Consider the following 60,948-nt stretch of genomic DNA (forward strand, 5'->3'; position numbering starts at 1 on the left):
TCACCACAGTGAGAGGAGGGATTCTCCCATCGCTGGAGTAAATCCCCCTCTTCGAGAGGCAAAAGCTAGGACAGAGGAAGAATTCTTCCCTCTACCCAGCACTGTCTACACCGGAGTTTGGGTCAGCTTAACTACGTCGCTCAGGGGGTGGGAATTTTTCACACACACATACCCCCGAGCGACATCGCTGGGTCAACCTAACTTTTTAGCGTAGACCTGGCCTTAGTCTTCACGCCCAGAGAAGGGACCGGCAGCTGCAGTCCTCAGTGCTTCTGAAAAGCTGGTCCCACTTCTCTTTTGGAGTCTGAATCTGGATTTAGTTAGTTTAGCTTTAAGGACCTCAGACACAAAAATGTTGGCTACGCTTTCCAACCTAACAATGGGCCTTTGAGGTCAGCGTAGCTGCCAGCTTCCTGCCTTGATCCCCTACAATGAAGTGCAGGTGGCGATAGAAACCCACCCTCTTTCCCCGTGCAAGCTCAGCCTTTTCACCGCTATCCACCCCGCGCACCGCGCCCTTTCCTGCTCCAGAAATACAAAGAAAATACAGAAACGTGCACCATTCTGTAATGTGCATTTGTGGGTGGATTGTTTTTAACATATTTTGAACGAAGGAACTGAAAGCACAACTCAAAAAATGGGAAATAAAGTAAACCTCAATGATTAATAAAAATATCGTATTGAACAACTTGCTGAGTAAAGTCGCGTGGAAAAGAACAGCTCTTGTTACGTTCAGGTGTGTGCTTTTTTGACCATTATTTATTATTTGTATTACCGTAGTGCCTAGGGACCACAGTCAGAGATAACAGCTTGTCATGCCAGGGTAAAAAGCCAGTCCCTGCCCCAAAGAGTTTACCATCTAAGTAGGTGTTAGACGGTGGAATGTTCCAAGTACCTGTACTTATTAATAAGATGGCTCTCAAGTGCAGCATGACCTCTAGGGAAGGAAATATGCATTTAAAAAGAGCTCAGGCTAGTGCATCATACATATCTTATGTCACACCTGGATACCTGTTTACACAATCGACCTTAGAGAAGTCTCCAAATTCTGAAGGAGCCATTCCAGACCGTACCTTGTGGTCCAGATTCAGCCCCTGGGCAAGTGAGTCCAACTCTAAAGAGATGATTTAGGGGGGGATAGCCCAGGGTTGTGAGCCCAATCCTTAAGGGGGCCATTTAGGGATCTGGGGCAAAATCAGTCCTTGGTCCTGCTAGTGAAGGCAGGGGGCTGGACTCAATGACCTTTCAAGCTCCCTTCCAGTTCTATGAGATAGGTATATCTCCATATATATATAATATTGACTTCAGTGGAGCTGCATTTGGTCTGATATGCAGTTTTAAAAGTCCCAAAATATGTATTGATTTTATTTTAATGAGTCCAGAAGAAAAATATCTATCAAACCATTCCGTGGCATTAGGAGGGCTACAGCTGCCTTCAAGGGACTTGCTATTGCATTTAAAATTGTTACACACACACATACGCACGTGCACACACACACACACACAAAGCTGAGGGTGAAACTTTCAAAAAACACTGGATGGCTGAACACTGTGCTCCTGCTGAAGTCAATGGGGAACGGGTGGGGAGAAACTGAATGTGATTTATGCTCCTCCCCCAAAGTCAATACTGGCTCAGGCAGAGTGCCCCCAGCACAGTCACAGCAGCGTTTTGGATCAGTGGCTCGCAATCTTTCCAGACTGCTGTACCTCTTGCAGGAGTCTGATTTGTCTTGAGTACCCCCAAGAGTCACCTCACTTCAAATCTATTTGCTTACAAAATCAAACATAAAAATACAGAAGTGCCACAGCCACACTGTTACTGAAGAACTGCTGATTGTCTCATTTTTACTATATCAATCAACTGGAAGATAAACACTAGGTACATTTCAGTATATAGAGCAATATAAACCAGTCTTTGTATGAAATTTTAGTTTGGACTGACTTTGCTAATGCTTCTTATGTAGCCTGTGGTAAAACTAGGCATATATCTAGATGAGTTGCTGTACCCCCCGAAAGACCTCTGTGTACCCCCAGGGGGATGCATACTGCTGTGTGAGAACCACTGGTCTGGATTATCTAGCACTGGATTCCCTTTAGTCCAAATCTGCTCATTTGATAAAGGCTGATGAGAACAAAGCTGAAGGTGTTGTGATTTGGGCACTTAATAGGTGTGAGTGGGCTGGTCTACACTACGGGGGGGGGATCGATCTAAGATACGCAACTTCAGCTACGTGAATAGCGTAGCTGAAGTCGAAGTATCTTAGATCGATTTACCTCTCGTCCTCACGGCGCAGGATCGACGTCCGCGGCTCCCCCTGTCGTCTCCGCTACCGCTGTTCGTGCTGGTGGAGTTCCAGAGTCGATGGGAGTGCGTTCGGGGATTGATATATCGCGTCTAGATGAGACGCGATATATCAATCCCCGAGAAATCGATCGCTACCACCGATGCGGCAGGTAGGCTAGACATACCCAGTCTGGTGTAGGAATCAGTCTGGTTTCAGGAGAAGTGTTTCATACTCTGAATATGTGTGGAGCAGGGATAATAGGAAATAACAGCTGTTGGATTCATTTCCATCCCCGTCACAGGCTGTTCTTGAGCAGCAAAGGGCCAGCTCTGGGGTCATCTCCAGCAGAAAGACACCTAACATAGGGCAAAATATTTAGAGCAAACCATCTGTGGATGAATTCACACCCACCTTCTCTTCACAGATATGAGCCAGCACATGCTCACAGCTCCAAAGCCAGCGTATCTGGCCACCCGGGAATTCTCCCTGTGCAGAGGGAATGTCTGGCGGATGCAGAGCTGGTACAGTTCTATTCCACCCTTCCTTGCAGACCCAGCTGTACGGAGCCTGGCTGGGTCCAGAACAACTCTATGCTCCGACTGTTCCCAGCTGCCGGAACAGCCCATTGGGGTCACAGTCAACAGGGCAAATGTTGGAGCAGCATTAAGTCTGGAGACTGAGTCAGCCTTTGCTTCCCACCCTCATGGGGTCCTGCACTGGGCAACTCCACTAAGTATTTGCTATTCCTGCCCAGCGGTTGGTTGGTTCCCCCATGTCACACAACATTGTTTCTGCTTCCTGATTGGATGGCTGATTTTTTTTACAAGCAAGAGGAGGACTTGAATGAGTGATCCCACGCACGAACACATTCTTGTACAAGCAATTGTGAAACTTCCTATGTGAATATTCGTGCAAACACATTTGCACACAGAGTCGCAACACTTTCCTCTTTCTCTGAACATTCCCACAAACAAAATAGGCGCGTAAGTTCTCAGGCCCAAATCAAAGGGGTTGTGATTCCCACTTTAAAAAGCAGCAATGAGCAATGAATGGGATACATTGCAAACAGCACTTCACTTCAGTGACGAATCATCATTTTACGGAAGAAGAGTAAGGAAAGGCTCACGAGTCTTTGGGGCTTTCCCCGTCTTACGCCACCTGCACAAATATTTAGCTCCAAATTCTTCTGTTAGCTTCAGCAGTGTAAAGGATGGTCAAGCAGTTAGGGCACTAGCCTAGGAATGTAAAGATCTGGCTTCAAGTCCCTTAGCCTCTTGGGGTCTTATTTCCCCAGTCGTAGAATGAGAGTGGTAGCAGAGTGCTAAAATTCAGACCGTAAAGATTGTGGGGAATGTAAGAGAGGTCAGACCAAAGGTCCATCTAGCCCAGTATCCTGTATTCTGACAGTGGCCAATGCCAGGTGTGTCAGAGGGATTGAACAGAACAGGGCCATTACTGAGTGATCCCTTCCTGTGTCCCTGACCACCTTGGCTAGTAGCCATTGATGGACCGATCCTCCTTGAACTTATCTCATTCTTTTTTGAACCCAGTTATACTTTTTGGCCTTCACAACATCCTCTGGCCATGAGTTCCTCAGATGGAGTGCGCGTTGTGGAAAGCAGTGCTTCTTTTTGTTTCTTTTAACCCTGCTGCCTGTTAATTTCATTGGGTGACCCCTGGTTCATGTGTTATGAGAAGGAGTAAATAACACTTTTCTATTTACTTTCTCCACACCGGTCATGATTTTATAGACCTCTGTCATATCCCCCCTTAGTTGTCTCTTTTCCAAGCTGAACACTCCCAGTCTTTTTAACCTCTCCTCATACGGAAGCTGTTCCATGCCCCTAATCATTTTTGTTGCCCTTCTCTGTACCTTTTCCACTTCTAATATATCTTTTCTGAGATGGAGCAACTGGAACCGCAGGCAGTAATCAAGGTGTGGGAATCCCATGGATTTATACAGTGGCATTGTGATAGTTTCTGTCTTATTATCTGTCCTTTTCCTTATGAGGTGCTTAGGTGATGCAGTGATAGGGGCCACAGACATTGCATGTCACTATTAAAGCCAAAAGAGCTCCTTTGACCTGACAGCAGGAAAACAGAGAGTAGAATCTGGCCCTTATACAACACAGCCCTCCCAGTAACTCTGCTCCATTAATCCTGCAGAGGATCACGTTCCATGTTGTGATGGTTTTTTATACATCTCAGACACCCGCGTCATTGCCAAGATCATCTAGAAATATGGAGGGGGGAAGGCAAAGGCTGGTTTCTAATTACAAACCCATCACAGGATGTGTATTTTTAAATCAATCATCTGATGCACAAACTCAAGCCGGTTCCATTAATGTCTCTTGCTCTCCGTGCCTCATACGAACCCCCAGGCTTTGCTGCAGCTGGATATAAAATCTCAGCCTCTTTATTCTTATGATTCTGGCTGTATTTTGACTTCCTTGGACTTGCCTAAACAGAGGTGGGTGCAGTATTGGTCAGCCTACCTCAGATAGGCTATTGCAGAACTGGAGGGTGCTCAGAGAAGAGCAATGAGATGATCGAAGGCCTGGAAATGTTCTCCTGTGAAGAGTGATCAGAAAGACTGGGCCTGTTTCCCTTAGAAAGCAGGTGACTAAGGGTGGACACAACAAGAGTATATAAAATAATAAATGCTCTAGGGAAGAAAGCCTGGGAGTTTCTGTTCGATCAGTCACGTTACACACTAGTAATGCACATTCCATGACACTGCTCTACAGCCAAAATGCTTCTGAAATAAATGTAGTCAAACTTTACTAATTCTGGGTCACTGAGAACGAAAATGATGCTTAAAATTGTTGATTGGCTCTAGTTTTCAAGTTATGCTATTCGGTCAGTATATACGACCCTTGACTTGGGAATAGCGGAGGATAAGTGAGTTATAAAGGGAAGGGGTCTCAATTTAAACCAGAAATGACTAAAATACATCTTTGACTGGATCTATGAATAAATCTATGACTGGGTTTGGACAGTACTTGCTTTTTAGGCAAAACAATGAATGATGCAATCTGAAGCTGGTATTGCGTCATACATGATATGAATTGCATCATGTTATTCCTAGAAGTCATGGATGATGCAATCATAACGAAGCTTACATCACTCTGCTGAACAAATTGCCCTATATCAGCTCTAGAAATCATACAGTGTTGTGGTCTCTTATTTGTCAGTGTTTGATTTTGCAAAGGGACACATTTCTGTTTAGCCAAAGTGAGCAGAGATGCCTCGTACTTGTGTGAACAGTGCAGATAAACTTCTGCTATGTTTGTGGTGAAGTGACTTTTGCATCACAAAAGCGCAGTATAACCACTATGGTTAAGAAAGCCTATCAACTTTCTTTTGGCTGCAAAATTGGAGATTAGGACAAGAGGTGGGCCCCACACATATGCTGCAACACTTGTGCAACAAATCTTCGCCAGTGGTTGAACAGGAAAAGGAAATCTATGCCTTTTGCAGTGCCAATGATTTGGAGAGAGCCAACAGATCATACCAGCAATTGTTACTTCTGCATGGTGCCTCCAGTTGGGAAAGGTGTGTCAAAGAAGAAAAAGTGGACTGTGCATTATCCAAACATTCCATCAGCTATACGCCCAGTACCCCACGGAGAAGAACTGCCGGTTCCTGATGCACCAGAATCATTCTCACTTGAGTCAGACGAGGAAGAGGATGAAACTTCTGGTCCTGAACCATCAATGTCACAGGACCCACATTTTCTCCCATCCTCCTCCTCTGAACCACACCTCATAAAACAAGGTGAACTGAATGACCTTGTCAGGGATTTGGAACTACCCAAGAGTAAGGCAGAGCTGTTGGGCTCCAGACTACAGCAGTGGAATCTCCTGGCAGGTGATGTTAGGGTTTCCATGTTCCGTGACCATCAAAAGGATCTTGTCCCATTCTTCTTCATGGAAGGTGATCTTGTAGCCTGCAACAACATCGATGGTGTGATGGCAGCCCTCAGCATCGTTCACGATCCAGATGAGTGGAGACTGTTCATTGATTCATCGAAGACGAGTCTTAAAGCTGTTTTACTGCATAATGGCAATGTTTTGCCATCAATTCCAGTTGGTCATGCAGTCCATATGAAGGAAACCTATGACAACATGAAACAACTTTTGAGATGCATAAACTATGATCAACATCAGTGGCAGCTTTGTGGCGATTTGAAGGTTGTTGCTCTCTTGCTTGGTCTGCAGACTGGATACACAAAGTGCTGCTGTTTTCTCTGCGAATGGGATAGTCGTGCAAGAGATTCCCACTACATCAAGAAAGATTGGCCACTCCGACAGTCATTGGAGCCTGGGAGGAAAAGTGTTCAGCATCCACCACTTGTTGAATCAAGGAAGATTTTGTTACCACCCTTACACATCAAGCTGGGTCTGATGAAGAACTTTGTCAAGGCCATTGACAAAACACAAGCAGCTTTCAAGTACCTCCGTGGAAAATTTCCAAGGTTAAGTGAAGCTAAGATAAAGGAAGGTGTCTTTGTTGGTCCTCAGATTCGTGAACTTCTTCGAGATGAGGCATTTGACCATGCACTGCGTGGCAAGGAAAAGACGGCATGGAAAGCCTTCCAGTTAGTGGCAATAAATTTTCTCTGAAACAACAAGGCAGACAACTACAGGTTGTTGGTGGAAAACCTCCTCAAGGCATACAAAAGCCTTGGTTGCAACCTGTCACTAAAGATACATTTTTTGCACTCTCATCTAGATTTTTTTCCACCGAACTGCGGAGCAGTGAGCGATGAGCATGGCAAACGATTTCACCAGGACATTGCAACAATGGAGAAACGCTATCAGGGCAAATGGAGCCCATCAATGCTTGCAGACTATTGCTGGACAGTGACAAGAGATGCTCCATTTAATGAATACAAGAGACAAGCCAAGAAGCACCGAGTAGACACTGAATAGGACTAAACTATGTACATAATAGTTTTTTGCCTTTTGTTTCATAATAAATTTTAGTTATATAACCCTTTTGCTGATTTTTAAAGTGTTACATAAACAGGACAGGTGAAATATTATCATGTAAAGCAACCATAAACACATGAAAAGACCTAGGTTTACAATTTATGATTAAAACTCTACTATCTACACAATATACATAGACATAAAATGTAAAAACTTAAATATATTAGAAACAGTAGCCAATCAGTTGTTTTAATTGTCATATTTGAATTCAGCACATCAAAATACATAATAAATAGCACATTTTATCTCTGAAGCAGACAACTTCTTAAAAATTGTAGATCAGTGATAATTATTAGAGATCAGGATGAGACCTAATGTGGGGGCAGGTTACCCCACATCTTCTACTGTGGGGTTCTTATACCATCCTTTGAACCATCTGGTTCAGGATCCTGGACTGGATGGACTTCAGGTTAGATCCAGTCTGGCAATCCTGTGTTCCTGTGTAGGTGCTGGGAGAAGCAGCTGGCAGGATGGGAGGCGACCAGAAAGCTGCTGAACAATGAGATCCCACCAGCCCATTGAGAGAAGTGGCTGGAGGGACAATGGGGAGGCCAGACCCAGATGGGGAGCAGTAATTATTTTCTACTTCCATCACTGACTTCATAGATTATAAATCTAGACGGGACCACTGTGATCATATAGTCTGACCTCCTGCATAACACCTGCATAGGACTTCCCTGAATTGATTCCTGTTTGAACGAGAGCATCACTCTTAGAAAAACATCCAAGCTTGATTTTCACATTTCCAGCAATGGCGAATCCACCACAGCCCTCGCTATTTTGTTCCAATGCTTAATGCCCCTCACTATTACAAATTTGCACCTTAGTTCTAATCTGAATTTGTCTAGTTTAACCTTCCAGCAGCGTGGTTGCACTGATGCTCAGCACCTCTGAAAATCAGGCCCCTACTGTCTTAAAATGGAGGCACCCCAAATGAAAATGGAGGTCCAAGTGACTCTCTCATGGCCACATATAAAGTCAGTGGCAGGGCCAGCAACAGAATAGGTCTTCTGACTCTCAGTCTTTCAGGTTAACCACTAGCTCATCCTTCCTCCTTTATCGTGCCTGAAAAGCTGTGACCTGATGCTTTGCTTTTCTTACTAAAACAACAGATTGCATCAGAAATGGGAAACAAGCATCTCTCTTGGCTTGGACAATTGTCATTGATTCATCCAGCGAAATGTAGCAAATTCCAAAGTTGCACGCCCTATCATCATCATCATCATCATCATCATGTTCCCATTACGTCTCTGGCATTTAGGGCAGCGACGAAGCTCCTCCACTCCTGTCTGTTTCTGGCAAGTCTTTCAATGGTTCCCCAGCTGTACCCCAGGTTTTTCAGCTCAGCTGCCACAGCTCTTCACTGTGTTGTTTTCGGGCGGCCTCGATTTTGCGTGCTTTCAGGTGTCCATCTTATTGCCACTCTGGTGATGGAATCAGTTTCCATCCGAAGCACGTGGCCAATCCATCCCCAATGCCTCCTGGCAATGATAGTTCTCATATCTTCTTGGATGCACTGTGTCAATAGATCTAGAGATTGTTCTGGGCCAAAGATACGGAGGATTTTTCTGAGGCAACTTCTATGGAATGAATATAGTATGACATGACCAAACTTTCTCATTCTCCAGCATTCTGCATTATAAAGTAATGTTGAAAGTACGCAGCTTGAGTTTGGTTTTGGTGTTGTATTTTGATGATTTCCAGACTGTATTTAAGCTCCTGAAGGAGTTCCTGGCTTTAGTGATTTTGTTTCAGATATCCTTGTTTCACCATTCTGGCTGCGGTTCTGCCCAAGTATGTGAATGTTTCTACATTGGTGAGAACATAATCCTCTATCCGTACTGGGGATGGTGAGGCAATATTAAAGATCATGATATCTGTCTTACTGTGATTGATTTTTAGTCCAATTTGCTATCTGAATGCGTTGAGTCAATTTGTTTTTTCTTGTATAAGGAGTTGGGTATGTGATAGGAGAGCGAGATCATTTGCAAAGTCCAGGTCTTCAAAGGATGAGAACAGTGTCCATTTAATGTCTCTTGGCATGTCTTCTGTTGTACGCTGCATTACCCAGTCGATGGCAATGTTGAAGAGGACTGCAGAAAAGACACACCCTGATGTACTCCTGTTTTGACTTCAAAACTGAGCTCACTGTGATCAATGCTGCATGTAAAGTTGAAATAAACGCCTTTGATGCAGTTGACTATATGGAGGGGGATTCCATATGCCCACAGAACGCGCCATAGGCTGGTCCTGTGAATGTTATCAAAAGCCTTCTCAAAGTCTATGAAGTTTATGTAGAGTTGCCGTTGCCATTCTAAGCATCGTTCTATTATGTTCCGTAGAGTGAAGATCTGGTCTGTGCATCCGCGCCCTTTCCGAAAACTAGCTTGCTCTTTTCTGAGAACGCTATCCACTGCCTCTGATATACGCAGGACTATGATCTTACACAATACATTGTCTGGCACAGATAAAAGTGTGATACCACGTCAGTTATTACAATCACTGAGTTCCTTTCTTTGGTATCTTCACTATAACCCCAATGGTCTACTCATTTGGCACTTTTTCCCTTTCCCAGACTGATGTAAATAGAGGGGCCAGGATAGATGCTGCTAGCTCAGGATTTACCTTGAACAATTCTGCATTCAAGTTATCCATGCCAGGCGTTTTCCCATTTTTTAAGGATCTGATAGCTTGAATGATTTCGTCCTTAGCTGGGGTGTCTGTGTTGATACCAAGATCTTCTTCTGCCTCCTGGATGTTTGCTTCCTCTTTAGGTGGCGCTATCTAGTGCATTTCTTGTTCTTTTTCTGCTGTTAGTAGGTGGCCTTGTTTGTCCCTGATGAGAGCGATTGTCGGTGTCTGCCGTTTACCACTGATAAGCCGCGTAATTTTGTAGACGGTTCCTTGTTCACCACGAGCAGCTGCATCCTCTGCCTGTGTTGCCCGATTATCGGGCCCTGTTCCCCCTGGATAATAACTTCTATGCTAGCTGCCACTATTGGCTTTTGAATAATTGATCACAACACTCAGAATATCTCAATGAATTATTTCTTCCATGTAATTACCGTCGCTGTGCCCCTTAATGGTGCTAAAAGTTAGAGGGAGTCAAAATAAAATTAGATCCAGATGTACAGTACAGATGTACAGTCCAGATGTACATTCAGCACTGAGGGGCTGAATTACACCCACAGAAAACCAGATGGGAAATAGAGGGAGAAGGCTAAAAAATCAGATCTGACACTCCAGCTTTCATTCATGCTCTCGTACTAACAAATGATGCCTTGATTTTGTGAATTTCCACGGCTTAGAAGCTCTGAGCAGGCTAATTTACACTAGGTAATTAACCCCAGGCTGACATGGACTGCCAACCATCCCCCTGCTGTCGGAAATGGGGTAATTGTCATTATAAAGCTATCTTGTGACTTAGAGTAGACGTGGCGGCTGCCAGAGCGGGGTTTAGAACCTGGGACCTCCAGGACTAAGAAAAGCACAAGCGGCTACAGCTTGAGCTAGAGAACCAACCTCCCTGGTAAAGTGACTAGAACAGACTCACAGCCTCAGTGGATTGGGCACAGAGGTGCTCCCCAGTGAGTTACTTTCACCTGCACAGGGGAATCAGAGCCCCACTGACACAGGCTTTCTGGAGCTTGGGTCCAGGTGCACAGTAGTGAGCTGGGTTGTGCACCTGCCTCCTCCTCCTCTGGTGGTGGGGCAGGGAGTATGCAGGTGTGGTACCATTTCCCCATTGTCTAGCTAGCAGGGAAGTACCACCTCGCTGGAGCATGGGGGCGGGGCAGGGAGGGAACAGCAGCAAACCCACCCCTGGGCTGCTCCGGGGGCCTGGTGTAGCAAGGCATGGCTCCTTGTGGCCTTAGGACGCAGTCCAGCCCATAGCTGGAACAAAGCCCTATTCAAGCCCGTTATCCATACTGCGACGGATACGCAGGGGCTGGACATGCAAAGCCGGTTGTTTACGGGTTTGGTTTGGTTGTTCCACATTTCCCAGGAATCTATCAGTGTTAATTCCAAGGGTGAAAATTGGTATAAAATACCAAAGTGAAGGGTAGTGGGCGGGGAGCTGAGCGGTGCCCTGTACTCACCATGCATGGGGGGCCCATGCTCGCTGATGTAGCAGTTAAGGACTCTTGCTCTCTGCAGCTGCAGTAGTTGTGGCTGTCCGTCTCGTCCCTCACTGCTGCGCTGCACCAGCTGGGACTCCGCAAAGAGAGAGCGAGTCTCAGCTCACCCAAAATTCAGGTGGGAAAAAAAAATCAGTAAAACCCAAATACTGGTATTTTCAAAAGCTGGGGGCGGGGGCGGTTCAGAGAAAATCAGAACAACCCAAAAGCAAAGAGCCTGAGGGATGTGGTATAAAAGCCCAACTAAACCAGACAGATGCTCTGCCAGCTGGTGAACCTTCTAGTGTACGTCGGCCTTTATTTACATCTAGTGTTGGAGTCACATTGTCCCAGGATCTTAGACAGACAAGGTGAGGGAGGCGATATCTGTTATTGGACCAACTTCTGCTTCAAGCTTCCTCAGAACTCGGCTTCAGGTTGTCTCTCTTATTTAAACCTCTCTTGTATTTTATACACCTCTACCCTGCTGTAACGCGGTCGTGGGGAGCCAAAAATCCCTACCGACTTATAGCTGAAACCCCGTTATATCAAGGTAGCGGCGGCAGGGCTCCGGCGGTGACTTAAAAAGCTCCGGGCTCCAGCAGCTGCGAGGAGCCCCAGGCCCTTTAAATTGCTGGTGAGCCCCACTGCTGCAGCCCCGGGGTATGGGCAGCAGGGCTCCAGTGGGATTTAAAGGGCCCGGGGCTCCCTGCAGCAGCCGGAGCCCTGGACCCTTTAAAGCACCGCTGGAGCCCCGCTGCTACCACGCTATATGCGAACCTGTGTTATATCGGGTCGCGTTATAGCAGGGTAGAGGTGTACTTACTTAAATCTAACCTATTGTGATTGACTTTCCTATGACTGGACTGGTATTTCCATAATGCACACTTCCAATGTGCCCAGCTGTAGCTGCTTTTATCTACAGGCTCCATACATAATTAAGACGTGTAATGGTCATACTAGGTCCGGTAATAATTCCCAGAGCTATCAGTCCTAGTGTCTCGGAGCATAAGCTGATGACCAAATATGGTCTGCAAGAAATCTCCCCCCATGGTATAATAACAATGAGCAATTAGATACATTATGGAGGTTTTATGTTTTTGTCTGAAGCAACTGATTGTATGTTTTTGTGTGAAGCAATTGGACACTGTGAGAGACAGGCCACTGCTCTAAATGGACACTGCTCTGCGCCAGGAAGGCAGTCTCATGTTCCCGCACTGTGAAACCTGGTCCCTTGGGACTAGACTGAAAAGCACCAGGAAACGTACCGTAGAGAACACCCCTCCCTTAGTATGGAGATGGACCTACCAGATCTTTTTCATCTCTCATGTCTGTGATTCTATTGTTCAAGGTTGACAAGGCAAAACAAACAAAACCTTTTAAAAATGGCTCTTCCCCCGTTACTAGAAACACCTAAAATTAGGCCTGTCCCTCTGCTAAACACCTAGGCCCCGGGCCTCACAGGGAATGAGCTACCTATGGCCTGGTCTACATTAAAAACGTGGATGTCGCTAAGGGGTGTGAAAAATCCACCCCTTTGAGTGGTGTAGTTAAGCTGACCTAACTTCCAGTGTAGACAGCACTAGGTCTATGGAAGAATTCTTCCGTTGGCCTAGCTACCCCCTCTCAAGGAGGTCAGGGCGCGAGTTGTATGGGCCCGTGGTGCCCATGCTCCACCAATATGTAGAACACCAGGGGCCCGGCTCTACCAAAGTTTGGGGCTGGGTATCTCCCCCGGCCCCACCTGCCGCCCCCGGCAATTTAAAAGGGCCAGGGGCCCCTGCCACCACCACTGGCAACGCAATGGGCTAAGGCGGCTTCCTGCCTGCTCCGCTCCACTTCCGGAAGCGGCCAGCACGGTCCTGCAGCCCCTGGGGTGGGGTCTCTGTGCGCTGCCCCCACCCTGGGCGCCAACTCTGCCAACGTCAACCAATGGGAGCTCCGGGGGTGGCGCCTGCGAGCAGTGGTGCACGGAGACCCTTCTGGCCCTCCACCTAGGAGCTACTGCCAAAGGAGGGGGGGTTGCTTTCGGGAGTCACCTGAGGTAAGCGCTGCACCCATCACCCTCTCTCGCACCCCAATCCTCTGGCCCAGCCCAGACCCCACACCCCAATTCCCTCCCAGAACCCACCCCCTCACCCCTTCTGCACCCAAACTCCATCCCAGAGCCTGCCCTCTGCACCCCCTCCTGCACCCCAACGCCCAGCCCCAGCCCAGAACCCACATCCTGCACCCAAATGCCCTCCCGGAGCCCACCCCCTGCACCCCCTCCTGCACCCCCAGCCCAGAGTCTGCCCCCTGCACCTAAACTCCCTCCCAGAGCCTGCCCCTTCACACCTCCTGCACCCAAATGCCCTCCCAGAGCCTGCCCCCTGCACCCCAAGCCCCAGCCCAGAGCCCTCCCCCTGCACCCTCCTGCACCCCAACCCCCAGCCCCAGCCCAGAGTTCGCACTCTGCATCCAAACTCCCTCCCAGAGCCTTAGACAGGCCGGGGGGACTTGGACCCATTCTGGGCACCACCAAAAATTATACAAACCTGCCACCCCGGGGGAGGTGGATTAACTGCAGCAACAGGAGAACCCCTTACATCGGCATAAGGGGTGTCCACACTGATGCGCTGCAGCCGTGCGGCTGAGGCCGTGTAAGTGCAGCCGAGCCCTAACTCGCATTGATTTCAGCAGGAGTTGGCCACCTAAATACCGCTGAGGCTCTGGGCCAGAGCTGTCAGTGGGATGGTGCCACAATCAGATAACAAGGAATTCATTTGGTATGAAAACATGCATTAGCTTAGGATCCCAGAGGAAAAAAAATTACCTCAACTCCACCCCCCAAATAAAGACACCCAAACCACCACTGCTCTCCTGAATGTCTAGGCATCCATTTAAAAACCTCATGGGTGGTTTTTTACCGCCCGTTGTTCACAGGTAACAGCTGAGGTGACTAAAAATAGAAGAGATTAGAGGAAACATTTTTCTGTGTTTCCGTTTGTTTGTTTGCTTTGTTCACCTGACAGGACTTGTATGGTCATCTCCATTGTTCTCCCTCCTTAGTCAGTTAGGGCTTGTCTACATGGTGAGTGAGTGCGTGGCAAGGCAGGGTGTGAATGTACACCACGCTAGCCTGCAACTCACGAACCAGCCATGGTGGGCCCTGCTCCCGCCTGCTAGAAGTCCCCTCGTGCTCTCTGATGTACTCCCATCAAAACACACTGCAATAAAAAAGCCACAGCACCAACAGCAGGGTCCCGGTCAGTTGACTCTAGAGTGACCAGATGTCTCAATTTTATAGGGACAGTCCCGATATTTGAGGCTTTTTCTTATATAGGCTCCTATTACTCCCCACTCCCTGTCCCAATGTTTCACACTTGCTGTCTGGTCACCCTAGTTGGCTCAGGCTTGCCGGGCTAAAAATGGCAGTGTAGACGTTTGGGCTCCAGGTGGAGCTTGGGCTCTGACACCCTCCTCATTTGTGGGGTTTCAGACCCTGTGCTCCAGCCCAAGCCTGAATATCCACAGTGCAATTTTTAGCCCCGCAGCATGAGGCCTGTGAGCCCAGGTCAGCTGACCCGGGCTAACCGCGGGTTTTTTATTGCAGTAGAGCTAGTGTGCTGTACAGTCACATCTCACCTTGCCACATGCTAATGAACCCTGTAGTTGAGCCCTTAATCAGGTCCCCCCTTGTTTGTGGGGGTCTTTCACACAGCAACTGGGAGGGGATTGTCTTAGGAATTCCGGGCTAGGTGTAGTAACTGAACCTTCTTTTACCTCTTTCTTTTTTTTTAAATTGGCCACCATGGATTTCAAGTTCCCAGAGTCCCTTTACGGTTGAAAGTGAAATTTTGGCGCTTGAATGTATTGGCTTTGCAAGAACATTGGAGTTAGAAATTAAGTGAAGGTATTATAAACCCCCTGCTTGCCATGTAAGTCATGGCAAATGTCTTCCCCCATAGTAGTGATATGGCACAAATCTTTTAAACTAGGTCTCTGAGCTCCCACACAGATTATATGTCTCACACTTGCATGATGCTTGTATAATGTCTCCCTTGCTAGTCCAGTTTGGTCTGGTCAGCTGAGGTTGTCCATCTGGTTCAGTAGCATTTATACCTGTTTGTTCTCAATACAGACTGGGACCAAAACCCCAACTCTGAGTACCCTGATCTGAGTATTGGTAGCCACAGCCATTCAAAAATTGCGAGCCACACCTCTGCAAAATCATGACATTGGCTTAAAAGAATCACAGGATTTTTACAAATAATAATTGTTGAGTCCTTTTTATTTGCCTTCTAGGTTTTGAACCTTCAGGGTACACTCAGGTCACGTTTTCCCACTTTCCTCTGCAATCCCAAGGGCTAGAAACCTCCTTTGCTTTAAACGAAAGCAGAGATTCTTGTGAAATAGCATGACTCCAGAAGCTGGGTCTTTAAGAAAAACACCAAATATCATGAGACTCACGATAAAAATCATGAGCTGGCAGCATGGTAAGCACTGCATACACGTGAGAGAGTGAATAATGGATTTTTTAGTTGAAGAGGTTGAACCAAAAAATCCAAATAATTCCAGTTCAACTGAAAGCAATTTTTTCCCTGAAAGTTTTCATTTAAACAAAAACTAAAAAAAAAAATTTTAAAAAATCATTTTGAGTCAACTAGAAATGAATTTCCTTTCAAGTGTTCTTTTCAAATGGCTGTTCTGGGAGTATTTTGCCCTTTTTTGGGTGGCTTTTTTTAAACTGGCCAAATGTCAACTTGAAACCCTGTTCAGAATTGAAAAGTCAAAACAAACGCTTTGGTATGAAACACTGACTCTTTTGAATAATTTTTTTTTCAATCGATACCTTCTGCTGAATTTGACCGGAATTCAACAAATAGCTTTTGGGACTCAGAAAATGCTTTTATCAATGAAAAACCTATTAATTGAAAAAAAAAATGCATCCCACTCTATGCACGAACGTGGTTCAAATTCATAGCCTGATTCTGGATTTCACACATCTGTATAATCCACCCCCCCAGATCCAAACACCCACACTCTTTGCAGTCAGAATTTTAGTTTGCAGGATCTGCATTTTGCAAATGAACTGGGGACAGAGGAAGCATTGGAACAGCCAAGAAATCCTGGGTGTCCTAAATCTGGACCCAGAATGGGTGTCTGGAGCCCCCTTCCATTTGGTTCGGACTCCACCTTGCTCAGGGAAAGCACTCCAGAAAAAAAGTCCGCTAGGCTTTTTTTGGTTTGCTGGCTTGCTTTATTACATCTTCCCATCATTCCCTTGCTAGGTCATCTCAAACTAGAACAAAACTCGTCTTTGCTCTGACAGCTGGAAACCGGTTTGATTCTCATATTTATTAGAGCAGGACTAGTGTGGGCTGGCTGGGGATGGCATCACTCTGATTGCAATACATTCTTCTACACCAGCACGCCTCCTCGGCTCGCCAGTAGGCTTGGCCGAGCTGTGAAAGCAGTAAGCAGAGTTCCCCCCTCCCAAGCACAGGGTGAGCTTGCCTTGACAGGCAGGCACTCGTACAAGCTGCTGCTACTCCCAGTGTGGAGGCTCTTACAAATCAGGAAGGAGGGGAAAGTGATAGAGAAACAACAACACCAAAAAACTCCTCTAAAACAGCTGAGGATGAAAGCGATCAGGAAGAAAGCAACTTGAAGGCAGCAGGAGGAGGAGGAGGACAACGATTTTCCTAGAAACCTGGAACAGCAAATCTGTGAGTGTGTGATTGTAATTTGGTAATCTGTACTTTCTCTTTCTTCCCCTATTCAGATTTGTCTGGGAGTGAGGGTTCACAAACTCACAAGGGGGCACAAAACCAAGTTACATTTAGTTCCCTGGGAGTGGGGCGGGGGTGCAGCACCCCCCTGTAATTGCTGTCCCTTTGAGCTCCAGGATTTATCTTTCGTTTGGAGAGAAAAACTAAACATTGAGGGGATTGTGCTGCCTGAACATTGGACCCTGCTTCTGCGTGTGTGTCGGTGGGTGTGGGTGGGTGTGTGCACATGCACACACTCTAATGCTAATCACAGGGTGTAACTTGTTGCTGATTGTCTCTGTCCTAACCTGGATCCCTTTCTAAGAATAGGATCTAGGAGAACAGAGGCCAGCTTTTGTCCTTCTCCTCTCACTTACTGCCGTGTGGGTCCATTTTTATTTATGAAGGGGAGTGAAAACTGAGTGGCAAGGTCAGCCAGGGACTGCGTCAAACTGCCCTGCCTTGACTGAATGACATTTCCAAGTTCAATCATGAGGAGTGAGGTTTTAAAGCCCTCCCTGAAATGCACCCAGCTGAACAGAAAGACCCATTTGAAAAACTCCCCTTTCATATCAACCTGCAGCCAGAGAGGTCCCTCCCCCAGCTCTCCCCACTGTCAGGGCAGGTTGGCAGCCCTGGGTAGCATGATTGCAAACATGCCCTCGTCTCACTTGGTAACTGGACATGGTGCATTGGGCTACTTATTGCCGTTGCTCTGCTGTCACGATCCATTGTTAGAAACAAGTTGGAGACCAAAGGAGGGAGAGACTGACAGGGTGTGGCGTGAGGCATTGGGCGCTGCTCAGGTCAGCGGGAAGGGGTCGATATTGTGATAGGCTGTAAATATTTAGCAGGTCACAAAGCAGTGGCAGGTGCCACTCAGCCATGCCAGTGTAAACTGGGAGGCGCAGCCCTGAAATCAGTGTGTGACTCCGGATTGATGAGTGTAAGGTGCCACTCAGCCATGCCAGTGTAAACTGGGAGGCGCAGCCCTGAAATCGGTGTGTGACTCCGGATTGATGAGTGTAAGGTGCCACTCAGCCATGCCAGTGTAAACTGGGAGGCGCAGCCCTGAAATCAGTGTGTGACTCCGGATTGATGAGTGTAAGGTGCCACTCAGCCATGCCAGTGTAAACGAGAGGAGAGGGGCTCAGTGTGGCTGTAGTTCTGCTGCACCCTTCTTGACCTGCTTCCCCCACCAGAAAAGAAAACAATAATAAAAATAAACACCGGGTTTGCTTATCAGTTTCATTTCCTCTGCTCCTCAGCTGCCAGTTGAACCCCTGAACTCTTTGATAAGAGTGAAAGGTAAAGGCAGAAAATTGGTGGCAGCTGGAGTGGGAAATGCAGTGGGGGAAAGAGGTGCCAGAGCAGTGGAGCTGCGGGAATGGGAGCAGAGAGGAGGACTGGGGCAGTAGGTGAGTGAACAGTCAGGTGTGTGAACAGCTACATCTGTTTGGCTGGCTTTGGGGGGGATCTGTTCCTGCTTTCCCCTGAGACAGCAGGAGGAAGCTGGAACAGGATAAGGGGCAAGAAAGCAGACCTATTCGTTGCCTCCACCTATGGCATCTTGTCATGAACCAGGACGATAAGCTTTTCAGGGCAGGGACGGTCTACGCCATGTTCGTGCAGCACCTAGCACATCCCTTTGATCTGCGAGCAGCTCTCAGTGTCCCAGTGAAGAGGAGGCCTCTAGGTACCTGAGACCCATTCAGCTCAGTAAACAGGCAGTGGGAGGACAAAGCATATGTAACGACTGCCTGCTTGGCTCTTACCAGGATGAACCTAGATGCTTCAGATGAGAGTGAAGAGCATAAACGGCTACAGCTTGAGCTAAAGAGCTGACCCCCTTAACCAGCCGCTGCAGTAGACTTGTAGCCTCTGTGCATCAGGCACATAGAGAAACACGGAACTAGAATGGGGCAAAAGAATTTTGATGTACGTTTTTCTGTTGAAACTGAAATGTTTTGCAGAAACGTATTTGTTGGGATGGTTTCTGGGGTCCAGGATGTAATTGAGAGAGAGAGGCCACCCCAGAACATCCTGGTTGGGGGCAGGGAGAGAAGGAAAGGTGACAGAGATGGCCAGAAGAGCCTAGTGGTAGGGCACTCACTTGGGATGTGAGACCCAGGTTCGAGTCCCTGCTCTCTCCTGCGAATCAGGCAGAGGCGGGTGCACAAACAGGTCTGTGTCCCTGCGCAGTTATTGCTGCTGCTGCTGCTGCTCAGTGCTGGAGCGCGCACCCCCCTCCCCCAAGTGTGCCAGTAGCGTCCCAGTGTACCACAACTTGGTGCGTCAAGAGCTAGGCTTGTAGGCGCTGGCGGGTGCCAATCACTGCTCAGACACTTGGCCAAGGGAAAGGAGATGGCTGCAAATATTCTCAGTGCAGAGGTTTAGACAATCGCAGTTCAAAGGGAACAATAACGGGTCTGGTTTGGGCCTGGGGGAAGTCAACGTGAGTGTCGGGGCCAGGAGCAATGGAAGCTCCCTAAAAGTGGGGGACCCAATGGCACCCAAACCGTGGCCCGGCCCCCCCATGCTGCCCCTTCTCCCTGAGCCCCATCCTTGAGCCATCCCTGCACTCTGAACCCCCGTCCTCATGCCGCCCCTTCCTCCAGAGATCCTGCTCCTGCGGTGCCTCTTCCGCCCTGCTCGCTCCTCTCCACCCTTCCCCCTCCTCGCTCGTCCTTACGGCCAGTACAGAGTGGCTATCCCTGGCCCGCCCCGTTCCAGCACCCCAGGTCAGGGCTCTTCAGGATCACGGTCTGCGTGCGCCCTCTCGTCTAGTCTCTATTCAAGCAAATAGGCACTTTCAGGTTTCCAGGCCAGGCTCACCTTCACTGCAAGTGTTAGCACGAGCTAGTACACTCGGGTTACTGCATCGGAGCTAGCCCCGCTCGAGTGAGAGCGCCCACACCGCCAACCAACCCTGGAGCTACACAGCGTGAAGGCTGGAGCAGCCGAGTGATGCTGGGTTGTTGTAACTCCAGCTCTTGCCTCTCCGCTGTCTTACTAGCTTGAGTATCAGCTCCCCCCGCCAGCTGGCGGCCTAGCTCGTGGGAGTTTAAAGCACCATTTAACTCAAGCTAGAGATTTTTGTGTGTGGCCGGGTGTTGAGTTAGGGGTAACACTCCAGTTCTGACTTGAGCTAACCGTGTTGTGAAGACACAGCCTTAGGTGAGCGTCTCTCACTGGGGTCCTGCCACTGGGTGCGCTGCTCACCGCTCCATAGCACCTCCTGCTGGCTGCTCTGGGGATTAGCTCTTTCAGCCTGACGCCCTCTTCTTGCGGTTCCTCAGCCTGTCGTCTTGCTCTGGCTCCTCAGGAGCTGCGGCGCCTCATCCTCATGGCTGAGCCCTCCGGCCAAGTCACGAGAGTCCTGCCTTTCCCAGGTGCTACCAGTCTTCCACGCCATCCCAGGCATCCCTTACGTCCACTGCCCTGGCCGAGCCGCTCCCGCAGTGGCTTGAACAAAGAGACCCAGACAGTCTTCAAGTTCACGGCCCAGATTGTGCCACTCATTCAGGGGCTGCTAGGGGAACCCAGGTCTGCCCTCGACTGTGGGCTCCAGTCCCGGGGCCCTGTCTCCAGCAGCCAAGGTCTGTGTTAGCCCGAACCTTCCTGCCGCTCCCCTGGATTGCTTCCTACCGTGCCTATCCCAGGCTCGCATCCTCTGCCCTTCCAGCCAAACCCCTCTCGCCTGGCTCCGCTAGACAGACCCTTCCTCTCGGGGCCAAAGCTCCTTCTCTCCCTTGTCCCAGGGAGAATGACGGCAGCCCTTCCGGCTACCAGCTCCTGGGTTTTATAAATGCCCTCACCTGTTCCTGCACAGGTGAGCGCTCCTCTCGGCCTAAATATCCCCCAGCTTGCAGTCTGATAGGTTAATTGGCCTGCGTTAACCCCATCACAGGCCCCTCCACACCGGCTCTCTCCCCAGTCACTGCTGCTCCCCATAAGCAGGGCCGGCTCTACAGTTTTCGCCGCCCCAAGCAGCGCACCGAATTGCCGCCGCGGGTGGGGCAGTCCGTGCGCCCTTAGGGCGGCAGGCGCGTTTCCGCGGCGGCGGCAATTCGGCAGCAGCTTCTGTGTTTAGCTGAAGCCGCCGCGGACAGCTAAACATAGAAGCTGCTGCTGCCGAACTGCCGCCGCCACGGAAACGCACCTGCCGCCCTAAGGGCGCACGGACTGCCCCACCCCCCCGCGGCGGCAATTCGGCGCTGCTTGGGGGCAAAACAGGGACTGCCGCCCCTTGCAGAATGCCGCCCCAAGCACCTGCTTGGAATGCGGGTGCCTGGAGCCGGCCCTGCCCATAAGACCCACCCAGATAGGGTGACCAGCCAGCAAGTGTGAAAAATGGGGACAGGGGATGGGGGGTAATAGGATCCTGTATAAGAAAATGACCCAAAAATTGGGACTGGCCCTATAAAATCGGGACATCTGGACACCCTACACCCAGACCTGTCCCCAGCTGTAACATTCGACAGTCACTGCTCTGCACTGCCCCTGGGGGGCTTTCTTTGCAGCTCCTGGCTCACCATGCACCTGCTTCTTCCCAACAAGAGTTCGGCCCTTCCCGGATCAGGACCCTTCCCCTTAGCTGGTCAGGGGAAAGGGAAGTGCAGTGGAGAGGGCGTTGATGGGAGTTGTAGTCCCCTGCTTAGCAGATCCATCACACTTGCTCCTTATCCTGCTTTTGTTCCACACTTGGCTATTCTAAGATGTCTCTCCCATTCTTGTGCTTTTTCGCAAAAAACCTCCGAAAGTCCTTGTTTTCATTCCACACTCACAGGCTCCTGTTTGGTCAAACTCTCAATTATCCGAATGGCTCGGTGTCACCAACGGAGTTACGGCTAAATGGGAACCTACATTAGCCCACAGAACGTCTGCTAGTTCATTATGAAATAATAGTGGAGCTAAAGTACCATTCTGAAAAGAAATGACCAAAGTGCATGGAGTAATGCACGAGCCTCGCATTGCTTGTCTTAAATGGTTTTGTCACTTACCTATTCATTCACAACATTCAGTAATTCAAATGGGGCTTCCCGTCACCAGTGGGGATTAGCAATGTATTTTTATTAATAACCTCCTGCACACAACTATATTAAAAGCCACACTCCATTAGAACTTTTAACCTACTTTCTTTCCCTGGGGTGACTTGGCAAATGTACTGGGTCTTGCACTCTTCAGCCTCTTGGCAATTTTTACACCACTATAATGTCGTCAGTTTCAGATGAGTTCATTTTAATTTACACCAACATAAATGAAATCAGAACGAGGCCCATCATTTCTAACCAGGCTAATCAGACATTTAGTTTGCTGTTGATCAGGGACAAGCATTGGCACAGTTTTGCTTAACTGAAACTTCTGAGTAAGCTACCAGAGTTAGTGAATGCAGCGTCGATGGTGTTCCACATTTGCCAGGGCAGCTTTTTTGTCTAAGTATCTTATTTCCCTTTCTGCTCCAATCTTCTGTCCACTTGATTATGAAATGACTTGGGCAATCTGCCATTCCCTCTGTATTCAAAGGGAGCAATAAATCTCATCCCAGCTCTGAACAAACCCCCACATATAATTACTTGATAACATTCCAGAGGTGATGTACTTTGTGGCATGAAAAATCATCCACACTCTAAAATGTTCAGGGATTTCACTTTTCACTTCAACTAATAAAGCTGATGGATCCTTCTTCCTCCTTTATGTACACACAGAGATCTTTGTCCTCCTTTCTCATAAGTTCATCAGCAAACATTCCAATTAAATGAAGCATATGTCAGCATCTGGAGGGCGAAAGCTTTGTAAATGAGTCTTCTTGAGTCCTGGAATTATTCCACATCTCCTTTCCAGGCGAAAGGGCTAACGTACGTACAGCAAGTGTTTATAGAGAACAGGGGAAGTAAGGCACTTAAGTATGTTTTACTAGTCCACCAATGATTTATTTCTTCCTGCCCATACAGAAGAGGAGATTATCTCTGGATAGTAACACAAGTGTAAAAAAAAATAAATAGGTTTAGCTGATCACTTAAGTTGTCACCATTTTTGTATTCGAGGCCCTTCTTAATGTTCACATCTCCCATGAGGCCCACAGGAAGTGTATCAATCCATCATTATTAGTGAATATTCATTAAAAAATAAAAATTGATCTATGTGAGATTCCAATCGTCTTCCAATGAATAGTACCATGAGTCGTCCCACTGAAGTCAATGGAACTGATGCATGGTGCAGCTAAATCAGGGTATCAGAATCTGACCCTAAGATATTTCTGTGGCAATCTGGCCCTAAGATATTTCTGTGGCAATCTGGCCCTAAGATATTTCTGTGGCAACTGCTTCCATAGAGCCTAAGCACTGCTATCGGTCACTTTACCCCAGCTTCCCTGCTTCTAGCACATGGTGAGGGCCATATAGCAGGGACCGTTGTCCTGATGTGCTCTATACAGCACAGTGCTGAAGAGTCACCTGCACAAATTGTGCTTGTGCCTTTTTTGGCATATGAAGAAAGAGGCCCCAAAAGACATTTTTAAAGTTTTCCTCCCACCTTAATGTTATTTTTACTAGAGATGGGTGAAAAATGATGTGTGTGTGGGGGGTGGGGGGGGGAGTCACAAAAACGTTTTTGATTTTTTTTTTTAATTAAAAAGCATCTTCAGTTTTTTACAAAGATTTCTACCGGTTCTATTCCATGTGCAATGGCAAGTCTGGTTGGGGCAGAGAACTTTTTGGGAGTCCCACTGCACGTTCATTGTGAGCTCATGTAATCAAAGGGCCAGGTGTATTGAATCTTTAACATAGTTGCCTTTTCTCAAAAAGGTAGTCAGGCATTGCAGTTAAATAGTGTTTTATATATATATATAAAAATTAAACATATTGACTACAAATCTCTCCCCCTCTCAATTGCTCACACTTCATTCTCTTAATTTATATACCATAATTTCAAGCAGTCATCACAGAGTCTTCCAGGCAGACAAAACTGGATTTCTAATGTAAAACTCAAGCAGAATCCTTGATTAGAAAGTCTTTCCAGCTTTCATTATGTCACAAAGAAGCATAAAGGGTCACAAGCCCAATTTCTCCCCGTTTTATAATGTTTGCAAGTCTTAAATGACACTGAACTTCCTAATACAATAGAATGGCTCAGTTTACAGGGCAGAGCTCTGCCACACAAGCTGAAAAGGGAATTTTATTATGCAGGTAGCTGTGTGGGTGGGAAGTTCAGGAGTCGTCACAGCAGCGGTGACAGAAGGTGAGATGTTAAAGAATAAGTATTGCTCAGAACAAATGAAAGAGGAGAGTTGTTTTCATTGATTCTGTGTTGAGTCAGTCAGAACCTGCTATGTTGTGAGTTTCCAAGACTCATATCTTCAAATTAAATTAAAATAAACCAGATTAAGGCCACTTTGATTCTGCATGAGAGAGTCAACACAAGGGCTTAATGCACTTTAACTACTCCACTTTAAATTCATATCTTTTGTTAATTCAGATTAACTCTCTTTAGCATCCCCGTGTAGACAAGCCCCAGAATCATGCTGTCTGGTTCAGGAATTAGAACGAAAGGGGAAAATGTGTCAGATTCAGATGCCTAGGGATTCCCCCCGTGTAGAAGCCCAGGTGGCACAGATCTGGCTCTGTATGCCCATCATACAGCCTTTGATGTAAGGGGTTAATTAGTGCCCAGTGTGATATTGATTCACGTGATGCGGACACCTGACCACTGTTCAGCAATGCCCTGGCACCTGCAGGGTTGCAGCCTCTCTCTGGAAGCATATCTGCAGCTGCCCATGCTCTTCCGGCTCGCTGTGATTTCTGTGCTGTAGTCACCCCTGGAGGTATTTATGGGGGTGCTTTAGGTTTATTTTACCAATCGCTTTTCAGATTTATCTGCTGATGAACTTAGTGTCTTGGGATCCAATAAGAACAGGTGTCAGGAGAGGCAGAGATGGGACAGCCCCAGAATCTGCCTGCCTAGACCTGTGGAGACTGAGTCAGCTCCTCTCCATTTCCGGAGTAACAGGAAAAGATAAACACCGCTTGGGAGAGGAAGGAAGGGGACGACCTGGCATTCTGCTGCCATGGCCTGGCTCCACTGATTGGTCCAACCACACTATTTAAGTTAGAAGGAGGCACAGGAAGCTTGTCTGAGCAACATGGTGATTTCCTGTTGTGGCTGCACCTGTATAGGACCCTGCCTGTGCCTGCCTCCTGACCCTAACCCCAACCCCGTTCCTGCTTCCTGTTCCACTCCTGGCTCCTGCCTTGCCCCTGCCTTTGCTCCTGTTTCCACCGTGGTCCTGCTCCGTGCCTGATCCTCCCCTCCCCTTCAGTTCCTCCCTGACGCCTCGCCTCCAGTCATGGTTACCAGTTCCGACCCTGGCCTCCGGCTTCTGACCCTGGCTCTAGCATTTGCCATCTGACCTCGGCTCTGACCCTCAGCTTCGATGCCTGGTTCTGACTCTGGCTCGACCCCTGGCTCTGGCAACTGGCTGTTGACTCTCATACTGACCCTTGGCTTTGTTTCTCAACCTGGACCCCTGCTCCGCCCACTAGACCCTGACTCCTGCTCTGAGTACGAGGCCAGATCGCTTACATCCCGCTCCGGAACAGCAGGGAGGTACATCCGGGAACTAGTTCAGGCTCCTTGATTCAGTGCTGGCTTGGGCCTGGCATTGGCGCAGCCATGAAGCTGCTCCGACTTACCTCAGTGGAGAGCTGATGTGACAGAGCCCTGCTCACATTGGGCACCAGCTCTGCGCACAGCAGCCCCGGGGTCAGGCGAGCGTCTAAGCCCACCCCCATCCCCATGCGTCAGAGCCAGCGCTCCAGCCTAAGCGGCCACTTCAAAGTACTGTCTACCCAACAGGTTTTACAGCGCTAGGGCGAGCTGTGCTGACCCAAGTCTGCCGACCCGGGCTGGGAGGCTCACCTCCGCAGGCTATGTGTGGACGTACGCCTCAGCACCTCCAGCACAGCCTGTGCTGCGCGCAGTTTGGCCAGACCCTAGGCTCTGAGCAGGAATGCTGCATGTATTTTCCTCCACCGCTGGGTCATCATTACTGTTAGTTCAAGGACATTTGCAAAAAAGAATAGGCAGGGTCTCGGACTGAGTTTTCCCTACAGTAAATAAGTGACTTTGAGCTGTCTGGTCCGAATTAACCAAGCAAGATATGAAAATGCTGGATGCTGGAGCAGCCCAACTCTCTGGGAAAGGTCTGGGGCACTCGAAGTGCGCTCTTAACCCATGGTCTCAGCTGTAATTCAACGCAGGCAGGCTCTGAAGCCCCGACCAGTGCTTAAAGCCGCTTTCTCGCTAAGGAAATTTGCCAGGGGTCAATGGGGTGTGTGTGTGTGTGATTCCCCTCCAGTTTAAATGAAGCCAGCCACCATAAAGTGCGTCAATTTAAAATCTGCAATGTAAAGCCACTGGAAAGTGCATTTATGTTTGGCTGGAAGCATCCAGCCACAAATGCACCTGATTTCTTTGTTGCGTGAAGAGAGATTCCAGGCAGCCGAATGCAGGGCAGGTCGATGTCGGGAAGGGTTTGTTTTGGTGAGACTCTTGTGCTTTCCAGCTCATTCAGCTGCGTCGGTTCCCTGAGTTGTTATGACTAATGTGGATACAAAGGCCACGACAATGGATTACGAACACATTTCATGTGCCACAGACTTTTACCCACAGACTTTCCCTGCTCCAATATTTGCAGCCCTTGTGTCGTTGATTATGCCCAGAATGTCACTCATTTACTATAGCAGAGCCAATGACAAAATGGAATTCGCTAATATAAATAATGCAGCCAGGCCAGAGCTGCACCCTTCAGCCCCTGTACTGAGCACATCCGAAGTCCAGGGGGTGTTTGGATCTGGGGTTCTGGTTCAGTCCGTCGCAGGCCAGTTAGGCAGTTGGGCTTTGCAGCAGAACATTCCCCAACTCTAAGGTGTTTATTATATCACAGTAGCACCTAGAGGCCCCCACATAGTAGTGGTCAAGACAGTGAAAGGGTGGGTGGGGAAACTGAGGCACAGTGAGGTGACATGATTTGCCTAAGGTCGCACATCAGAGTGGAGACTAACACCCAGTCTCCTGACTCCTATGCTAGTGCCCCGTCCACCAGACTCCTGTTTACACTCCCCCATTTGCTCTGGGCCTGTCTCCAGCGCACAGTCTGGCAACCCTTCACCTCTCAAAATCAGGGGCCGCAGGTTTGTATAATCTTTGTTGGTGCCCAGAACAGGTCCAAACCCCACTGCCCCTCCCCCCTCACCTGTCTAAGGCTCTGGGAGGGAATTTGGGTGCAGGCCCTGGGCTGGGGCAGGGCGTTGGGGTGTAGGAGGGTGTGCAGGGTGCAGGCTTTGGGCGGGAGTTTGGGTACAGGACGGGGTTCAGGCTCTGGGAGGGAGTTTGGGTGCAGGGTTGGATTGGAATGCAGGAGGGGATGAGGGCTCTAGAAGGGAGTTTGGGTCCAGCAGGGGTGCAGACTCTGGGTTGGGGCAAGGAGATGGGGTGCAGGAGAGGGTGAGGGATGCAGTGCTTACCTTGGGTGGCTCCCGAAAGCAACCCACACACCCCTCTGGAAGCAGCTCCTAGGCAGGCGGGGTGTCTGTGTGCCGCTGCCCACATGCACCACCCCCGCAGCTCCCATTGGCCACAGTTCCCCGCCAATGGGAGCTGCAGAGTTTGCACTCAGGGCAGGGGCAGCACATGGAAATACCCCACCTCCCAGGGCTGCAGGGACATGCCGGCCGCTTCCAGGGTGGTGCAGAACAAGGGCAGGCAGGTAGTTGCCTTACCCTCGCTGCGCTGCCAGTGGTGGCAGCCCCCAGGCCCTTTTAAATCACCCTGGGGCGGGAGACGCTCTGGGGAAGGTGTACGGGGGTGGCAGGCGGGGCCTGGGGAGAGACTCAGCCCCGAACATTGGTGGAGCCAGGCCCCCAGGCCCTAAATATTCCTGGAGCACAGGCACCACAGGCCCATATAACTCGCCGCTCCTGCTCAAAATGTTGGTGAGCTTTGGGACCAAACACTCTCCCTGCTCCCAGTGGAGGGGTTTGCAGGGCTGCAGGTCCAGCTTTGCACCTGGTGTTGCAGTTACTTCGTTAGACTCTTCGAGCTCTTGGATAGTTCCCTCCCCACACACACCCCCGGTCACAAAGCAGGCCTCGTGTGTGTTCCCCGGACCAGCACGGCCTGATGTCTGGCAGAAACCCATGGGCAAGCTGAGGTCATTCCACTGCTGAGATGAAGGGGGAGTGTCTGGCACCACCTGAAAGACACTTGGCTGGAAGGAGTGTTATTCCGTGGTCTGTGTGAAAGGAGCTAGTGGTCTCCTTCTAGTCTGTAGCTGGCAGCTGCCCACATCACACAAACCGCCCCTACAATTGGCACTAGTTGACCCCTTTGCTGGCAGAGTTAGCAAAGAAGCTGAGGGAACAGCTCTCTGGGTCGGAGAAACGTAGGGACTGTCGGACACAATACAGAGCTCGCTGCTTACGGTGCTCCCCCAGGACAGGGGGCAACACACTGGTGGGAGCGGTAGACCTGGCTGCCCTGTGCTGGCCCTGTTCTATGGAGAAACTCAGGGTTTTATTCTCCAGGGCTGTCGATCCAGCATCACCGGAGCTTTATCCAGGCAGGTATCTGCACTCAGACATCGCCCAAGCATTAGAGGTCACTCCATTGTGCCTCGGGCCAGGAGGTCATGGTTTTTAGATCTGCTTTATGCTGCTTGGTTGGGATTCTTGCAGTGCTTGCTGCAATGGCCACATTGTCCCTGCCACGCCTGCTCCCTCCTTCCCTTTAACACGTAGTCCTGCCATGAGTGCAGGGGACTGGACTAGATGACCTCTCGAGGTCCCTTCCAGTTCTATGATTCTATGGTTCTCGCAAATGCTCAAGGAGCCCCAAACTGGCTCTGTGCATGGAGGAGACCAATACCCTTTCCACTGGCTCCCATGTTCCATGCATGGAAGGAAAGTCCCTCACCCCACGTATTGAGCATGGGAAGGGAGGGCCCTATAGATAGGTCCTTACCCCAACTTCCCTACAGCTCCAAGCATGGGGGTAGGTCTCTTCTATACCCAAGCCAGCTGCTCCACTCACGGGAACTTCCGGTTCCGCTTCCGTCGCGCCGCGGAAGAAGGACCTTCTGCAGACGTGCCGCGGAAAACAGCAGCAGGCAATTGAGCAGCTCAATGCCTGCCGCTGTCGCCTGCGGCATTTCGGCAGAGAGTCCTTCTTCGGTGGCGCGATGGGAGTGGAACCGGAAGCTCCCGCACGCCCCGTGGGGAGCGCACAAAATGCCGCCCCCCGAATTCTGCCTAGGGCGCCAGATACTCTGGCGCCGCTCCTGTCTGTCTTATTATCTGTCCCTTTTCTGATGATTCCCAACATTCTGTTTGCTTTTTTGACTGCTGCTGCACATTGAGTGGATGTTTTCAGAGAACTATCCACAATGACTCCAAGATCTTTCTTGAGCGGTGACAGCTAACTTAGACCCTATCATTTTGTATGTATAGTTGGGATTATATTATGCCATGTCCATTACTTTGCATTTATCAACATTGAATTTCATCTGCCATTTTGTTGCCCAGTCGCCCAGTTTTGTGAGATTATTTTGTAGTTCTTCGCAGTCAGCTTTGGACTTAACTATCTTGAGTAGTTTTGTACGATCTGCAAATTTTGCCACCTCACTGTTTCCCCCTTTTTCCAGACCATTTATGTTGAATAGGACTAGTCCCAGTACAGATGAGGGGCAGGGGGTGGGACACACCACTATTTACCTCTCTCCATTCTGAAAATTTACCATTTACTCCTACCTTTTGTTTCCTATCTTTTACCTGGAGCGCCTGGCAATGCTTTTAGGATCATCTAAGGATCCTTAGCCTTTTGTTATCTTAATCACCCTGCCTCTGTTTATAAATAAGTTCCCTGTCCCCAAGGCCGGAAGCTGGGAGCAGCCCAGAAGTCATCACATTTCACACTCAGGGTGTGCTGCTCTTAAGAGCTCCATCTGAGGCCAGAACAGACCTCCAGTATGAAATTCGGGGGGGAGGGCACCCCTGAGTGCCCAACAATGGGTGTGCTCTAGATACACCAACAACGCTAATGTGGAGACCACCAGAGGCCACAGACAGCCATGCTGAGCCCCCAGTGCAGGGCCAATGGCTGCTGGACATTTCACAGCTAGGGCTGCAACTGGCTAATTACACAAAACCGAATGCCCTTGTTCTGCCCCCTTTCCCGTCTGAGGCCCTGCCCCGACCCCACCCCTTCTCCAGGGCCCTGCTCCCACTCATTCCATCTCCCCCCCCCATCGCTCGCTCTACCCCCACCCTCACTCACTTTCACCGGGCTGGGGCAGGGGGTTGGCGTGCGGGAGGAGCTGTAGGGTGCGGGCTCTAGGAGGGAGTTTGGGTGTGGGAGAGGGCTCAGGGCTGGAGCAGGGAGTTGGGGTGCAGGCTCTGGGAGGGAATTAGGGTGCAGAAGGGGCATGGAAGGACCCCCCGCCGCCGAAGACCCAGAGCAGAAGAAGCTCCGGGGGCCCTGGCCCCGCGAGAGTTTTCCGGGGCCGCCAGAGCAAGTGAAGGACCCTGCTCCAAGGGCACCGAAAAAGTCTCGTGGGGGCCCCTGTGGGGCCTGGGGCAAATTGCCCTACTTGCCCCCCCCCCCAGGTGGCTTTGCCTGGACCCCCACGCTGTGCGGGGAGCCCCGGCAGAGCTGAGCTGCATGGGGTGCAGAATGCACTGCCCAGATATTGCCTCCTCCTTCCCTGCAGCCGAACTGTACCTGTTCCACCAGCTCCAGGCTCCCCGTGTGCAGGGTGCAAGATTTGCTCCTGTGGGCAAGTGCCAGCCCCAGTGCATACTGGGGAGTTAGAAGGCAGGGCTTTGGCAGGGGGTGGGGGTGGGAATTAAGAGGGAGAGCAACAGAAAAGAACCAGATTCCCCTCTCCCCCTTCCCTGTGCCTGTGAGATCGCTGGACCGACAAAGGCCTCTGTCCAGTTCTGGGAGTGGGGTGTTTAATGCACTCTGGCCACTGAAGTCAATGGAAAAATGTCCATCGACTTCAATGAGCTTCAGACCAAGCCCCCTCGAACACCCAGGGCCAGGGTCCGACACCTTTGCTCACACTGAGTAGCATCTCGCTGTGCCGTTAGTCCCAACGAAACAAACGGGGCTGTTTGCAGAGGGAGCATCTGCGTCCAGCCCACATTAAGCTCAGCACCAATGGGGCATGTGCTCCCCCTGCACTGCTGCTTGGCCTTGGGAGCACTCTTGCTCGAAAGCATCCCACAAGCCAGCTGCTGCCAGAGACTCGTCTCACCCCTAGCATTAGCATCTGCTGGGTTTGTTTGTATTGTACAGAGCCAGATGGGAGCGGTAGTGCCCCCCCCCCACAGAGCAGGGAGAGGAAAGGGATGGCGGGGGTCAGCTCCGCAGTGCCACGTATTCCTTTGCCTCTGTCAGAGGAACGCGTCTCCCACTAGCTCACCCCAGCTGACAGTTCTGTGCATGCAAATGCAAGTGAACTGCATTGGGCCCTGCAAGCATCTGTAGAGGTGCAGAGCAGTGGCCGATAGCCAGTTGTTGGGGAGAAAGGCTGAGCAGCTGGGAAAATTTCAAGGCTCTCCGAGTAGGATCGGATTGGTCTGTTGGAGAAGACAGGCACCCTAGCATAGAGAGATGAGAAGGGACCTGAAAATAGCCAGAGGTAGGGAGGCTGTTCCTGTTCATGAAGCCAGTGCAGAGATTGAGATACTGCCCCCACCCTCTCAACTGCGGAGGGGCCCGGTGGGAGCAGAAAGAAAAGGGACAATGAGGGTAAGAAATGGGCCCCAGGAGGTCACATAGATAGTGGGGTTTGTGGTGGGTGATAAATCCGTGGAGGGTCATGGAGAGGGGGTCACATGGGGAGTGGGAGGTGGATAAGTCCATGGAGGGTCATGGAGAGGGGGTCACATGGGGAGTGGGGGAGGTGGATAAGTCCATGGAGGGTCATGGAGAGGGGGTCACATGGGGTGTGGGGGAGGTGGATAAGTCCATGGAGGGTCGTGGAGAGGGGGTCACATGGGGAGTGGGGGAGGTGGATAAGTCCATGGAGGGTCGTGGAGGGGGGGTCACATGGGGAGTGGGGGAGGTGGATAAGTCCATGGAGGGTCATGGAGAGGGGGTCACATGGGGAGTGGGGGAGGTGGATAAGTCCATGGAGGGTCGTGGAGAGGGGGTCACATGGGGAGTGGGGGAGGTGGATAAGTCCATGGAGGGTCATGGAGGGGGGGTCACATGGGGAGTGGGGGAGGTGGATAAGTCCATGGAGGGTCATGGAGAGGGGGTCACATGGGGAGTGGGGGAGGTGGATAAGTCCATGGAGGGTCAGGGAGGGGGGTCACATGGAGAGTGGGGGAGGTGGATAAGTCCATGGAGGGTCATGGAGAGGGGGTCACATGGGGAGTGGGGGAGGTGGATAAGTCCATGGAGGGTCATGGAGGGGGGTCACATGGGGAGTGGGGGAGGTGGATAAGTCCATGGAGGGTCATGGAGGGGGGTCACATGGGGAGTGGGGGAGGTGGATAAGTCCATGGAGGGTCATGGAGGGGGGGTCACATGGGGAGTGGGGGAGGTGGATAAGTCCATGAAGGGTCATGGAGATGAGGAGGGTTTCTGAAATGGACAGGAAGAAAATGAAGGTTTTCCCATGACAAAGGCAATGAGCTGCTCCTTCCGGGTACACTGGAGAAAATGAGTCATTGGACAATTCAGACAATTATTATTATAAAGCATTCACACATGCACTAGATACTTCACAGGAGACACATGAGAGACAGGTGCTTGCCCTGAATAGCTTAGCATCTAAGTGCTGGACTTGCCAAGAGGGAACATGCCCCTGGGAAGGAGATGGCTGGGAAGGGACACGGGCTACAGATAAGGCTCTGCAGATGTCAGGTTAGAGAGACATATGTCTGGATGGTATGGATTTTTATATGCCTCATTTTGGTAGGGGACTATGCTGAGGTGAGAATTTTTAGGAGTGAATTGAATGAGGTCAGGGTGGAGTACAGAGAAACAGATTTTGGGTGGCCATTGCCAGGGGCGGCTCTACCTTTTTGACCGCCCCAAGCAGTCATGCGCAGGAGGCGCCCCGGAGCCGCGGGAGCAGCGGACCTCCCGCGGGCATGACTGCGGAGGGTCCGCTGGTCGCGCGGCTCGGCTGGACCTCCCGCAGCTGCGGACGGTTCGCAGGTCCGGCGGCTCCGCTTGAGCTGCCGCAGGCATGCCTGCAGGAGGTCCAGCTGAGCCACGGGACCAGCGAACCGTCCGCAGTCATGCCTGCGGGAGGTCCACTGGAGCCGCGGGACGAACGCCCCCTCCGCAGTCATGCCTGCGGCAGGTCCGGTCGTCCCGGGGCTCCCGTGGACCTCCTGCAGGCATGACTGCGGCAGGTCTGCCGGCCCAGCCTGCCGCCCCCCCGGGAAAGGGCCGCCCCACGCGCGTGCTTGCCGCGCTGGGGTCTGGAGCCGGCCCTGGCCATTGCATGGAGGAAGGCACAGAGATGTTAGACAAAAGGAGCATTGAGGAGAGTGCCCTTGGTGGAGCAGAGCGTTGGGGGGGGGATCGCAAGGAGAGCAGGTTAGAGATACAGGCAGGGGGTGTATGATCAAGGAGAAGAAGTATGAATAGGATGCACAGCATGATGGAGGTGTGACCCGGAGAGGGGGCTGGAGGTTGGACAGGGACTTGAAGCAACAGGCAAGAATTATTTTGGATTGGGTGGCATGAGGTGAGGTCAGTGTCAAAGGGACCCAAAAGGAGGAGATTGCAGGGGAAGGGCTCATTGAAATTTTCAGGGAAGGACTTGGGGAGTCCAGAAAAGAAGGAACCACAGGACTTGAAACAGGAGGAGAAGGTGGCATGGCTGAGCGTTCTGTCCAAGGAGTGGTACTGGCTGAGGGAGACGTGACGGTGGCCGCAGCCGGCAAGAGTGGCCAGATCAAAACATCCTGAACTTTGGGAAAATTGGGATCTAACTTTGCAGCCTGGGCCCAGCTCTGTGTAGTAGGCGGATTCAGAGAACCGGCAGCTGTGGGGGTAAGGCAGACTCTGTAGTCCAATCCACATAGCCTCTTGCAGTAGAGATGAGCACGAGCTGAGGATTGACATGGTGGAGTTTGGTCTGAGGATGCTCCTCTGTATAAGTCTAATGAGCAGGAATTACTGGAGCATGCTCAGGTCCCTGAATGAGCCACATAACCCAAATTACCTTACCCCCAAACTCTTTTTCCTCCTGTCCAGATGAGGCTGTGTAATGTCAGAACTTTCTGAATATTATTTTTGGTTACTGTGGGTTTTAACTGTGGTCTCGGAGGAGGAAGAAAACATGCAGGCTGCTTGGTTCCCAGGGCTCAGATAGTTCCTCATATGGCACCAAAGTACTGGAAATGAAAGCAGAGAAGACACCATGTTATCTGGGTCCGTGTTTTACAGGGAGACATTAGTGCCAGGGTGGGCAAACTTTTTCGCCCGAGGGCTACATCGGGGTTGCGAAACTGTATGGAGGACCGGGTAGGGAAGGCTGTGCCTCCCCAAACATCCTGGCCCCCCATCTACCTCCTCTCACTCCCCACCCCCTGACTGCCCCCTGAGGACCCCCGACCCATCCAACCCCCCCTGCTCCTTGTCCTCTGACTGCCCCCTCCCAGGACCCCCTGCTCCGGGGACCCCACCCCCTATCCAACCCCCCTGCTCCCTGTCCTCTGACTGCCCCAACCCTATCCACACCCCCACCCCCTGACAGGCCCCCTGGGACTCCCACGCCTATCCAACTCCCTCATTCCCCATCCTCTGACTGCTTCCCCAGAACCTCGGCCCCATCCAACCGCCCCCTGCTCCCTGATTGCCCCCTGGGCCTCCTGCCCCTTATCCAACCCCCCTCCCCCCGCTCCCCATGCCCTCCCCATGCCGCTCAGAGCAGCAGGACTGGCAGCCGCACGGCGAGCTGAGGCTGCGGGGGAGGGGGGACAGCAGGGGCGGGGCGGGGGCTAGCATCCCGAACCGGGCGCTCAAGAGCCAGCCAGGATGGTCCCGCGGGCCGGATGTGGCCCACGGGCCGTGGTTTGCCCATTTCTGCATTAATGGATCTGCTATAAATTGAACATGGGTTGTGGATGGTTTTAGCCTTACGCTCAAAGATCGCAGTAACAGCATTTGCAGTTACCAGGCCAGATTCTGCTCTCAGTGGCACAGGCTTAGTGACAGTGAAGTCCAGGGAGTTACTCTGGATTCACACCTAACTGAGAATTTATTAGTATTACAGGTGCAGAAAGATCCCTGGGTCACAGGCAACTGGGTCCACGGGCAAACCTCTGTTACCAGCTTTGCCCATTACTTTGGGGTACGCTCATTTAGTGGGGTTACACTTCAAGGGGAGGGGGGGTTCTGTACGTCTATCAATGTGCTGTTTGTGTCACTTGTGTTCTCATACGGAGCTCTACTTCCCCCTGCTGCAGGTTCCCTCCCAGTGGAGCTGTCCTGCAGGACCTCGGTTGCCCAGGGCTGGGTTCTTCCAGCTCCAGAATCAGATGAACACACACACACACAGGGGTGAGCTGGAGCCGGTTCGCACCGGTTCGCGCGAACCCGTTGTTAAATTTAGAAGCGGTTTTAGAACCTCTTGTTAACTAGCTTCCCTGCGAGGGAAGCTTTGATGGGCTCTGCCTGGGAAGCCTGTAATTCCTCCTCCCGGCCGCCGGGGGGCGCTGCGCTGTGCTGCGAGAGCCATGTGAGCTGCCTCCTGGCCCTGTTGCTGCTGCTGCTGCCCCGTGAGTCCCCGGCTGCGTCCTGCTGCTCCCAGCCCCCCCCACCGTGTGAGTATCTGCGCCCCTCCCCCGCCTTCCCTGCCCCCAGCCACCCCCAGCTAGCCCCTGCCCCCAGCCACCCCCTGCTGCCCCCTGCCCACAGCCACCCGCTGCCCCCAGCCAGCCCCTGCCCCCTGCCGCCCCCTGCCTCCCCCTGCCCACAGCCAGCCCCTGCCCACAGCCGCCCACTGCCCCACCCCCTGCCCATAGCCGCCCTCTGCCCCCAGCCAGCCCCTGCCCACAGCCGCCCTCTGCCCGCAGCCAGCCCTTGCCACAGCCAGCCTCTGCCTGCAGCCCCTGCCACAGCCACCCCCTGCCTGCAGCCAGCCTCTGCCCACAGCCGCCCGCAGCCACCCCCTGCCCACAGCCACCCGCAGCCCGCCCGTCTGCATTACCTGCCCACAGCCAGCCCGTGTCACTCCCTGCCTCCAGCTAGCCCTGCCCCATGCCCCTATCTGCAGCCAGCCCCACATCCACTGGTGCCCTGCAGTTCCCAGGGCAGTAACCCTGCACACCTGCTTTAATGAGGGGGGGGCAGGGAGCAGCTGGGACCCACACATGTGCACACCCTAGAGTGACCAGACAGCAAGTGTGAAAAATCGGGACGGGGGTGAGGGCTAATAGGAGCCTATATAAGAAAAAGACCCAAAAATTGAGACTGTCCCTGATCACCACCCACACATGTGAAACGGAGCTCATTTCTAGTTCAGCCCCATCTTTTTAAAAAAGAACTTTAGGTAGGGTTAAAATACATCTGTATTTTCCTGGACATGTCAGGCTTTTCGGTTCTTAATCACCTCCTGGGAAAATATGGACGTATGGTAACCCTATTGGTACAAAAAATACATGCTGTCGCACATCCCTTAAATCAGAACTTTTTATAGGGAACCCGTTGTTAAATCAGAACTTTTTATAGGGAACCCGTTGTTAAGATTTTGGCAGCTCATCACTGCACACACACACACACACACACACACACACACAGACAAATAGTGCATCTGAGAGGACTGGGTTAATCAGCACTCCCAAGCTGACCCCTTATATGTCCCTGGACTCAACAGGCTGAGTCAAGCAGCACCTCCAAGCTGTCACCCTGATATGCTGTGGGCGCTGCACCAGAATAGAGCACACCTGAGCAGGCTGGGTCGAGCAGCACTTCCAAGCTGCCACCCTCATATGTCCCAGGTTCAGCACGTCTCTATCCCCACTTTCAGGTTACAATTGTTCTGGTAGAAACCAACTTGATCAGCAAACCCCACAGGATTTTTGGGTGCTGCAGGGATTTTTTAGCTGAGGTACGAGAAGTGTTGCTGGAGAGCGAATGAGGAAACCAAAAAACACCCATGAGGGGGAGAGAGAGAAAGAGAAAAGCAACCAGCTTAATCATGAAAGTTATTTTTTGCCAGGTAATAACCATGGGGAGCCAAACAAACAAAACACTTATAATATTAAATCCAACTTAAATTTGATTATAAAAGTCAGGTTTAGAAAACTATCACTGATCACACAAGTGAGGGTCAGAAGGCTACACCGAGAGAGAGAGAGAGACAGAGAGAGAGTTGGGTTCTCTCCACTCCGTGAAGCTTGAACTGGTCGGGGTTCCCAGGTGATGGTGGTAGCTGAGGGTCCGGAGTACTGGAGACTGGCAGAACCCCCAGCACGATCAGTCAGGAGAAGATGAAGTCCCAGTGGAACTGATGCAGATTTTGGATCCAGGCATCAGAACACTTACTTGAATGTGGATAGGGGTTTTTTGTAGGGAAACAACAACGGTTCAAGGGAGAACACTAGATTTGTTTATGGGTAAACTGATGGCTCAAGGGAGTGGAGTATACCAAAGAGGTATTGTTCAGGCTAGACCATGGGAACTGATCATTCCTGGCTTTGGGAGGTCTTTCTTGGAGGGAGCTCGCAATGCAATTAGGGAGTTTCACTATTTTGGATACCAATAAAGGATTTATTACTAGAATTGGTCAGATATCTACTGAGCTGGGTGTGTGCAGGCATAGGTTCATTAACAGCTGGAGCAGAGATCCCCCATCATGCAGTGCTTCCCTGCCTTTCTGGTCCCAGAGTTCCATGGGGTTCTTGCCTTGGAATCTCTGTTCTCCGTTCTGTCTGCTAATGGAGATGCCTCCCTGTCACATCTTCGATGCAAATGAGGCTAGGGGAGTTGCCTCAATCCCGTCATCCTTGTCCAGAGGGGTTTAGGTGTGTCTCCCACTGCCTTTTCATTGCTTTTTGTAAGTCTTTCTTCTGATCGGTTTGGTTCAAGCAGAGGCTGGGGGACGGGAGGTCTTTTGTGAGTCAGACAAGTTGGGTACTGCGCCCTGGTTCCCCAAGAACGCAGAGCTGACAGGTAACACCTCAGGGCCCTGTGGTGCTGGACAAACCCAGAGACAGTCCCTGCTCTGAAGATCTAACATTCCACGTAGGAAGGGGAGCAAGAGACACAGACGGATGAAGTGACGCGCTCAGGATCACACAGGGGTGAGGTTGCCAGGCCAGTGTCCCAGTGATTTCTCTACACCCCCCCAGGGGTGTACACCCCCCTGAATTTTCCCAACACCCCCCCAGTTTTGTGAGCTAGTTACATACCCATTTAGTGACTGTTTGGAAATCTGAATTTAAACTGAAACATTAATACACACTTTAAAAGCTTATACAGTGTATGATAAAATATGTGTATCTGAAAAAGTATAATAGATTTGAAAAGTATGAACATAGACTAGCTTCCTTGCTTCCTTATACAGCTGGTTTTTATGCTGTCAGTGCATTCATTTCGGTGATGTTGGCCAACCTAATAATTTCAAATGATGATTTGTAAGCAAAGTCTAAATGAGCTCTCCCTGACAGCTAGTGATGAGCTGGGGGCTAAGGCTTCAGGGCCAGATTATATTTACATTCACACCTAATCTACCTAGGTATCGAGCAAACAGAGCTGTGTTGTCCAAGTGATAGATTTTGGCTGGGGTTGGGTTACAAACCACTTGAATGTGGGGAGAAGGGGGGATGAAATGTTGTTCTTATTGTATGAGTAAAGGGCAGTAGAACTGTACTTAGTCTGTGATGATTTGAAGGCATCAAGAGAGAGGGTGGGGACCTGTCCCTCTCCACTGTTTAAAGACAGAGCTGATTAAGCTCCAATAGATAGTCTTTTGTTCTGTTAAGTGACAACTGCAGCTGAAATCACTGACAATCAGGTCTAAGTGCTTAGTCCAGTGTTCCTGTGGGTACAGTGTTTTTGTGTAAGAGACAGCCCAGACTGCACTAGCAGCGAGGTTCCTGCACTGAGAGCTCAGCTGAAACTCGCAGAGGTCACAGTGGTAGGTGACAGCAGAAGGTGACTGTGCAGGGCCATTGGCAACAGAGCGGTGGAGTGAACAGTGGCACAACGAACAGCCAGAGCAAATTGTGCCTTTTTGTCCTCCACCTGGAAGGTGTACTCACGTGAAAGCACCTCTGAACTCTGAGTCTCCACTGACCAAGGACAACACCGGTGAGTGGAGTGCGGTGGAGGGAAAAGTGAGGGGCATGTTAAATAAACATTTGTTTGTTGGACTATATTTTAGTCACTTTGCTCCAGAATGCTAGATTTGTGACTGGGAATGGAAACTTATATAAATATGTTTCCCAGTAGGCCAAGATTTTTAAAATGCAGTATTTGCCAAGGTTGTTATCTCACATTGTTGCTATCTTGGGAGGTCATTATGTTGGGGAGTTTCTGTACTAAACATTTTTATTATAATTAATTTTTACATAAGAATGGTCATACTGGGTCAGACCCATGGTCCATATAGCCCAGTACCCTGTCTTACAACAGTGGTCAAGGCCAGGTGCTTCAGAGGGAATGAACAGAACAGGGAATCATCAAGTGATCCATCCCCTGTTGCCCATTCCCAGCTTCTGGCAAACAGGCTAGGGACACTCAGAGCATGGCGTTGCATCCCTCTCATCCTGGCTAATAGCCACAGATGGACCTGTTCTCCAGGAATTTATCTAGTTCTTTTTAAAATCCTGTTATAGTTTTGGTCTTCATAGCATCCCCTGGCAAAGAGTTCCCTGGGTTGACTTTATATTGTGTGAAGAAATACTTCCTTTTGTTTCTTTTTAAAATCTGCTGCCTATTAATTTCATTGGGTGACTGCTAGCTCTTGTGTTATGTGAAGGATTAAATAAAATTTCCTTATTCACTTTCTTCGCACCAGTCAAGATTTTGTAGACCTCTATCATATCCCCATTAGTCATTTCTTTTCTAAGCTGAAAATTCCCAGTCACTTTAATCTCTCCTCCTGTTTCATACCCCTCATCATTTTAGTTGCCCATCTCTGTACCTTTTCCAATTCCAATATATATTTTTTAGGATGGGTGACCAGATCTACACACACTATTCAAGGTGTGCACGTACCATGGATTTATATAGAGGCAATATGATATTTTCTGTCTTATTATCTATCCCTTTCTTAATGATTCCCAACATTGTTTGCTTTTGTGACTGTTGCTGCACATGGAGTGGATGTTTTCAGAGAACTATCCACAATGACTCCAAGATCTCTTCCTTGAGTGTTAACAGCTAATTCAGATGCCATCATTTTGTATGTATAGTTGAGATTGCTTTCCAATGTGCGTTACTTTGCATTTATCAACATTGAATTTAATTTGCCATTTTGTTGCCCAGTCACCCAGTTTTGTGAGATCCCTTTGTACCTCTTCGCAGTCTGCCTGGGACTTAACTATCTTGAGTAGTTTTATATCATCTGCAAATTTTGCCACCTCACTGTTTACCCATTTTTCCAGATGAATATGTTAAATAGGACTGGTCCCAGTACTGACCCCTCAAGGATACCACTATTTATCTCTCTCCATTCTGAAAACTGATAATTTATTCCTACCCTTTGTTTCCCATCTTTTAACCAGTTACTGATCCATGAGAGGATCTTCCCTCTTACCCCATGATGGCTTACTTTTCAAAAGTCAATTTAAATTAAATAAATTTGTTTTAAATTATATATTTTTTTAGAAATCTAGATCTGTTATGTGTTTTGGTGTAACTTGCATTTTCTTTATGTTAAATTTGCATTATCCTAACAAAACATTTACTTTATTCACTTTCTTCACATCAGTCAAGATTTTATAGACCTTTAGCATATCCCCCCTTAGCCGTCTCTTTTCTAAGCTGAAAATTCCCAGTCATTTTAATTTCTTCTCCTGTTACATACCCCTAATCATTTTAGTTGCCCATCTCTTTACTCTTTGCATTTCCAGTATGTCTTTTTTGGGATGGGGTAACCAGATCTGCACACAGTATTCAAGGTGTACATGTGCCATGGATTTATATAAAGGCAATATGATATTTTCTGTCTTATTATCTATCCCTTTCTTAAAAAAGCAAAGGTTTCAGAGTAGCAGCCGTGTTAGTCTGTATTGCAAAAAGAACATAAGCTTTCGTGGGCTACATCCGATGAAGTGGACTGTAACCCACGAAAGCTTATGCTCAAATAAATTTGTTAGTCTCTAAGGTGCCACAAGTGCTCCTGTTCTTTTTAAAAAAGAAAACAGAATGTTGGGAATCACTGACTGCCGCTGCACAGTGAGTGGATGTTTTCAGAGAACTATCCACAATGACTGCAAGATCTTTCTTGAGTGTTAACAGCTAATTCAGACTCCTTCATTTTGTATGTATAGTTGAGATTGTTTTCCAATGTACATTACTTTGCATTTATCAACATTAAATTTAATCTGCCATTTTTGTTGCCCAGTCACCCAGTTTTATGAGATCCCTTTGTAATTCTTCGCAGTCTGCCTGGGACTTACCTATCTTGAATAGTTTTGTATCATCTGCAAATTTTGCCACCTCACTGTTTACCCATTTTTCCAGATCATTTATGAATATGTTTGTCATAGGTTTATTCCCGACTTTGAACTTTAGTGTCCAAAAGATGGGGACCTGCATGGATCCTTCTAAGCTTAAATCCTAGCTTAGATCTGGTACTTGCTGCCACCAGCCAGGTTTCAGTGTCTGGCACACTCTCTGTTCCCCCAGACCTTTCCCTGGGGAACACAGATCCAAACTCCTTGGATCTTAACACAAAGGGAAATAAACCATTCCCCCACCTTTCTTTCCCCCACCTATCCCTGGTGAGTCAAACTAATCCCCTGTGGTTTCAAACAAGGGAAAAATCAAACAGGTTCTTAAAAAGAAAAGCTTTTAATTAAAGAAAGAAAAAAGTAAAAAACTATCTCTGTAAAATCAGGATGGAAGTTTACAGGGTACAGCTTATAAAAACAAAAGGGATTCCCTCCCCCCTAGCTTAAGTACAAGTTACAGCAAACAAAAAAATAAAATATGGTTCCAGCAAACACACATTTGCAAATACAGAAATTAATCAAAAGACTAATTCGCCTTTCTAATACTCACTATACTGCATGAAGAGAATATTTCAGGAAGCTTGGAGAGCCTGGATATACGTCTGGCCCCTAGATCCAAAGAGAGAACAGCCCCCAAAACAAAGAACACAAACAAAGACTTTCCTCCACAGACAAAGACTTTCCTCCACAGAGATTTGAAATTATCTTGTCCCTTGATTGGTCCTCTGGTCAGGTGTCCGTCAGGTTTACTGCGCTTGTTAACCCTTTACAGGTAAAAGAGACCTTAACCCTTAACTATATGTTTATGACACGCCCCCCAAATCGCAGACAGTGGGGGACCCACACTGGCGGTGATTTCTTCCTAGAACTTTAAAATAAACAGATTAATAAAACACATGCACCGTTACATATACTACTAATTATGTAAAACTACAAGATTTTCCACATTTTAAGAACACGTTTTAACCATTTGATTTTGGGAAACTCTCACAAGAGAGTGCATCAGCTACTTTGTTGGAAGCTGCTGAAATGTGTTGAATTTTGAAATCAAAATCTTGGAGAGCTAAACTGCATTGGAGAAGTTTTTTGTTGTTTTTCTTGGCAGTATGAAGCCACTTTAGTGCAGCATGGTAGGTTTGTAGCTGGAAGCGCCGTCCCCAAACGTATGGGCGTAGCTTTTTCAGGGCATACACAATGGCGTAGCATTGTTTTTCACTGATGGACCAGTGGCTTTCCCTCTCAGACAATTTCTTGCTGAGAAACACGACAGGATGGAAGTTTTGATCCGGTCCTTACTGCATTAAAACTGCTCCCACACCACGCTCAGATGCATCGGTGGTTACTAGGAAGGGTTGGTCAAAGTCCGGGGCCCTTAGCACAGGGTCAGACATGAGCGTCGCCTTAAGCTGGGTAAAGGCTTTCTGACACTCATCAGTCCACTTAACTGCATTTGGCTGTGTTTTTTTGGTTAGATCAATTAGTGGAGCAGCGATTTGGCTGTAGTGTGGTACAAATCGCCTGTAATATCCGGCCAAGCCTAAGAAGGATTGGACCTGTTTCTTAGACTTTGGGACAGGCCACTTTTGGATAGCCTCCACCTTGGCCTGTAATTAAATTTCATCTGCCATTTTTATTGCCCAGTCACCCAGTTTTATGAGATCCCTTTGTAATTCTTCGCAGTCTGCCTGGGACTTACCTATCTTGAATAGTTTTGTATCATCTGCAAATTTTGCCACCTCACTGTTTACCCATTTTTCCAGATCATTTATGACTATGTTGAACAGCGCTGGTCCCAGTACCGACCCCTCAGGGATACCACTATTTATCTCTCTCCATTCTGAAAACTGATAATTTATTCCTACCCTTTGTTTTCCATCTTTTAACCAGTTACTGATCCATGAGAGGATTTTCCTCTTACCCCATGATGGCTTACTTTTCAAAAGTCAATTTAAATTAAATACTTTTTTTTAAAAGTATTTTTTTTAGAAATCTAGACCTGTTATGCATTTTGGTGTAACTTGCATTATTCTTATGTTAAATTTGCATAATCCTAACAAAACATTTACTTTATTAATATCTTTTTTATATATATCATTGGTCCTGACACCCCCCCTGTAAATTCGAACACCCCCACTAATTTCAATTCCTGGGGAAACCACTGCAGTGTCCCCTTGCTGCCCGCCAGGACACAGCTTGCTCTGCTGCAAGTCTCTGTTGGTCTGTTTCCATCACCCTGAGGCCAGGGTTGTCAGGGTCAGTCACTCCGAGGTCAGGGTCGTGGTGCCTTCAGTCCTACCCCCTTTTGGGCGCTGAAGCTCAATGGGAATCAGGAACAAAAAGAAACCCAACTCAAAGCCAGGGCCATCCCACACCCCTTCCGTGGTGCCCCACCCGTCTAGTCAGGGCTGGTTTCCAAAACAGTCTGCACTTCCACCAGTTCCCTTCCCGTGATCTGGGCCTCCCTTCCAGGAGGGGGGATCTGGCTGACCAGCGAGCTCCGGCTCAGGTTGCAACCAGCCTCCCCTCCTTCCCCTCAGACAAGCAGAGCTCCAGCCTCTTTCCTGGTCAGCACTCACCCAAGTGAGGCCCTCTCCTTTTACCTCCCCTTGCAGGAGAACCAAGGTGAGGCCAACTGGGTCCACAGGCCTAACCCTTTGAGTGCCAGTGAGGAACCTGTCAGCCTCCTTAACCCCCTCATTGCCAATGTGGGGCCTCTCTGCTCCATCCCAAGGGGGTTAGTAGCTGAGCCAGGGATCTCCTTAGACTGGGATCAGTTCTCTTGGCTTCCAATCCAGGGCCATAGTCACTAGACCACATTAGATCTTAGGAGCTAGCTGGACCAGAAACCAGCTGAGAAGAACAATTAAAAAACCTTCTAATCTTTGCGTTCCTAATAAAACCGTGGTTGAAAGCATCCCAATGAGCCGTCTCTAGAGTTAGGCATCTACGTATGTACTTAGGTGCCCAAATAAAAGCCAACTGGCCTTCCAGTGGTGGCTGAGCACCCGCAGCCGCCCGCTGACTTCACTAGGAATTGTGGGTGATCAGCTCCTTGAAGAATTAGGTCACCCTTATCTAGATGTCTAACAAGGGAGTTAGGTGTCTCACTTGATCTACTGTTATTGCAGGAGCACCTCAAGCTTTCAACCAAAGGCAGAGGCTTTATTATTGTAGACAGGTGGTAAGAGACAGTCCATGCCCCAAAGAGCTTACAGGCCTCATTCTCATTTACATCAACGCTCCTTAGCACTGCTCTGGGAGCAGATAGGGGCTCTCCGGTGGGCGTGAATGGGCGTAAAGTTACTACTTTAAGATCCATTTATACACTCTCACAATCTCAATACATACGGCAGTGGGAGAAAGGAAGTATTGTTAGTTTAGGGATTATATTATTATATTTAAAAATGTCCTTAGATTATTAGAAGTGAAGTAATTTTAAGACATCAAATGGACTCGTTACAATGTAGCACTGATCTAGTTCACATTCTGCATTGTCTGTAGCTTGGACAGTGACGTTAGTTTCACTTCCTGGGCTACATTCTGCTCTTGGTTATGGGTCTAATTTCCAATGGAATCAATAGGGGCTGCAGTTGTGTTGCCAGGAGCAGCATCTGGCCCATTGTGTCTAGTCAGTTTAACGTTCTGGTACATCTGCATCAGCACAAGGCTACTGTGTTTGGGCGTCCAAAGTTTAAACTCCTGAAAGGCCCGGGTACTTCGACATTTCCAAACAGCCCCCATCAGTTTGAGTCACACCGGCTTGGGACTTTTTATTTAAACAGAACCTAAACCTGGGTCCTAAACTCCCCCATACCGTCCCTTTGAAATTATTGCAGAGAAACGTGAAGCCCATTTTGTAATCCTTGCTTTCCTGAGACCATGGTGAGCATGCATTTAGCTGCGCGCCAATCGTTTCACTTCCCTGTTTAAGAGTTGGCCCGAAACTTACATTAATTGCAACATGGCCCCTTTTTCGTTCCATGGAAGAAAGAGACTGATGTGCCAGACTCTGTCAGCCACTAGTCCATTCTAATATGCATGTGTGTGTGCGTGCGCGAGGATGTTTTCTCTTGAAAACACAGAGCTATTTGACTCCCACACATTGAATCATTTCCACTGTGCGCCCTCCAGAGCAGATGGAATAGTACTTGCCCCGACGTTCACCTCCTACTAGTAATGAGGATTTTGTTTCTGGTTAATTTCAGGACCTTCCTCGGGAGAACATTAGGCTAACCACACAAGTGCTTCAGAGCGACAATTGCGGCTGTGTCCGTGGGCTGCTGCTAAGAGCCAAGCAGATGCCTGTAGAGCAGTAGTCTGCTATGCGCCGGTGGACCTGAAGCCAGGAGTCAGTCGACAGATCCCGATCTCGGGTGCAATGGCGTCAATACAGAATAACTCCTATCTGTCTAGGTAAATATATTGTCTCCATCACCGTATCTGGATACACTAACAGAACTATATACACCTAAACAGGGCTGATAAGCTCCATCCCTCCATTCACATTGCCGAAGGAGGTATCATATATACTTGTATAATAGACGTGTGTCTATGGGCTAGTGGAGTAGTTGTTGTGTGAAGCCAAGTCTCAAGAGGTGGCTCGCTGCTTTCATTCTTGAGGTGTTTTGATCTTGGGCCCATTCCACTTTCTGGATGGGTGGTGTCCCAAAGCCCAGAGCCTACTGCCAGGAATGTCTCTGAGAGCTGCTACACCTTGGGCTTTGCCAGCTAGCTCGTTCCTGATATCCATAGCTCTCAAAAGGAGAGGCAGTCTAAGAGGTAGGGCTCAGGCCACTGTGGGTGCATTAACCCCAGGACCTGGCAGCTGATCCAGTACTGCAGAGGTAGCCAGGTGAACGTGGGAAGCATGTGAGGGGTGTGCTCCTGATATACTGCCCTACGCATAACATCGGCTGCTGCATGCTGCACACGTTGGCATTTCATGATGGTGCTCACTTCCCTCCCCACCGAGCAAGCAGGCCAGACGCAATCACCGGGGCTGGAGGTGGTGAGCGTGTGGGTCACTGCAGCTAGATCTTCAATCAGCAGCAAGAGGTACAGCCTCCCGGCCAGCCACAGGCAGAAGGCAGCATTGCGCTGTGGGTGCCAAGGAGCACCGAGGGGTCCACAGGACCCTGGTGCTGTGCTAACCTTTTCAAGTGAAGAGCAGATGCCCTTCAGACAGAGGCTGGCTTTGGCTTCAGCCAGTTCTTCACAGCATTTCCTTCCCTTCCTCTTGCCTGGGTTGAATTTTATCCAGCTGCTTTTCATCCAGGGGCTTGTCCCATTCAGGTTCCGGAGTCAACACTGTCTGCACGTGATAGGAGATGTAGGGCCGGGTGCCATCAGTGTTTCTCTGGCACCAAAGTCAATAGCATCTCACAGTCTTCCCTAGATGTCTGACTAGGCCCGAAATGGGCCTTGTGGGACTGCACACAGGGAACATAGGAGCTGCCAGGCTGCCTCAGACCAGTGATCCATCTAGTCCAGCATCCCGTCACCAGCAGTGGCCAGTGCCAGATGTGAGAGGAACAGCTGCCCATCCTGACCCTTTGGAGGGTCGTGAAAGAAGCCAATGGAGTCGCTCTGGATTTGCTTTCGGGAGTCAGTGACTTTTCACGAGGCATAACTGAGATGCACATTTGCCATGCTGGGAAAGGAGAATGCCGTGTTTCCCTCTGGCCCCTCCCCTCTGCCCTGTCCCCGGTCTTAGTCAGTGTTTGATATGTCATACGCACACACTGACATTCTTCCATCCCACTCCCAGTCCTCGCTCTGCCTCTGGGGAAAGGTCAACCTGCTCCCTTTCGTGTCCTTGCATTGCTTGGCTGTCGCGCCCATGCGATCACTCAGTGCAGCTGAAGTGGGATGTGGGTGCAGCTGAAGTGGGATGTGGGCGGGGGTCAGACAGTCGGGAGCCCAAAGAGACACAGCAGGTTTTGTCTTAGGAATTTAGGGCATTTGCTCCAACAAAGAGGAAGAAGGGGGGCAGCTCTCCAGATCCAGCAACCAACTAGCTTCATGTTGCAAAAAGAAATGTACATTAGGACACTAAAGAACAATACACCATTGTGAGCCGGTGGTGTTCTCCGTAATTATACGGCCAAGCCAAAGAGCAGGTCCAGTATGGGCTCACTTTACAGTATGTGGGTATGTGCCTCTCCACTCATCAGCTAAACTGCCCTCAGGTGGCATGGGGGGGAAAAACCTCAGGACCTTCAGCTCAAAAAAACTACCTGTGCTAATGGAGATGCTGCATTTGCAGCCGCTAGATGTAAATCTTATACCCTCGTTTTAGGTCAGCCAGTAGATGGCGACATAGCCACCGATACTTAAGCAGGTCCAAGTCCAGCCAGCAGGGGGCAATAGTATGCAAAGACACCAGTGAATAACAACACTGAGAAGCAATGCTGCTAAATGCACACTGAGCAGAGCACTTTTCATGGGTAGACCTCAAAGTGCTGTACAAAGAAGTATCATTCCCGCCCACCTTGTGAAACAGTGATACTGGGGCTCAGAGCAGTTCAGTGGCTTGCCCAGCTTCACCTCCTGGGTTAATCCATCAGCGCCCAGTTCTGTGCCCTAGGCCTCAGGGCAGCCTAGCGAGCGCTCTGCACTATTCTATGGGAGACCTGGCTTTGGTTTTCTTCTGATCTTCCCTGGCCTATGGAAGCAGCACATTCAGCTCCTAGGGGAGGGAGAGACTTACGACCAAGCGTGTCCAGCTTGGGAGCAGTGTTGAAGCTGTGCCTGTCTTATGGACCAATGAGGAATGCAATACAGGAAACAACCCTTGTATGGATGTTAACACTGGCAACACGTATGCAGTGGTGTACATAGTGTATAGGAATAGGGCAGTATCCCTTTAAATAGTTTGTGAGCCTTCTAGCAGCGCTCACGGTGTTCTGCGTTTAGAAGCAGCCAGAGCAGCAGTTTGTATGTAGCATTGTGGTAAATGACATGGAATCAATGGGCCAAAGGTGTTAACATAACCCGGTCGCTGTCCGACAGTAGGACGGTAATAACTGTCCCGTTGGGTAAAAGCGAAGTTGAGATGAGCTGGAGCTGCTGTTGTTGTTGATGTTTGGTCCTGTTTCATCTCAGGTGGTGGTTGGGAATCAGCGGGAGGAGTTGGGAGGGATGGTGATGATGTCAGCGGGGGCCCTCTCTCTGGCCTGGTCTGGTCAGGACGTCTCTCAGGACAAGCACAATGAAGGCCCAGGTCCCAGGAAACGGTGGGGATAGCAACCCTGCCTCTGTCTGTTCTCCCCATTCCCCCCCTCAAAGTCTCTTTCTTTAAGAACCCCAGAAAGCAGTGGTGGGTGGAACAGCCCATCCCTCGCGTAGGCCTAATATCCAGCACACCCATTTTGGTTCATTAATTTCCGGACCTGCATTTTCTTGTTGATTAAGTCCAACACCAACCGAGTCCTTGAATCAAATCAGCTGGGCATTTTGTTTAGACTCATTTAATCTGTCTCCCTTTTATCCCTTTTCCCCTCAACAGCTGTTATTGTGACATCTTACGAACTCTCACATACTTTTTACATTCGGAGTGAATGTGTAGGCTCGGTTATTACAAAGCAGCTATACCTGGCCTGTTTGTACTGGGGACCCAGCTGTGACTGTTTGGCTCCTTGAAATTTTTTGTGTAACGAGCAAGAGATACAACAGCGTGGAACCCATCGGCGCTGAGGTGCGGGGCCCCTTTGGCACATGACATATGTAACGGAGGGAGGGGGCGCCATGCTCGGGAGAGGTTTGGCTCTGAACAGGAGAGATGTCCAGAGCAGACACGATCCTTCCTCATTTTACCGGGTTGCTGATATTTGGGGTTAAATGTAAGCCGCCATTTCCGACAAGACATGCGTCAGATGAGAATGCCGTTCTGGAGCTGGCTAGCAGAAATAATGCTGTGCGCGAGGGGGTGTGTGAGCAGCTCTGTTCGATGGGGTTGCCACCTGGCCGGTTTTCACCCAGACAGTTCGGTTTTTACCTTCTGTGTCTGGGTGCCATTTAGGGTTGACAGGTGCCTGGTTTTCGGGGACCTGGCATCCCTAAATGGCACCCAAACCAAAAGCTGGGTTACTGTAGGGTGAGGGAAGGCACCCGGCCATTAACCCTTGCCAATCCCTGTCCAGACAGGGCTGCCGCCTACCTGCAGACGGGCTCCTTGAGACAATCCAGCAAGCAGCAGCAAGGCAGGAGGGGAGGGATAGCTCAGTGGTTTGAGCATTGGCTTGTTAAACCCAGGGTTTTGAGTTCAGTCCTTGAGGGGGCCATTTAGGGATCTGAGGCAAAAAAAATAGTTGGGGATTGGTCCTGCTTTGAGCAGGGGATTGGGCTAGATACCTTCTGAGGTCCCTTCCAACCCTCCTATCCTATGATTGTATAGGGCAGAGGCAAGGCCTCAGGGGTCCAGCTACCAGCAATTAGAAAGGTGGCAACCCTAGTGCTAGGTATGATGTGTACCAGCAGTGCCTGAGCAGCATCCACATCCCAGTCAGCTGGACCCTTTTGCTCATTCACCTCGTCTTCAGTACTCAGGGTGGGTCTCATTATCTCTCCTCCCATTCCCCTTCTCTACTCATTTTTCACACACGGACTGTCTGTGGTGGGAGGTAAAGCCCTTAGGATGGCTGGAGACAAGACTCAAGTGCTTCTGCCAGCTGCACGAGCACTCAGCTTCGGCTGAGTCTGCCTAGGCTTCTGGAAGTGGAGCTCACGTTGGCCATCGAGGCTTAGGCCCTGCGAGATGCAGCGTGGAACTTGGGGCCAGGAGGGGGGTGACTAAGGTAGTTTTAAGCCACCTTTACACCATCCCAATCCTGGGCTACTCCAGAGACTTTAGTAGCCCCCAGTGTCATTTACACAGCTCCGGGGGCCCGTCTAAGTTATGGCAGCCTTCCAGGGCTGCTGTGTGGGATGCAATGCTGCCAGGAAACTCTGCAGTGCAGCCTGCTGCAGCCCCAGCTGTATCCTCAGCACACCCCTCATGGCAGGGCTTGTCATGCCAAGGGATTCCCTCCCTGAGCAGAACGGGGGGGGGTCTAGATCCTCTCTGCACCGCAAAGGGGTCAGCGCGAGGGTGAGGATGACAGCGCTTACGTAAGCCCTTTCCAGAAGAGAAGCATAAAGGAGGAGGCTTGCTCCAGCTAGCTCTAGAGAAAATGACCGTAACACTTACATACATATCTCCCCACAGCTCCCCTGAGCTCTGCTCTGAAAGCAGAGCTGTAATTGAACCCAGCTGCCTCACCTGGTGCCTTCCCTGCCCTCGAGGTTCAGAGGATGCAGATTTTCCATGACGCAGGCATTAGCATGCAGTCATTCCCATGCATTCTCCCTGTGTGTGATTCACATGCTGATTATTCTTATGCTCTCTGGTGACCTGATTCTACCAGGGGCTTGTCTACATTGCCGCTGTGGTTAGATGTTGATAGATGTTTGGCTCTGTGTGTGTGTTCCCTTTGTGTGGCGCCCCAGCCCTGCGTAGACAGCTGGCACTGCAGACCTCGAGCGAACCGCCTAATGACCACAAGATCCGTTAAGGGACAAAGGCACCCAGCCAGATTTATTGTCGACGAAGCACGGTACTAGTATCCCGCAGACTCCATCGGACCGCTAATACAGGTATACATGTAACAATGGATGCAGCTTAAGTTGATGTAAGTTGCATCACTCAGGGGTGTGAACCTCCCCACCCAAGTGACGTACCTTACATCGGCTTAAAGTGATGTCTACACTGCACAATGTATGCGGGAGATGCTCTCCCTCTGACATAGCTTCTGCCTCTCATTTGGGTGGAGTAATCCATCGATGGGAGAGCGCTCTTGACCTTGTCTATGCTGTTTTTACAGGGGAAGATTCCCCGTCTTTGGAAGTACCAATGCAGTGCCACCATTGGTCGCCATGGTGGGAGCCCAAGCATAGCCAATGCTTCCATCGCTGCTGGCATTTTAGCACCAGGATGTTTAGAGCCAGAGTTGGAAACCCCAAACACTGAAAAGTCATAAGTCAGCCTGTTCCCTCCCCACCAAGCAACACCTTCAGGGATCCAGGTCTGTGGTGGAGGTAAAGAGACAACAGGGAAGGCACAGGATGGTCTAACCATCAAAATGGTGCTCATAAAACAAAATAGTGGGTGTGGTTTGATCAAGATCCATACAGATGTACCCTAAATTATCACAACATGAACCCAGGATCTGGGGCTTGCAGAAACACACTGCCTTTTAGTGGGGAGGGATAGGTCAGCAGTTTGAGCATTGGCCTACTAAGCTCAGGGTTGTGAGCTCAATCCTGGAGGGGGCCACTTAGGGATCTGGGGCAAAATCAGTACTTGGTCTGGTTAGTGAAGGCACAGAGCTGGGCTCAATGACCTTTCAGGGCCCCTTCCACCTCTATGAGATCAGTATATCTCCATATATATTATAACTATCATGAGACTTGTAACAGAATCACAAGAGTTAACAACATTTGATGTAAGAACTGGGCTTTCTTGAGTTCTGCAGACGTTCCTGATGCATTGTTTAGTATTTTTTAGATCTAATGCTTTTCTTGGCCCATGATTTCCCCTTTAATTGTTTTTTTAAGTCCACTGCCAGCTCTGGGGTATCAACCAAGCTCTTTGCTCTCTGGCTTCAGAAATACAAGGCTAGAAGAAAAGGAACAGGCTTGAAACGCATTTTCCATGTTTCTGGTAGACCATCCGAGCACCTTGAAGCAAATCCTGCCCTTCCATTGACTGGGGACTAGACCTGTTACTAGGGCTGTTGAGTAAAACAACATGCAATGCACTGAAGCAGTTTGTCAGAAAGAAACGAACCCGTGTGCGAGACATTCCAAACCCATGAAAAAAACACAGAAACCCGTGGAAAAAACACAGAAATTGGGGTTGGTTTTGGCTTAATTGGCTTGTGAGTTGCTTGTTGGCTAGTTTTTGGCTTGTATCTTGTTGCTTGTTGGGGTTCTCAGGGATTGACTTGTTTTGGCCTTGTTTTGAAATGGGATTAGCTTGATTTTTGGCTTATTGTGAAAGTCACGTGCTTATTTATCATGTGAAAGTTGGCAGCTGTGCCGTGGGCATGGAAAGCAGAACTACACTGGATGGGTGGAAGAAAGGATGCAGCTTAGTTCCTTACATTTAGTTTCCAAAGTTATATTTGACATTTTTTGCCGATGTTGCTGAACAAGATAACCCGGGTGTATGTTCTCCTCCTCCCGGGAAGCGTAAGCACTTGGCGGTTCATTTTGTGGTGTGGCTCATGAACTTATTGAAAGGGAGAACTAATGAAAATGGAGTGAGGTTTTAATGGGCGGTCCAGTCAATCCCCCGATGTATGGCCACTGAGGAGTCTTACAGGCTGGAGAGTGGATAAGTTCAGGAAACTGGAGCCTTTTGTCTGGAGGGCGTTCACCTGAATTCAAACCCCCATGGTAACAGCCACGTGTTATTACTATATGATGGCTGCTTGGTGGCCCATGTGGAATCAATTGGTCCATTACCTCCTGGAGAAAGAAAGAAAACCACCTCATATGCACTGATTGTCCCCAGTGTTGGCAGAGTAGGCAGAGGCACCCTGGACACAGACTGAACTAACCTCCATCTCTCCCAGCCATGGTCTCTCCAGGTCAGAGTTGATGCCCATACGTAGGGAAGCTAGCACTGCTGCTGTCTGTCTCTACCTGTCCTGGGCTCCTGTCTCGAGTGCTGTCAGATCTGGCATCTTTCACCAGCACTTCCACTCCCTGGAAATAAAAGCACAAATTAAAATTCCAGGACTGGGTGAAACAAACCTTAGCAGCTATTCAACCCTCCCTCCCTTGTAGCTCAGCTAGCAGTGAGCCTGAACCAAACCAACCCAGTAATAATAGTATGAGTAAGGCAGTCAGCCAACATACCAGAGTGAACGTACTCATCTGCCCATGGGAATGAGCAGCTCCCACCTCGAGAGCCTAAAAACAGAACCAAGATCACCAGGATGGTTTGGGTTTTTGGTTCCCGGAGGCCACTTCCTCCCCCTTGAAGACACTTTTCTGACACTTATCCCAGCATAGGTGGATTTGCTTTGATGTCTTAGGGCCCATCTACACTAGGAAAAGAGCCAAATCATGTTACAGCCTTGCTCTCTGTCAGTGTTTACAGTCTGATCTGGGACACGATCCAGGAACATCGTTAGAACAGCGGTTTTGTCCCTTCCACACAGGCAAGCTCAAACTTGGTTCCTCAGCCTGGCGGTTTCCTAGTGGAGACCTGCCCTTCGCTAGTATAGATGGACCTTTAGCCCAGGGATGCTATGGCTGGCTGAACCCTGGGTGAAGTTCCCAAGGACTGAGGATGGAATCCTGACTGTGGGACTCCATCCCACCAGAACTCAGAATGAGCCCAGCTCTCGTCACCCTCACAGCAAAAGTGAAGCCCTGTCCGTTTGCACTTGCCTTTCCACAACTCAGAAAAGCACCTTCCTAGAGTTAATCATTAAAAAGAAAACCTCCCTCCTACACCTTAGCAGAGTAATTAAAGGAAAGGAGACCACACCGCCTTCTGGCAGCATTCTGCTTATAATTCACAGTTCTCTTAGTATCCAAATACCGGATGTCGCAATGTTTGAATATGAATCCTTAGCGGGAGCAAGATTAGAAGTCATAAAGTCACTGGGAGGGGAGAGGCAGAGAGAGGGACTCAGACGCCCCTTAGAGGGGCAGGGCCCCCCATATCACAGCACAAACGTGTGGGGGACAGGAGAGAGACTTAGACACCCCAAGACGGATAGGGTCCCTCCAAATCCCGGCACATGAACTGTAATCTTACAGGATTTTTTGTAATCAGTTCCCTTTCCTGTCTTTTCCCCAATGGCTCGTAAGGCTGCACTGTTCCCATAGCTTGGACATGTCCTATTACAGGTTGACCTCAGAATCGACCCATTTTTCTGGTGTGCTTGTGCAACCAGGTTTCTCCATGGGTTTAAAGAGGAAAGATGATCTTGTAATTAAAACACTAATCTTGGCCTCAGAAACTCTGTGTTCAATTACTAGCCATGCCATAGGCTTCATGTGTGACCTTTGGTAAAGTCATTAATCTCTCTGTGCCTCAGCACCTGGCACCATGGGGCCCCGATCTCAGCGGGGGCCTGCAAGCACCACAGCCTTATACATAACAATCATTACACTGTGACTCATCTCTTCTGCCCGGTGACACGCTGCCTCGCTGCAGTTCTCATCCAAACATATTTACTCTCTCATTTCAATGAGCCGGCGTTCGCTGACAGTTTGCTCCCTGTTTTCTAGGGCAATGGAGAACTTCATGGTTCTGCGCTCCGGGAACACGAGCGCCAACTCATCCACTGCCGACTGCAGCGTGGAAGACAACACGTACAAGTGCAAATTCGACGAGGAGTTCAAGTACATTCTGCTGCCCGTCTCCTATGGCATCGTGTGCGTGGTGGGGCTATGCCTCAACCTGCTGGTCCTCTACGTCTTCCTCTTCAGGATCAAGACCTGGAACGCCTCCACCACGTACATGTTCAACCTGGCCGTGTCTGACACACTCTACGTGGTTTCCCTGCCTTTGCTGGTGTATTATTACGCCAAGGGGGATAACTGGCCCTTCAGTGTGGGCTTGTGTAAAATAGTCCGTTTCCTGTTCTACACCAACCTCTACTGCAGCATCCTCTTCCTGCTCTGCATCAGTGTCCACCGTTTCCTGGGCATCTGCTTCCCGCTGAAGTCGCTGCAGTGGGGCCGCGTCCGCTACGCACGGAGGGTGTCGGGGGTGGTCTGGTTGGTCATAATCACGTGCCAGTCGCCGGTGCTCTTCTTCGTCACCACCAGCGTGAGGTGCGAGACCATCACCTGCCACGACACATCGAGCAAGGAGCTCTTCGGCCAGTTCGTCATCTACAGCTCGGTGATGCTGGTGCTGCTGTTCTGCATCCCTTTCCTGGCCATCATTGTGTGCTACTGCCTGATGGCTCGGAGGCTGCTGCAACCCACCCGGGGCACCTCCAAGAGGTCCAGGTCCAAAAAGAAGTCAGTCAAGATGATCATTGTTGTCCTGGTGGTCTTCATCATCTGCTTCCTTCCTTTCCACATCACTCGCACCTTGTACTACTCCTTCCGGAGCTGGGACCTTAGCTGCGGGACCCTCAATGCCATTAACTTAGCCTACAAAGTAACCAGGCCCTTAGCTAGCACCAACAGCTGCCTGGATCCCATTTTGTACTTCTTAGTAGGCCAAAGGTTTGTGAAGTTCAAGGGCAACAAAATGCCAGTGAAAACTCCAAACCAAACAGCCCTGAAGGTAACTCCCACCAGCAACACGGGGACCAGCAGCAACCTAGATATGATAGCCAAAATGTGAAATCCTAGCCTGCCACATTTCTGTCCACTGTCCCGCCACACTGCAGACTATTCTATCTCTGTGGTGGAAGGACTTCTCCACCGTGTGTAGGGGAGTCTGGCATGTGGCCATTATGCATGCATAACTCACTGGTGAGCGTGTTACAGGTCCCACTCTGCACTGAGTTGCAGAGGATCTGAGTTGTTGCAGCCCCCAGCTACAGAGGCATGACTCTTTAGCTAAAGGTGCAGCAGCTCATGCTTTTTGCTCTGACGGTCCTACCTGTGGTGTGTCAGCCAAGGTGACGGCTGTCACCCATTCAGTTGATGCCCTAGGCTTCAGGTGTTGATGCTTGAGCAGGAATGGGTTCAACAAGATACACCTGTGTGTATGTCACCAGTTTAATGAGTTTTTGGAACTAAGGTGCTGCTGCAAGGATATATTATAATCCCATATGCATGTCCTCATTCAGCTCTGCAACCAGAATACTTCTCCTCCACCAAATCCGCTCCTCTCTCTGATTCTGAAAGATGTCTATCTAGGAGTGAGCAAAGACTACTTGGTGCACGGTGGTCAGGCCAAAGAAGTGACAAAGCATGGTAAAAGAATAATAGCCATGTGAAAAGTTCATACTGTTTTTTCTAAACCAGTGTTTCTCAAACTGGGGCCGCCGCTTGTGTAGGGAAAGCCCCTGGCGGGCCGGGTCGGTTTGTTTACCTGCCCCATCCGCAGGTCCGGCCGATCGTGGGTCCCACGACCCACCAGGGGCTTTCCCTACACAAGCGGCGGCCCCTGTTTACACTGTTGTAAACCAAATTTTTTCAAAAACCCCGCAAACCCGAACCCAGGTGTCGATATTAATGAAATGTTCTGCTTTTCACAACCTTTTTCTGCCATATTTTCTGCTGATGTTTTTATCAAAAAAATATTGCAATTGGCAAGAAAACACTGTTTGCAGAGCATGAAAAAGGTCGATAATTATTTTGATAAAAATTTCAATCCCAATATTGATTTAGAATATCTCAGAAAATGGAGCCCTGGGACATGGAAAAGACTTTGACGTTTTTCACAAAATCATTTCCCCATTTTAAATCCAGCCCCCAGAGCATCTCATGGGGAAGCTTTCATCATTCATACTAAGGATGTGAGACTTTTCGCCTCACTCCACACCGAGGGGGATGACTCTGAGAAAAATAGTTACAATCTGCAAAGTCTTTTCCTCCTGGGTGAATATTTAGCACAAGAAAGGAAAGTAAGTCAATTATAGGCAGAAAGGAAACAGAAAAGCTCTCCAGCAAGGGGGTCTACCCACGTTTATGGGTTGCCTGACCTTCCCAAAGGCGATAGCCCTCCTCTGTCTCCCGAGTGTTGGGTCTCATAGCTTTTCGCCAGAGAGCGCTGCTTGTTCACCAGGCACTGGATACTGCTCCCCTACCCTGTCACACCCAAATTCTAAAGGCTTTTCGAAAGCCATAAGGCCTCCAAACGGCAGCTTTGACTAATTGCCCAATACTGACTTTAATTTTGGGTGGGGTTTCTTTTTATCCTTTCCCTAGTGATTCATCTTTCCTGAGAAAGCGATATACCTGGCTAGGTAATCCGGGGCTGGAGTGTAAGGTCATGTCTACACTGCCATTTGTGTTGGCAAATTTTTTGTCGCTCGGGGGTGTGAAAAAACCACACCCTCTGAGCGACATAAATTTCTCTGGCATAAGTGGTAGTGTGCCCAGCGCCATGTCGGCGGGAGAGCTTTTCCCGCCGACATAGCTCCCGCCGCTCGTTGGCGATGGTTTAATTATGTGTCAGGAGAGCTCTCTCCTGTCAGCTGTCAGCACAGAGTGGCTACACGAGTGATTTTACAGCAGTGCAGGTGTATCGGTATTGCTGTGCCACTGTAAGCTCACTAGTGTAGACATGGCCTACGAAACTAGATGTACAGCAACAGGGAAACGTTTTTCTAGCATGGAGGCGACAGCACTCGGCAACTTTTAGCAATTTGCCAGGAGCCGAAGAGCTGCAGCTAATTGAGAAAGGGCCCAATTCAGCCGCTTTTACTCAGTACTGAGCCTGACTCAACCCTGGGCCAGATCCTCGGCTGGTGTAAATCAGCATGGCGTTATTAAAGCCAATGGTCCTCCCTAGAAAATTAGGCAGTGTTAGAACACGACCAAGAGGAATCAGGTTAAGTAACATGACGTTAAACCCTACTTTGTAGTCAGTGGGCTTGTCTTCACTGCCAAGTTAACGTGTGAGTGCTGCCCCTAACTCGAGTCCTGCCCATGTACACAAACCTTAGCTCCAGTGTGGTGGTGCTTTTAACTCGAGTTTGCTGGCCCATTCAGGTGTATGAGCTAAAGTCAGTGCAACTCATCAGCTGCCAACATGACCACTTAAGTGTGGATGCAGGATAGCCCCACTTGAGTGCTTCCAGTCCTCCAATGCCTTCCCACAATTCCCTCAGTGTGCCAAGTAAGGACAGACAAGTCCACTCACAATTCACTGGGAAAGAGTTCATAGAGTGGCTCAGTTTACTGGAGTGCAAAGAACCATAGGATATGACCCGAGAAGTCTTAGCGCCACACACAAGTGAGTGCAGCGCCAATGTGAACATAGTTATTTCATAGTGTGGGGCACTCACTCGAGCAAGGCTAAATCGGTGGAGATATCCTGAGATAACTCTGCAGTGAAGACAGACTAGAGACAAGTTGTATTCAGCATCATGTCCACATGTCCTGGTTAACCTTATCCTTCCAGTAGGTTTTAACCCTGACTAGCTGAAATGAGGTTACCATGGCTTGCCCCTGATTATAGCAATTTGTAGAGAAGCAGAGTGTCCAGTGGATTGGGGACTGTCTTGGGTGTCAGAAAAGCTGGGTTCTGTTCCTATCTCTTCTACTGATATAGCCTGGATTATACAGGAAGTTGGTCTAATGGTCCTTTCTGGCCCCAAAAGCTATGAGTATATAGCTGAGTTTATCATGTTAGTTAACACAACTTGTCATGGTCTAACATAACCTAATTTTCTATTGAAGACAAGGCTCGTGGTGCTACACCGATTTACACCCTCTGAGGTTCTGCTCCCATGGAACTAGTAGTGGATTATGGTATTCCTCAGTGTGAGTAAGGTTGCCAGGACCTTGCCCATGGGGGGGAAGGGATAGCTCAATGGGTTTGAGCATTGGCTTGCTAAACCCAGAGTTGTGAGTTCAATCCTTAAGGGGGCCATTTAGGGAACTGGGGTAAAAATCTGTCTGGGGATTGGCCCTGCTTTCAGCAGGGGTTGGACTAGATGATCTCCTGAGGTCCCTTCCAACCCTGTGATTCCATGATCATTAAAATAAATGCACACCCTCCCTAATCTGTGCTTGCATCTTCCCTATTGGAATTGCTGGCAGGTTGAGTTCACAAACAAAACAACCTTCACATTGATCAGATTTGCTCACTCCCTTCCAGGGTTCCTACACCCATCAACTGAGAGATTTGAAGCCAGACTGGAGAAAACATTAGAAAATGTGCTGCACTGGCAAGGTCTAGCTGAGCTAATAGATCTTTTCCATCTCTAATTTCTAGGTCTTAGAAACAGTCCAGCCCAAGCACAGAATTCCTTGCCCCCCTTACCAACATGACGATGATGAAAAATGGGTGGTTTACTCACCCATAACAAAACTGCTTGTCCCAGATAAGTGGGTGAGTAGAATTTTGCAAGAGCAGACATGGCTGCATATTAAGACTATGCAGGTAACACTTTGCCCCTGTCTAAACCCACTTTTAGGAATAAGACATCTCAGTTTCTTCTGTCCCTAGATTTTACATGTGTGTGTGGTTTACTGGTGATAAAGACACCCAGCTGTGTAACACCACGTGTGATACACACGAGTCCGATCCAATGCCTATGAAGCCAATGGGAGTATTTCCATTGACTTCAGAGGGACATGGATCAGGCCCCATATGAAAGACAGGATTAGGAACGATTAAAAATCCCACTTAGTATGTTTCTCTCTGATCTAATGGTGGTCCAGAATCAGATATGAGTGAACAAAGTTTTTCAGGTTCAGAGCAACCAGAGAGGTACTGACTGGAAGTTTTTATTTTTGTTTTTGAAAGTACTAACTTATATTAAAAAAAAATGTTCACTTTTGTGACAATATAGCACATTTTTATTTTTGTAATATGTAATGAACTTGTATTGCTTATGATAAAATAAGTTTATTTCTATGATTCTTATTATTTTTCTGCAATCTGGTCAAACCTGGGTCAATCGCAGAAGAGGTGGGGATGAGGGGCCTGGCACAATGACTGAATTGTTTAACATGTTAGAGAGGTTCTCAACTCCAGGCATGGAAATGTTCAAGGTCTGCAAATGTCACCAGAATGCTACTGAGAAACCCATGTATTTTAAGGGTCTTTGGAAACTGGATTTTTCCAACAGCTCTTCTCTTTATAAATGGCCAACCCAAATCTGCTTCCAAAATGCCACAAACGGAGCCCGGGTGTAACAAGGTGTTCCAGGCTCTTTGAGGCCCCCTACTGGATGCTATGTGGTCCTACCCCATCCTGCCTCAGGAAAAGGTGCAATGAAGGTGGGTCCTCCAGGCCTGCCTAGAAAGGCTGCAGGGAAGCAGCCAATCAGAGCCCAGCAGGCTCAGTTAAAAGGAGCTACAGGAGTTGAGCAGGGCAGTCGCTGGCTGGGACCAGAAGGGGGAAGAAGGAGTGAAAGGCTGTGTGAGACTCACAGGTAAAGAGACTGGGGAGA

The 60,948-nt window shown here is 49.3% G+C and overlaps 1 protein-coding gene across 4 annotated transcripts; it reads left to right on the top strand.

The window, feature by feature from the left end:
* The first annotated feature begins 16,847 nt into the window (after window positions 1-16,847).
* On the top strand, window positions 16,848-60,410 carry P2RY2 (purinergic receptor P2Y2). 4 transcript variants are annotated; one of them, XM_045021839.1, is made up of 3 exons: window positions 16,848-17,108; window positions 46,063-46,270; window positions 55,145-60,410. In XM_045021839.1, the coding sequence occupies exons 2-3, from the start codon at window positions 46,236-46,238 to the stop codon at window positions 56,214-56,216; spliced, it is 1,107 nt and encodes a 368-aa protein (XP_044877774.1). In that variant the 5' UTR covers window positions 16,848-17,108; window positions 46,063-46,235; the 3' UTR covers window positions 56,217-60,410. The 4 variants fall into 4 exon arrangements, with proteins under 4 accessions (XP_044877774.1, XP_044877788.1, XP_044877782.1 ...); XM_045021847.1 differs by lacking the exon at window positions 16,848-17,108 and adding an exon at window positions 51,344-51,490 and having other exon boundaries at window positions 46,174-46,270; XM_045021853.1 differs by lacking the exon at window positions 46,063-46,270.
* Window positions 60,411-60,948: the final 538 nt, after the last annotated feature.

The sequence above is a fragment of the Mauremys mutica genome, chromosome 1 (assembly GCF_020497125.1).
Source record: "Mauremys mutica isolate MM-2020 ecotype Southern chromosome 1, ASM2049712v1, whole genome shotgun sequence".
In the NCBI taxonomy this organism is placed as follows: domain Eukaryota; kingdom Metazoa; phylum Chordata; order Testudines; family Geoemydidae; genus Mauremys; species Mauremys mutica.

Excerpts from the sequence above, each read along its gene's own strand:
- P2RY2 (XM_045021839.1), top strand. The coding sequence starts at position 46,236 with ATGGCGTCAATACAGAATAACTCCTATCTGTCTAG. Across the intron at positions 46,271-55,144 it reads AATAACTCCTATCTGTCTAG|GGCAATGGAGAACTTCATGG; the intron begins GTAAATATATTG and ends CCTGTTTTCTAG.